This window comes from Pogona vitticeps, chromosome 14 (assembly GCF_051106095.1).
Source record: "Pogona vitticeps strain Pit_001003342236 chromosome 14, PviZW2.1, whole genome shotgun sequence".
Taxonomy (NCBI): Eukaryota; Metazoa; Chordata; class Lepidosauria; order Squamata; family Agamidae; genus Pogona; species Pogona vitticeps.
In genome coordinates this window covers 1,494,381-1,566,469 of record NC_135796.1, presented here as the reverse complement: position 1 = coordinate 1,566,469, position 72,089 = coordinate 1,494,381, and positions in this window count along the sequence as shown.

Below are 72,089 nucleotides of genomic sequence, written 5' to 3'. Positions count from 1 at the left end.
TTCCAGCCGTTAACTGAGCCGGCGGTGAATTATACCCGGGCAAATATCATTCAAAAGCCATAAAATTACAGGAAGTAACCTTTGTGTTGGACGCTAATTGAACTAATATTAATTGAGATCCACTTGCTGATGGGAGAGGCCTCCCACAGTTGCACCTCGGGGACCTCAGCAGCCCCAAAGGAAGCTGGGAAACAGGATGAGGGTGGAAACTGGAAAAGGAGGAAGAGAAGAAGCGGATCATTCAATAAGAGATTTGCCTAGAAATGGATAGAACGTTGGCCCCTCTCAACCCTAGGCAATCCTAGACTCAAATATTGTGACATATTTAGCTAAAAACTTCTAGCTATGCAGCAGATAGTGAAGACTCACGGAGCAGAATTAGCTTCAAGTCTCTCCAAAATAGACCACCCCTTTCTGGTCTGTCTCATAGTGTCATGGAATAGTTGAGTTGGAAGGAGCCTCTAAGGCCATCGAGTCCAACCCTCTGCTCCTCAACAGGCAGTTACAATCTCAATAACTCCCTTTGGGACTTTGGTAAGAGAAAGAATGAAGGTTCCATTGACTCACAGTTCTGGAAAATCTTAAGTGTCATATTGCAGAGAAATGATTGATCAGTTGTATGAACAGGGCTTAACAGACTCAAGTCTGACTACACATACTAAATAGTGACTACATTGCTGCAAAAAAGTCTACTCTTTAAGTAGAGAGGTGTGTCTCTCTTTGAAATCTGAGGCAGAGAGGGAATGAGTCATTCTTGATGAATGACAGTCACCACAACCTAGAAAGATCCGCTGGCATTCAAGCCTCTTAAAAGGAGCATGCAAGATTGCTAAAACTCCAATAATATTAGCAGGGACCCAGCTAACACATGGTTCAGAAACAGGGCTCCCCACCCTGGGCAGAGGTGTCAGGTTTTCCACCCTACTGAGCTGGTCTTCCCTGGCTTGACTCAGAATTGTGCTCCGCTAACCAAACCTTCCCAGGCAGTTCGATAAAGGGGTGGCGATGGTGCCAGCAGAACCTCAAACATGTCTGGGGATGACCCCTTTAGTGAACTCATCTAGAAAGATACACAAGAAGTGTGCAAGCTTTTGAGATCAACAGATCTCTATGCCCAGCAAGAAGTTACCAAAGCGTGGGAAGGAAAGAGGAAGGAAGGAAAGCTTCATCTTAAGTTACTGTACATGGCATCTGGAGCTGCATTTACAAAGACCCTGTGGGTAATGAAATGGCTTGGTTTCAGGCGTTGTGATGATGCTAGGCTTTCTCTTGAAGTAGACAAATGGACTCTGTATGAGTGAGAAAATTAGCAAATGTTGGCCCTCCGTCTTAAAAAATATAATTTCTCACAGTAAACTTGGAGGTGTTTTCATCCTATCCAAGTTTAAAGGCTTTAAGACAGCAGAGCATCCAGATTGTCTCTCTAGGTGAGCAACACTGCAGGCGGTTCTAGATGCTGGATTTGGTAAAACAGAAATAGATTTCCCCCCACCCCTGTATTACTCATTCATTCATTCATTCATTTGAAATTGTTTTACCCAACCTTTCAAAACACACCACTAAGAGCCTGAAACAGTAAATTATGAAATGTTATGCTTAAAATGTTAGGTAAAAACATAGCGAGGGACAGATTTACAAGCAACAGAATGGAAATCTTCCTATTGATTGTCTCATAGATGGCCAGTCCCTTACTTAGTGGCAACAAGCTGGCCACGCACGTATACATATTCATTTCATGGTAACCTAAAGCAGAAGCAAAGCTAAGAGGTCTTTGAGCATTTGCTCAGGGATCTTTAAAGGAGAACTGGCCAGCAGCTGAAAAGAGGGACTTTTCCCTTTTCTTCTCATTTTTCAAATCTGAAAAACCAGCGAGACAATGTGGACTTAGAATCAAAGCCAGCTGACCTTCATTGGATGACCCTGCAGGGAAGAAATGAGCTTCAATCCAAGGCAGAACCGTCGCTGGGCTTATTGTATTCTTTTCATATTTCCCAGGGGCATCAGCTGAGGCTGCTAACAAGTGGCACACAAATGAATCCATTCTCCTTTCATCTATTTTGTGTCTCTGCCTGCCTTCTTTTCGTCTTGCCATTAATATAGATTTCTCTGCCGCTAGATTCCCTGCTAGCTTCTCCCTGAGTCAGCTTTCTGCCAGGTGTGTGTCACTTATTTCCTCGGTTTGGGTTCATCTCATTTTCTTTTTCCTCTTTCTTCTTCATCTGCTGTTTTTCAGCTCCTTATTGCAGGGATCTCGCCATTCTCTTCTCTGTATTTATACCTTGCCTTTCCACCCAGTCAAAAATCTTCCTTGGTTCACCCCGGGACCTTTCCTCAGGAAATGAGAAATGGCCCATTTTGACAAAGGAGAGGTGCAAACATTCCCAGGGACAGTAGCACTGAAGATCTGGCAGTCATGCCTCAGCCATGGACCACAGAAGGTTGTTTTCTCCACTTATGTGGGACTAGAGTAAGTAAGAGATGAGACAGCTTACTATGGAGGAAGGCCAGGATCTGAGCACTAGCAATGGTCCCTTCCCTGCCTCTCTGATAAAAGCCTGTCTTTAATCTGGGGGAAAAAAGGGACGTGGTGGCACTGTGAGTTAAACTGCAGAAGCCTCTGTGCTGCAAGGTCAGAAGACCTGCAGTTGTAAGATCAAATCCACGCAACGGAGTGAGTTCCCATCGCTTGTCCCAGTTCCTGCCAACCTAGCAGTTCGAAAGCATGTAAATGATAGTAGATAAGTAGATACCACCATGGTGGGACGGTCATGGCATTCTGTGTCTAGTTGCTCTGGCCACGTGACCACAGAAACTGTCTATGAACAAACGCTGGCTCTACAGCTTGGGAGATGGGGAGGAGCACCGTGCCCTAGAGTCGGACACTACTGGACAAAATGTCAAGGGGAACCTTAACTTTGCTAGTCTGTTGGCGTCAATCTGTTGAAGCCTCTTGCTTCAAGTGGTCATCCTTATTTTGCTGTCATCTGTTATACGAAGCATGTTTTATTCTTTCTTCTAATGTCTCAGAGTGAGTAATTGAGACTGTAAGTGCCAATTGATGAAAAAATATATATCTAGTTTTTTTCCTTTTAATATTTTTAATATTTGCAGACCACAGATAAGTGAAACCATGGATACTGATCCCACTGATATGGGGGCCCTACTGTTCTCTCAACCTAGAAAACCTTAGAAAGGGTCATCATGAATCAGAACTGATGTTATGACACAATATTCTTACATTATAGCTAATTTTTCCAGTGGTGTGCTTGGAAGAAAATCTTAGCAGCATGTATTTTTAAAAAATAACTTGTGCAAGGGGGCCTTTCAGCCAAAGTGGGCCACATTTACCCCAGAGATATTTCTATCAGGCATTTTGCACACACAAAGTCTGTGTGTTAAACTATGATGACCAGGAGCCCATGAAAGTCACATCATGGAAGAGTCGAGAGTTTCAAATGATAGTTTCCTATCCATAACCTGTGGACAGGGAGTGAGTTTTTAACAATCATGCTGCTTAAATACCACCCCATAGTGCTTTAAAACATTCTCTAGGCCATTTACAATTTAAATTATTCAGGCTACACTTTGCCCCCTCACCTCCCCACCCCCAGTAAAATGGGTACTTAATTTATCAACCTTGGAAGGCTGGTTGAACCTGTAGCTGGCTACCTGGGATTGAACTTGACTTGCGAGCAGAGATTTCACTGCAATATTGCAGTTTAACCTCTGGGCAACGAGGCTCACAACCATCCCTTTGGAAAAAGCCTGTCTGTTTGAGCCAACCTCTGTGTTTCTTATTTCCAAGTGAGAACGCCTTCAGCATTGACACCCTGGGCTGAACTAGACACGGAGAAGGGTTGGAACGGCCCTCTCTGTGAAATTGACGTTCCTGCTAAATCTGAACAAAAGCACTCCCGGACGGAGCTGTAACCTCTTCTTCCAAGGAGGGGGTGTTGTTTCCGAAATCAGCCCCAGACTGGGAACCTGATCATTTTCAGAGGGACTCTTACGTGGGGCAGATCTGAATGGAGCAGCCAACATATATCCTCGAACGCTTGGGAAGGATCTCGGATGCCGGTTCCCAGGCTCTCATCGGAACAGCCTGCTTGTCATTTCAAACTTTCCTGCTTAAGGATGCTTTCTCCAGCATCCCACACCCGGTCGCCAAGAGGAACATAAAGAGGATGGCTCTGCCTAGTGCAGCAGCTGTGTGATGAAGGACAGACTGCAGTGACCTCTTGGATTCTAAATGAGGCCCATTTAACATTCACATCACTCCCCGGAGGGCTATTGGGGGTCCGCTATTACCAAACTAACTAGGACTGATATCAGCTTTTTCATTTCATTTCTTGTTGGGGAATCACTCGGGTGGCTTCAAAGCTCAATTTCCACTTGTTGGTGGAGGGGATGAAATCATTAAGCAAGGTATCGCAACTTAAGGATTGAAGATTCCAGCTGTCCCACCTTGCTCCCCTAAAGCTTGATTTAAAATCTGAGTCCAGGGTGGGAGATGAAATGCATCTTTAGAAGGACCCATGCGCCAGGCAGCACATTGGCACCGGGTGGCTAGCTAATTCATCTCGGCATTAGCCATGGATTCATGGTCCAAGAGATGACGGGTAGGCTCGGCCGCCTGCTCCGTTCAAACGTGTTGAAATCAAGCTTTCTGGGGAAACGGATGCAGAAAAGGCAAAGAATCCTGCAATGATGATAATAAGGTAATGATCTTAGAATTGCAGAGCTGGAAGGGACCCTCTGGACCATTGAGGCCAGTCGGTGGCAAGATGACACAGCGGGGAATTGAACTTCCAGCCTCTGGCTTCTGCTGCCAGAAGCTAACACCGCTGAGCTATAAACCGACCTTTCTGAGCGTGTATTGACACTGTGCAGTTGAATACATTTGCAACTGGCAGATTGATGCCACTTCAAATTCCATGGCACCATCCATGAAAATCTTAAGATTTGTAGTTTGGGTAGATCACTTTGTATCTTGACTGGAGCAGTTCCTCAGCAGATGGAATGGACACTTTTTGCAGCTGGCTGTGAAAGGACGTGCTTGGTGGGATCAGGCGTGTGTGTTTACAGGACGTGGGTGGCACTGCAAGTTAAACCGCAGAAGCCTCTGTGCTGCCAGGTCAGAAGACCAGCTGTCGTAAGATCGAATCCACGGGACGGAGTGAGCTCCCGTCGCTTGTCCCAGCTCCCGCCAACCTAGCCACTGGAAAGCATTCAAAATGCAAAAATGTGAGTAGATAAATAGGTACCACCTCGGTGGGAAGGTAAACGGCGTTCTGTGTCTACTCGTGCTGGCCACGTGACCATGGAAACTGTCTTCGGACAAAACGCTGGCTCTATGGGTTGGAAGTGGAGATGAGCACCGCCGCCTAGAGCCGGACACAACTGGACAAAATTGTCAAGGGGAACCTTTACTTTTTTTACCTGCTCACACCCTCAGATTCCCAAAGATCAAGTTCTGCGGGATGTTAAACAACCTAGAGTGATGAGTTATGTACCAAGCTGCTTTTCTTCCTTTCCTCTGTCTCAGTCCAGCTCCTCTTGTTTCTGAGCATCCCAAAATCCCTCCACGCTTTCCTTGATCACAAAACCAAGGAGATTCTCATCTCTATGAAAGGGTTGGTGAACGGTTTGGGAGGAGGCCGAGCAGGACAGGTAGGTGTTGCTTCCAGCTAAACAAGGACCTGGATGAGCCCCTTGGACAGTGTTGTCTAAGTAGGGCAGCTTTTTTTATTTTCCTCTTTTCCTCCTCCTCCTCCTTCCATCTCAGCACGACCTGCAAAACCCTCTCCATCCTTTTCTCCTCAATAATGAGGCCAGAGCAGAGATGGGGAGGTGTCCCCGTTGAATTTGGGATTTCTTATTTTTTTAAAAAAAAAAGATGTGGTAGAACTGAACTCCCTTTCTACTCTTGCCTCAGCGTCTAAACCTGGAAATGTCTGAGGTTGTGAAGCACGCCCTAAAATAAATCTTGTCAAAATCCTCATTCTGACACCTTTCTTCTCTCCTCCCCACCTTCCGTGCTTCACAGAGACCTTGAGGTGAGATTTCTCTCACTGCCAGGGAGAGAAAAGAGAGATGATTAAAAGAGAGATGTTGGGGTTCAGTTCTTCCCAGAAACTTCATCCCTTGACCCCCCCCAGGCCAGCTAAATTAGTTTGGGGGCCAGCTGTGGAAACCCGCGCCAGAAAACATCATACTCTCTACATTCTGAGAGGAATTTCATTTCCCTCAAGCCTCCACACACTGCAAAATGTTGTTCTAGCTAAAGCAGTTCCTCCTCCAACAATGATGATGATGATGACCAGCTTGGGGAAGTCAGAGAACAGCGTATTTTTCTGCTTTCAGTTCTGTCTCAGGTTAGAAATGGCAGCAATAAAGAACTCTACCACCTTCTGTCTCCTTAAGGCTAAGCAGAAATTTCCACCATTTTTCACCGAGTCCGTGAACAAACTTCCGGGGCCATTCGGTCGGATCCGTGAGATCATTAAGGCCTCAAGGGTCCTCCCATCCGACCTTCCACAAATGCAGGGATCGACGGCTAAAGCAGGAATGACAGATGACAATCCAGAGTCTGGTTAAAAAACCTCCAGCGAAGGCGATTCGACCTCAGTTTAGTCACACTCCGCTTTCTTACAGCTTCACGCTATTGATTCAGGTGCTCGGAGTGGCATTAAAAATGTTTGTTCCAAATTCCATGTCACAGCTCTTCAGATGTCAGAATATTACCTCATGATCTTTCAGCCTCCTGTTCTCCATGCCCAACTTCTTCCATATTTCCTCATGGGCCTTAGTTGCCAGTCTAGAGATGGGCACGAACTGCCAATTTGCCAGTTCGTGCCAGTTCATTTTTTTGGGCAAACAGGCGTTGGCCGCTTCCCAGCCCTGCCTCCTCTGACAGCTGCCCCCTCATAGCCAGCACCCTGGCTTCCCTGCCTCACTTCCTCTGGTGCTGCCTCTGAGGGGGGCACCCATCAGAGGAGGCAGGGCGGGGAAGCGCCAACCACCTGTTTGGCCAAAACATGAACCAATGAATGGTCAGTTTGTGCCCATCTCTACTCCAGTCCTTACTCATCTTGGCCCCCTTCTTCTGAACATGGTTTGTTTTAACTTCTTGATATCTTTCTTAAACTCTCGTTTGCAGAACTGGATGTAGTGGCAGGACAGTAGCCACTCTTCAAAATGTCTGCCACTGTACCAGGTGTGGGGTAAAGACAGATGGGGTCCCCATACTGCAAACTTCTGTGGGGCTGGTACATTCACCATGTGTGACCACCTATATGCTTCTTCTTGGAGCTGGGTTGATCACCTGGGGCTAAAGGATGTGAGATAATTCCTTAGTGATTAGAAGTTACTAAAAATCTTTCCACTCAGAGGCAAGTTCCTGCATAGCTGCTGGGCTCTGTCAATTGGATATGCAGATGAAGCCTGTGTTTACCTCCTGTTGACCAATCAGAAAATGAAAATAAGCCCATGTACAAAATGAGTTGGTGATGGAAACTTGTGCTATAAAAGTATAGCCTAGTTGAGTTTCAACCTGGGGTGTCCAAAATGCAGGTGAGGAAGTATAAGCTTTGCAGGGACCACAACAGATATGAATAGAAACGTGTAGGTCCAAAGGTATATTTCTAATGTCAGAAGCTGGTAAGGATCAGTCAGGCTCCCACTGACAGCTTGCCTTATCCCTTAAGGATGAGACCTCGTGCTATCTACATAGCTTTCATCCTGGCTTATCTGTGCCTTGCTTTTTGCTAGAACGGACTAGGGGATGATGGCATTTAAAAGACAGGAGGGGAGGGGAGAGACATGGTTGGGGGGAAAATCTGCTCAGCCATTTGCGTTTGGCTATTCTATGTGAAATCTCTACTGCAGATGTTTGGTACATCTGGACAGACTTTGCTTTGAAACGTAGTAATGTGAGGTTGATTCCCAACAGATATACTGCATTTTTTTTCTCCACGCTTTCCTTCTATATCAACACAGAGGTGTTTCTGGACTGGGCGGCCTTTTCACCACCTGGGCTTTGATGCGCCTCTAAGTTGACTCTCAGTACAGGAATGGGGCAGGCGTTCATTTCTGAAAAGTAGATGACAGAAGAGACCAGAAGGTTTCACAGACATTGTTATCCTCTGAGAACAATTATCATTTTCCCCCTCAAAAGAGCCTTTCTTCTTGGTTCAGAGAGACCGCTTGTGGGCACCGACATGGCAGCTGTGAAGGGCAGAGAGGGGATAAATGAAGAAGAAATGAGAAAAGGTTAGGGTCTATCTCCAGGCAGGTGGAGATGATCCATTTGGTGGGACTCCGTGCCTCGGTTCAATGACCCGTTCACTCAAAGCCCTTTACCCCTCAAACCAAACCAGTTGGCCTCTAAGGGTCAGTCCCCCAACAGCCCCTCATGACCTTGAAGGGGGGGTCCTTCACCTTGCCTTTTTGAGGGGCATCTCAACCTTAGCTGCTTAATTAATCCTCAGCACAGGCCTTTGGTGGTGAGGAGAAGCGGGCAGGTGCGAGAGTCCTCTGCCAATTAACATGCACTTGGCGCTCTGTGGCGTGGCAAGAGAAGCGAGGCGAGGCCGTGGCAATTAGTGGGTCATTGAAGCAAATGTTACATTTCCATGGAAAAGCCGGAGCCATCTGAAAAGGTAGGGGAAGGGGTAGCCAGGCATACCGGCCTGGCAGGGCCCCCAGGTTGGCAAGGGGCTCATGCCAACGATTGTGGATGAATAGATTGAAAACGCATTCGCCCCCACCTCCATCGTCTCCTCCTCCTGGAGTCGTCTGCCCCTGTTCTGAGCCAGTACCTCTTCAGCACAACCAGGAGCGTTGATGGTTGGAGGTGGCGCAAGAGGGAAAGGGGCTTGGGCGGGAGAGAAATCTCATCCCGTCGCCGCTCTGCTGCAGCCAGAACGAATCCAAAAGGGGCGGAAGAGGGGCATCCGCACGGCATTGTTTGTTCAGAGAAGGGGGTTAGGACACAGTCCAGCCTAATGACCAAGCAGAGCAAGGGCAATCAATTTCTCCTAATTGGCATAACTGTGGCCAGAGATGGGAAGATGATGCTGGCCTCAGGAAGAGTGATGCAGGGGAACATATTGGCTCAAATCTTCGGATCATTTCCTTAATCTGACAATCTCTCCATTCACTGGGAGAAAACAGATGGGATTTTTCCCCATGTACCCAGTTGGCATGCACAGAGAAGAAGAACCACTAGAAGCTTCATTATCCCAACATCATATCCTTGAAATTGCAGAGGACACACACACACACACAGTGAGAGAGAGAGAGAGAGAGAGAGTTTTCCCATCCCTCAGTGGGGATTTGAACCCATGTCTTCGAAGTCCTGCTCCACCACCTGTGACTCTTCAAGCTCAACAACGCGCAAGAATAAAACTTTGACCTTCTCTAACAATGCTCACCCTGAGATTTGTTTTCTCGCCTGGAAAAGTCCAGGAGCAGAGCAGTTTTCTGGAATTTCAGTCAGTGCCTTGCAACCTAGCAACCCTATTTTGGAATAATGTCTACTCCAATAAAACACTTAGGGCCGTATCTTATCTGGAGTGAAGTCCTGTAAGGTTGTAATCCACCTTGTTGCACAAGCAATCACACAAGTGTGCAAGTGATCTCACCACCAGAGCAAGACCGAGCCTACGAAGGGGAGCCTTTCTGGAGTGGAGAGAATGCTTACATGGTTGCACTTCACAGCAAGCATCCCTATTAACGTTTGTGAAAAGTCTGTGTAACTTGCATGCCTCGGTCATGTGCTTCCTCACACATCTGATCATGGAACCAAGAAGCACCAAAACACCTCAATTACAGTGATGCCTCACTTGACGACGTTAATTCGTTCTAGCGAAATCACTGTAGAGTGAAATCGTTGTCAAACGAAATACAAAAAAAACATTGAAACACATTGAAAACCGTTCAGTGCGTTCCAGTGGGCTGAATACCTGTTCGTCCAGCAAAGATCCTCCATACGGCGGCCATTTTTTGGTTCCTGTAATGTGAGGAATCCGTCCCTAACACAGTGGGGAGCCATTTTGAAACCGGCGATTAGCTATCTGCTGATCGTCGTAAAGTGAAAATCAGTTCCCGAAGCAGGGAACCGATCATCGCTAAGCGAAAAAACCCATCTAAATTTCGTGAAGCGATCACAAAAGCAATCGCAAAAACTTCAACGTTAAGCGGATTTGTTGTAGAGCGGGGTAATCATCCAGCGGGGCACGACTGTAGCTGCAATCAGCTGCAGGAAGTAATGCAATCCCCCTGAAAACCTCAGTAAGATCCCAGCCCATAATTGCCTAATTCAAGCGGGTATTGCTCTCGGTGACCCTGAAACGGGAGCTGCAGGGCATGCCGAATCAATCATGCATTCAGGGAACAACAAAGTGAATCATGCTACTGGTAGCAAAGAAGGAAGTGGGCAAAGAGGCTGATCCATTTTCAAATGGTCATTTTCATCGCCATCCCTTTACAGCTGCCAAGTCCCTGCCTCTCTCCAAGTATTTTGGCTCGGGTAAAGGAGACGGGGGGGGGGGGTCCTGTTCCTGCAGCTGGCAGCAGAGTGCCCGTCACAGCTGTGGTGAGGAAGGAAACTGCCACAGACAATGAATAATGGGCTCTGTGTTTCTGGAAACCTGCGAGCAGCCCTGCCAATCGGAGAGAGAGAGAAAGGCTTTCAGGGAAGATGAGCTGTTCTCCCTTTCTCGCCTGCCAAAAGCCCAGAACAGCTGGCCGGAGTTCTGATTCCTTCCGAAGACCACTTCCAAAGCAAACATGGGAATTCACTCGGAATTGGAATTAGAGGGGGGTGAATCTGTCAAAATGGATCTCACCCAGATCCCTGTGTTTCCCCCCCCCGAGTGTCGGTCTTGTGTGTTGACTCCTGAAACAATGCCTTATTTTCCCCGAGAATAAGCTCTTTTTCTCGTTCTGAGAAATGAAAATAAGCACTCCTTGCATTAAAAAGTGGTTTCAGTAAGTTTCACGCTCATCGCTGCATCTCCTCTGGAAGAGTCGTCATCAGATGAGGGTCAAGAGCCCCCAGAAAACAGAGTGTCTTGGGACCTACTGGAGGTCAGAGGTCAGGAGGAACTGGAGGAATATCTGGAGGGTCCCCAAACCAGTGGAAAGAGCCTCTGCAATAAATCCCGATGAACAGCTGGTCCCCAAGCCCCAGAGGAAGGACCCTAACCTAGGAGAACTTCCAGGCTTCATCAAAAAGGTCATCGGGAGTTGACCTCCTCACGGGTAGGACTTCGCCCAGCAGCTCCTGGTCAGATACAGTTGGGCGATAGGTGGGGTCTACCAAAGTATACGTAAGAGAGCAGTCTTCTAGGACTTGATCTGTTGCCTTGTCTCCTGCATCTGGTTTTGCCTGCTCCTTATCTGCTCTGTGTCCTGGCTGCATGTATGAACTGCCCTTAGCTCTGCTTTCTTGATCATCATCATTTTCTCCTTACCTGCCCTTGTCTTGCTTTACTGACGTTGTGTGTGGCGCTTGCTGTCTAGAATCATGATACCCCTATCTCGTTGGAACCCATATCAACCTGAAATTAATCATTCCTAGTCGGGCTTGTGAACATCACAGACTGAACATCACAGACTCTTGGGCCTCCTGCCCTGCAGTGACACGCAACAGTTTTCTTGAATGTCTGACATAAAGAGGGTTGTCTGAATGGGCCCAAATGCCAAGTGGTTCCAGAAGCTAGGAAGGCTTCAGTGTTTGAATGGGAGACCGAAGATCAGGGACCTCCTGGTCCAGATAAGAAAGGAACTGAGTGAATTCTTGTACAGTGGTGCCTTGCATTACGACATTAATTCGTTCCAGCAAAATCACTGTAGAATGAAAATGCCGTAATGCGAAAATAAAAAGCCCATTGAAACACATTAAAACCCATTTAATGTGTTCCAAAGGGTTGGAAACTCACTGCCCAGTGAAGATCCTCCATAGGGCGGCCATTTTTGCTGCCTGTGCAACGAGGAATCCATCTCAGAAAACAGCGGGGAGCCATTTTATTTACCCAGTGGCCATTTTGAAACCGCCGATCAGCTGGAGGAAAATCGTCATTTTGCGAAGAATCTGTTCCCGATCATTGCAAAGCGAAAAAACCCCATTCAGACCATCGCTTTTGCGATCGCAAAAAGATCATCGTAATGCGGCTTTGTCGTAATGTGGGGCAATCATAAAGCGAGGCACCACTGTACAACAACTCTGCCCATCAGACTTGTTATATGGACACACAGATGGACCAATGGCCTCACTCAGTACAAGGTGGCCTCCTACATTCTTAATCTCTTGATTAAGAGCTTATCTTAGGGATTTCTGTCTGGAAACCATGTGCTACATAGCAAAGGGATATGTCACCGACCCTGGTGATAATTCACACATCTATCAGTTGGCCCTTTGATTCAAGTTCAGCTTTCCCTTGCTTTTCCCCCCTCTTTTCTTTCCAAGTTCCTTTCTGAATTGAAGCATGGGATTTCACCCATCTAGCTGTTTGCCAGGTCTGCCTCCGAGGGACCACAGAAGCTGGCTGGTGGGCAATTAGCCTGATAACAGATTGGTTTTAGATCAATAGTTTCTATGAAGTTTCTTCTAATTGGCTTCAAGTGCTCTGTTAATTGGACTGGAGCATTCACTATCCGCACACACAAGACTTGGCTCCATCCCTCTTTGCTTCAGGCAATTTTCTTGTCATGGAAGTAGCCTCCAAAATCTGGCCAGCACTGCAGATTCCTGTCAATCAGCCGTGTCTCCTCGTCATCTTCTTCAAAGACCCAGCTGATCCATGACAAGAACTGTACATGTAGCTACTTGCTGCCTGAGCAAGGAGATGTGGGAACCTATGTGCTTTTTTGTGTTCACCAAAAATCGAGTCTCTGAGATGAAGCCACCAGAGAATTTCCCATGGATCAGGTTACAAATCCAGCCAAGAGCTATACATGAGAATTTTACAACAGCCTTCCAGATTGGCTGGCAGTGTGTTTTATCCTCACAGCAAAACCTAATTTCTCACTGAGATAAGTGGACGCACCTGCTCAGCATCCTTGAATAACACAGAGAGTGCCAGATTCAGCAATATTTTGGGTGCGGTAGGCTATTGCTGTTGTGTACTGTCAAGTCAAAACTGAGTCACAGTGACCCTACTAGGGTTTTGAAGATCAGGGGGATATTTAAGAAGTGGTATTACCAGTTCCACATCCACTGTGAGAGTCCATGGTTGAGTGGGGATTCAAACCTTGGTCTCCAGAGTCCTAGTCTGTCTCTCTTTCCACTACACCACACTGGATACCTGTTGTACCCCATCAGGAGCCTATATGTCTTCTTTTAGAAAGCAGAGTCCTTCGTTTCTTGGTCAACCAGATGAGGATTCTTCTTTTGAATGTCTTTTCCATTTGGAAGTCTATCTAGCCCAAATCAGATTGAAAGAAAAAGGAGCAGATGGACGGAGATCCATGTTCTTGACATGGTCCACTTGTTACAGCTCACCTTGCCGAGTCATCTGCCAAAGGGGATCAGGATATCTTGAAAACAGAGCAGGCCAGTGAACAGGAGTGGTGCCATTTGGACAAAGAAAGCAAAAGCTAGAACCATCTTCCTGTTCACCAGGGTAGAGAAAAAAGGAAGAAGGCACCTTGAGATTCCAGAGTCTCCATTCCTGTTTGAGACCAAGCTGTAAGGGCCTGACTCTACATTGGTTTGAGCAGAAGGGAGATTTTTTTTTTCTGAAGTGCAACTGAATCGTGGATGTGTCAATGTCAACAATACATTTATCTCTAACCAGAAATGTATTCCATTGAATTCAGTGAAGTTTATTCCCCAGTAAGTTAATATATCAGAGCACAGAAGCGTATTCCCTTCCAGGAAGACGGCCCTTCTTACAAGGGTCATGCGCTAGTGTTGGACGTATACACAAAAGTGTTGGAGGCAATCTGTCTGCCTGTTTCTCTTTTTCTTCTCTTCCCCTTCTGCTTCCCTAATTATGAGTCTGCAAAGGGAGGAACAGATTCTGTGTTCCAGAGGTCTCTACGTACCGTATCACCTGCAGAGGAACTGTGAATTAGACTGAAGGCGCCATGTGTTCAGAGGAGGAATCTAAATCTTCAGCGTGCCCTGTCCTCAGGTGTGAGGGTGAGGAGCTGTGAAATCATTCTCCTCATTCTGCAACACAGGGAAGTGCTTGGTGTTGTTCTTGATAAAGAAGGAGAAAAAGGGACGGGTGTCATTGGGGGAAATGAGCAAACTTTGCTCAAATGATGCTTGAATGCCACATGGGCAGAACAATGATGGACATGTTTTTAGGGATTAGAAGCACAGATGGGCTTTATGTATCTTTTTTTGGGGGGAGGGAATCAACCCGGGGTTGTGTGTGTATATACACATGGTATGGTTTGCTTCTCATAAGTAAAGGACACTGGTTTTGCAACAGACAAATTTACCAATTGTAAAGCCAAGCAGAAGCAAAGCCGGCGACTTATGTGCCATCCCATAGTGCTTAAAGCACTCCCTGGATGGTTTACAATTTAATTGCATAGGCTACACTTCAAGGATGTTGGAATGTTTTTGGCTCCATGTCAAGAGTCCAAGTCTGAGTCCTTAGTATCAACTCCCAAGTCCAGGTTCGAGTCTTTGGTACCAAGTCCCAAGTCTGAGTCCCTATTAAAAATGAGCTATTTCTCCCCAGGAAAAAAAAGAAGGGGTGTGTGTGTTCTGAGTCATGGTTGAGTCCAAGTCATTGAAACCTCCCGAAAAATTCAAGAGGAGTCACCAGGTGTGACTTAAGTCCAACTTGACAGTGAGCCCTACCACTTAAGCCTCCATCCCTGCTCTCTGTCTTCTTATGTGCCTCTTACATACCTAGTCCAGACTAACATAGATAGCCCCACTTGGCCAAGAACTGAAGCCCAAGAATGTGTTCACTCTGAGAAGAAAATAATGGTCCTCTGGACATCTTTTGGTGCTTAAAACCATATCTTTCTCTCTCTCGTGTGTGTGTGTGTGTGTGTGTGAGAGAGAGAGAGAGAGAGAGAGAGAGAGAGAGGATTATATTAGCATTCAAGGTAGAGATGGAAACAGAGATTCCATGACACATCGTCTGATGGTGGTAAGATACAGAGCCACCTTTGAAGCAATTTTTAGAACCGATGGGGTCCTGGATCAAAGCATCTAGGATGATTCAGATTATTCTCCAAAATAACGTGTCGCATGTGCTCCCTATGAAAGTTGGTGGGAGTAGATCAAAGAAAAAAAATCCAAGAGGAGGACAAAATTAAGACTCGTTAATGGGAAGATTGAAGAGTGTGAAATGACATAATTCAGATCGCCCATTGAGCACGCAAATATGTCCTTATCTATCCAGATAATGGTTCTGTTTTTGGGAAAGTCAGCTAATTTAAGACCTGTTGTCAAGTAGAGCCCACCCGGAGCATCTCCCACCCAAAGCAGTTTCTCCTTACCTGTCATCAACATGTTTTGATTTCAGCGAGCAGATTTTCCCTTGAATTTCTTCAGATGCTTTGTCTCACCCAGAACCTCCAAATTCGTCAACGTTTGCTACTACTGAAATCCAGTGAGAACCTACAACGTCCATGCCCAACGTGGCATCATGAGGTAGAAAGCCAAGTGCTGCTTTCCATCACCACCGTTGGCTGTAGTTACAGTGGTAGATGTGGATGCTGAGGGATAAAGGAAGAACATTAATGCTAGTAATTCTTATTCACAGAAGCTTAGGAGCATGGAGTTGGAAGGGGCCTCTAAGGCCATCCAGTCCAACCCCCGGCTCAAGGCAGGAATCCAAATCAAAGCAGATCTGACAGAGGGTGGTCCACTTTTCTCTTGAATGCCTCCAGTGTTGGAGCGCTGACTTCCTCCCAAGGAAAGGGGTTCCATTGTCATACTGCTCTAACAGCTAGGAGGTTTTTCTGATTATTCCTGTAACTTGAGCCCATTTGTGTTCAGGCTATTCACAGTGCTCCCACTCCTGCTTTCCTCCTTATAAAACCCAGAAGGATCCGGACTCTGCTTGTATTTCCTGCCTATTGTGTGTGCGTATAAATGCTGGCTGTGCATGGGTGGGTATGTGAGCACCTAATTTTGCCCCTGGCACCCACCCTCTACCATCCCTGTCTCTGTCTACCTTTATTGTGCCTTCTGACTCAACAATTACTATATGTTTCCATTCCCACCTTGACCCTGATTGGAATTCCACCATAGAATTGTTCACTGGAGGTTATTGGCTCCCCTTCCAGAGGTCCTGGGAATCCACTCCCACTTTTAACCTGCACTTCCCAGGCATTACTTAAGGTGCTGCTGAAGCTATTTGAAGGATAGGGTTCAGCACCATGGATAGCTCCTGTAGAGTACAATTTAAAACCCAGAACTGACACTTCTGAATTGGACTCATCAGTGCCCTCTGGTAGACATGGTCTAGAGGGGCAGGGTATGTATGTATGTATGTATGTATGTATGTATGTATGTATGTATGTATGTATGTATGTATGTATGTATGTATGTATGTATGTATGTATGTATGTATGTATAAATAAATAAATAAATAAATAAATAAATAAATAAATAAATAAATAAATAAATAGCATCCATGGGGAGAGGGGGCGGAGGTGGAGAGAAATATGATTCATTGTCAATTGCCACCACTGCTGGTACGTTCTACAGGAGATCTTTAGAAGCCACCTGGATGGATCTTTCTTAGTCAGGAAGTGCAAACTTGGGGGCATCATGTCATGCAACTGTCCTGTTCTCTCCATCATCCTGATCTAGGCTAGGATGCCTGAGCAGCTACAGAGAATCCAGGGGGATGTCAAAGGAAGAGAAATAAAGGGAAGCATCACTTACAACAGAGCCTCCCCTCCCTACGTAACTCTCTAACTCACAAGAGAATGAGCTCCCAATGTGGCGTGTTCCTCTGCTCATGTATTTGTGAACAGATTATCACTGATTGGATTTGTCTGTTTAAATTTTCCAGGTTGATGGTTCTTAGCAAAACAAACCCCAGAAGGGAGCAACTGAATAGAAATCACAAATATCAAGAAGCTAACCAGCTTCGAGTACGGAGTTTTGTATACTCGAACACATGTATGTGTGCATGCACACAAATGCAGAGATTATATGTGTCTGTGTACACACCCACAGCAGACTATGTAAATATCAATAGACATCCCTCCTCAGTTCAGGCAGCCAAGATTTATAGGGCCATTCAAGTCATATCCAATTTAATCTATCATTTTTTTAAAAAGAAAATTTCACTGCCCTTTTTTCTAATACCTTGTAGCAGGCATCTTGAAAGGAAGATCCAGGCTATTTCCACACTTAATTCTTCTCTCTTTGTGTGTGTGTGCATGTCTCTACATCAATGTACTTATAAAGTTCTCATTTGTGAACTTCTTTACTTTCATACTTCACTATCCCGGTATGTGTGTGTTAGAGAGAAACTGAGTGTCTTTAATGGAATAGAGCATACATTTTTATTTCCATCAACCTTTTCTGATGAGAGCATGTTTGCCAAGGTTTTAACTATATGCATTGTTTGAATGAATGTATTTGTCCCTGTTAAATGAAGCAAACTCAGCAGCGTCCAAAATAAAAAAAATTGTCCCTTTTTCTAAGCACTGGTTTCAAATGGTTGAAGGAGAGGTGACATTGTCCATATCTTCAAAAAGGGCAAAAAAGAGGAATCTGGGATCTACAGACCAGTCAGCTGGACATGAATCCCAGGGAAAATCCTAGAGCAGATTATAAAGTGGTCATTCTTCAAGCACCTTGAAAACAATGCAGTGATAATGAGAAGCCAACACAGATTTTCTTATTTCATTTTTTGATCAAATTGCCTTCCTGGTAGATGGTAGGAATGCTGTAGATGTAATATATCTTGACTTTAGCAAAGTTTTTGTCAAGATGCCCCATTATATTCTGATCAGATTAACTAGGTATGGGCTGGATAGAGCAACTGTCAGTTGGATCCACAGTTGGTTACAAAATCATACCCAGAGAGTGCTTGTCAATGGTTCCTTCTCAAACTGGGAGGAGGTAACAAGTGGGGTACCACAAGGCTCAATCCAGCACCTTGGAGAGCTCCAGTAAATTTCAGACTAAAAGTGGGAGCAGATGCCCTGCCCTGCCAAAAGTGGGTCTACCAGCTTCCAGGAAAAGCAAATAATACTGTCCAAAAGATGTCTCTCGTTTTGATAAATGTTCCTTAATGCTTCCCCGCAGTTGTTCCTCCTTCCCCTTTCATGGTCCTTTTTCTGTTACACAAACTGTGCAGTAACCTTTGGCCCTAAGTGTCAGCCTGGGAGACATCCTAATTTCAACACTGACAGCCAGGAAAAGCATCTGGGACTCTGACAGAGGCCAAGACAAACCTCCACCGCCGCCAGATTCATTTTTTCAGGCGTCTGGAGTGTCAATGGACCCTGGCTCGGAGCCATCGGGGAATAATTGGTGACATCTCTCTCCTCAAGCGGATCAATAAGGAAACTTTCTCCTTGAAACAGAGCAAGCTGAACATTGCACAGCCGTAGCAGAGAAAAAGAGAGAAAAGGGGAATTTTTCTCAGCATTGCAGGCTAAAGGAGCAGGATGGGTGTGAAACGCTGCAGCTAACTCAAGGAAACTCCTGTAAGCCAACTCAAGCAGCATACGGTGGAGTGTGAAAGGGGAGAAAAAAAAGGAGCAACAGGGGATTGAAACACCTCCCATGCAATAAAGAGAATGACAGCTCAAGTTTAGTTTAGTATAATAAAACAAAAGACTGGGTTCAAGTCATGCCTAATGAAACTATGTATGGCATTGAGACAGTTCTTTCTCTCTCATGTTCTCTGATTTCAAGATCATTTTGATCTTGAATTTAGTGCTAGGCTATAAAAGGCTCTGTTTTCAAATATTTCAGACTGCAGAACACGTAAGAATGAGCTCAAGTTAGAGAAAGCCAGGTTTACACTCATTATCACAAAAAAATTCCTAACTGTTAGAGCAGTACAACAATGGAATCTGTGATCTCAAGGAGAGGTGGTGAATGCTCCAGTTCTCAAGAGAAAATTAGACACTTATTTATTTATTTGATTTATATCCCGCCCATCTGGTCTGGTCGACCACTCTGGGCGGCTTCCAATAAGGTGTATACGAAAACATAAGAATTTTACAAACAGTCCATAACACATACAATAATAAAACAAATAATAAATGAAAGAAAAAATAAAGAAAGAATTAAATATTGACAGGAGGGAAGGCCTGAACATACAACCAGGTTTTTAGTTGACTCTTAAAAATGCCCTGTATAGGGGCCGCACAAATAACCAGAGGAAGGTTATCCCAGAGGCGAGGAGCCACCGCTGAGGAGGCCCAGTTTCATGTCCTTTCCTTTCCTGACCTATCTGTCAGATCTACTTTGATTTGGTTTCCTGCACTGAGCAGAGGGTTGGACTTGATGGCCTTATAGACCCCTTCCAATTCTTTAATTCTATGAGATAAAGGAAAGTCTTCCTTTCCACAGCATATTGTACAATTCATTGAGGATTTTCTAGGGGAAACCTCGGGGATTTTCTACCAGGTCAGTAAGGGGTCTCAAAATATTCAAACAATGTTTCTCCCAAATTTCATGTAAGCGTAGGCAACCAGGCGCTGCTAAGTCCTTCAAATGAATGGATATCCTTTATTTTAAAATGTATGTCTTTTACTTGTCTCCTTTAGCCACCCTTAATCGGTATGTCAATATCTCTTAAAATGAGATTGACCAGACCCTGACCAGCCAGCTTTCCGATCCTTACTGATCTCCAGAGGTGCCATAACTAACAGCAAAGAGAGGGAGGCCTTCTGCAACGGGATGTCATTATTGCCAATGAAAATGTCGGCATCCGTCACGTTCAGCATTGCTTTATTGGCTTGTCTGCCATGTATGTAGGAATACCAATAAGCTGTTTCCAGAAATGGAAAAAAAAATGCAGTAAAAATCTAACCTTTCTGCAGAGCTAGAGGCTAGGAGTTCAATTCCCACCGGGGCCTCCTTGAGAGCAGCTGGACTGGCTGACCTCTGGGGTCCCCTCCCAGCTCTGCAGTTTGAAGATTATATTGTATTATTTGTTTAATGCCTGCTGCTGGCTGGTAAAATGCGGAATCGTGGCGTAGAACAGAGTTCATGGCTCACTGGAGAGGTGTAAGGAAGGAAGCAAACAAGCAAGCAAACAAACAAACAAGCAAACAAGCAAGCAAACAAACAAGCAAACAAACAAGCAAACAAACAAGCAAAATGATTAACCCACACATTCCCAAGTCATGAGATTTCATTTTTCCTGTCCAAAATTTCTTCTAAACTGGAAACCTAGAAACACTAGAGAACCAGTTCATTCAGGCCACCTTCAAACCAGCTTGGGGGTTGAGTTAATCAGGATCCGTACAGCACGTATTTGGATACAAATGGCCTGGGACCATCCTTGAGGAACAGCTACATGGAAAGTTCCTTGTTTAAAGTTGCACCTATAACAAGAATTTTTTGCAGAAACTTCCAGAGAAGAAGCTGTGTTATGCTGCTACCACCAAAAGAGCAGGGTTTTGTGGTGTCTCAGGGACTAACAAGTTTTATTTAGCATAGGTTTTTCTAGGAAAAAAAAAAAGTTTTATTTAGCATAGGTTTTTCTAGGAAGGGACGTGGTGGCGCTGTGGGCTAAACTGCAGAAGCCTGTGCTGCAGGGTCAGAAGACCAAGCAGTTGTAAGATTGAATCCATGCGACGGAGTGAGCGCCCATTGCTTGTCCCAGCTCCCGCCAACCTAGCGTGCGAAAGCATGCAAATGCGAGTAGATAAATAGGGACCACTTCGGTGGGAAGGTAAACAGCGTTCCGTGTCTAAATCACACTGGCCATGTGACCACGGAAAGATTGTCTTCGGACAAACGCTGGCTCTATGGCTTGAAGAGCGGGATGAGCGCCGCCCCCTAGAGTCGGACACGACTGGACAAAAATTGTCAAGGGGAACCTTTACCTTTACCTTTACCTTTTCTAGGAAGCGATTGATTGATTGATTGATTGATTGATTGATTGATTGATTGATTGATTGATTGATTGATTGATTGATTGATTGATTGATTATCTGCAAAAAGCCTCCATATATATGCCACACCATCTCTGGCCTTGCCACGACTTTGGGCAATTCCCAGCAATAAAATAAATATACGGAAAACAGCTACATCCCACCCAATCCAAAGCTATCAAATGAAGAACTATAATATAAAAGTTGCAAGTGGTCTAAAAATCAAGATGGCGGCAATGGACAAGGTAAAGGTCACAGAATACAATTGTCAAAATAAAACAAAATGGCCGACAACCAGGAGGGGAGGATGCATGCGAGGAAGCTGGCTAAAATCCCCCAAAGGTTTTGCTAAATAAAATTTGACTGTCCGTGGGGTGTCACAAGTGTCTCTGCTGGTGTTGCCACAGCCTTTACTTGAGCACAGGAATAAGGCTTTTCGTGAATCAACTTTTCAATAACCATGTCCCTAGCTCTGAGGAGCAGATCCCAACGCGAGTCAGGCAGGATTTGCTCAAAATCTAGCTCGCAGGAGAAACGAAAGAGCAAACCCACCGGCCTGCAGGAGGGAGAAAAGAACCCCACTTGGTATCCACGCCACACAAAGAATCCATACAAACGGGGTTGGCAGCTTGGAGCAGGCTTGGCGGGCCGCCCATGGGAAAAACAAAGCTTTTCCCTCCCAAGCCCGTTCACAAGCTCTGCTGACTCCAGATGGGTGCTCTGTGAATCAATGGCCACCCATCAAGCCCTCCTCAGAGCACAGCCTTTTGTCAGGGGAGAATGTCATTTCTTTTTCTCAATACAGGGCTTTCAAGTCAGCTATGACTGGGGCCTTGTATTCTGTGGGACTGATGGGCAATGCAGCTTTTTGCTGGATATCCTGGTTCCTCATCTATTCAGACATTTTCAGGGCTCCTGCAACAGGCAGGTGTGGGTTGCGAATCTGGGGGTTGATTGAATTCATCATCCAGCATATGGCTTCTCAGCGCACAGTCAACTCTCTCCCTCATGCCAAAGGGATAAAAGAGATGATGAATTCAAATACCATTGAGGAAATAACACCATTAAAGAGACAGAAGCAGAAGCTCCTTCATTCCCCGATGTCTGGCTCCGGGATCAGGTCTTTGGTGGGATCCCATCCTGAGGTGACCTCTATCTTAGGTGAAGAGAGGCTGACCTTTCCATGACATGGAAGAGGGAGCACCAGATGACTGAGGCATGAACACTGCCATGCACCTGACGCCAGTTCAAGACCTCTTCCCAAATGAATCGGGACCGAAAGAGCCAGAATTTCTTGTCCATCAAGGAACGGACCCGTTCCACTCGGGGAAGCCGAATCTCCACATTCGCTCAACAGCACAAACAAGGACAGCATCTGAGCCAGAACTCTTGGCTTCCTCCGTGAAGAGTCGAAAATGAGGATCGTGGCTGGAAGAGAGAGGATGAGGCAGCCCACTCAACCAGCCAATTTCAAATGCCGTGAAAGTCTAGCTGATGGTTCGCTACTAAATTTGTTATTTCGTTGCCCTTTTTCCTTGTAGGATTTGTTTGCAATTGTGCCTTCACCAATTTCCCCGTTTAGAAACTCCCACCTATCTTGGACGCCATTTTTCCTTAGGGTCTCCTACCAAGGTACCCTACTTATCATTGTTCTGAGTTTCTTAAAACCAGATTTCCTAAATCCAGTGTACACATAGGGCTCCACGTTGGGTTCCTTTGAAGGCAAGAACCCAGGCAAAGCATGGTTCAGTTTTCTTCAGAGTTCCCCTTACTGCCACTTGCTCCAGTAACTCATCCTGGTTTTAGAATTAAGTCCAGGATAGTTACTCCTCTTGTTTCTTCCTTTCCTTTTTTTGTAGGAGGAAATGATCAGCAACCCAACCCAACCTAAGAATGTCTTGGAAAGGGCCATGTCTGGCACAACTGACCCCCTAAGAGGTATCAAGTAACTAAAGTATCCCCTTATTACTTCAACATGCTTTTTTTGAAGTTTTTGCATTTTCTGGGGTGCTTTCCATGCATGCACGGTTCCTCTTTTGTGACATTCTGCTGATGAGAGCATCAGTGGATCAGTTGTCTTTTCCCAGTCTCCTCGATATGACTCCTATTTCATTGGTTGTTTCATAAATGAAGACAGAAGACCACAAATCCATCCATCATCCTTTGCACTAGAGGTGGGCATGTACCAAACCGCTACCCAGAAAATAAACGACCTACTGGGCTGATTCATGGTTCAATTGTGATTCAGTTTGGCAATTCCAGATTTTGCCAAACTGTTTCTCCCTTAGGGCTTCATTTCGCTTCTTGAAGCAGCCCTCCTCTTTCTGCATCTGCACCTCCTGGGCCCGCTGCTTCCATGCATGTGCCCACCAGTCATCTGAGCAGCGGGTCCATGTGTACCGGCAGCAGGCCTGGCTCCTTGCATGAATCTGTAAAACGAACTGCAAACCAGTTCATTTTTTCGGAGGGGTTCGTGATCATTCATGGTTTGTGGGGGGCCCTGAGCCACAAACCATCAATAACCAATGGTTTTCTGATCTGTGCCCATCTCTACTCCCATGTAGGAGAGAAATGCAATCATAAAGTTAAACCTGACATTATACTGCCAATTTCATGGTCCTGGAGGTTGACTGCCCCATTGTTGTTGTTGTTGTTTAGTCATTAAGTCGTGTCCGGCTCTTCGTGACCCCATGGACTGGAGCATGCCAGGCCCTCCTGTCTTCCACTGCCTCCCAGAGTTGGGTCAAATTCATTCTGGTAACATTGATGACACTGTCCAATGAATGATGACACTGTCCAGGGAATGATCCTCCCCTGTCGTCCCCTTCTCCTCTTGCCTTCACACTTTCCCAAAATCAGGGTCTTTTCGGGGGAGTCTTCTCTTCTCATGAGATGGCCAAAGGATTGGAGCTTCAGGATCTGTCCTTCCAGGGATCATTCAGGGTTGATTTCCTTCAGAATGAATGAATAGGTTTGTTCACCTTGCAGCCCAGGGGACTCTCAAGAGCCTCCTCCAGCACCACAATTCAAAAGCATCCGTTCTTCGGTGGTCAGTACCTCTTAGTATCTGATCCCAAAGGGCCTAAAACTCTAACACATGGTTCCCCCTATTCTTTCCAGCACCCCTAGCAAAACTCTCTTACCTGGCACGTAGTTTTCACTCCTTGATGCCTCTGCAAAAGGATCCACACACACAGACACACACCCCTTCTCTACTGCCACTCTATCACTCTGCATCATTAACTCCGATTTGCATCTCTCTTTCAGGCGGATCCTGACCTTTCTTTGTGAGCTGCTCCCTGCCGACATCAAGGGGGGCAGCATCAATTAAGCCCAGGAAAAGTCAGCATGAGGAGGCAATGATGGCCTGGTTGCTTCCTGGCATCGCAGCTGCCTGGCCCTTCCTGGGTCTCACCATGGACCTCTTTTCCACCTAGTTGCTGTAGTGAAGTGCGGGAAGGACCTGAGGCACAGCAGAAATCCACACGCTAAAGGACCAAGGGTTGCATGCTTCCGGCAATTAACTGAGAGGCAGCCCCAAGCTGCTTGTTCACAGAACAAGCTGCTCCATTGTCCTGATTGTATTTTTATTTTTTAAAAAATTTAAGATCAGCCATCTCTTTCTGGGGAAGCTTCCATCACATCACCCTGAACACATCCCAGCTTTTCACATTTTGGAAGCTCGGCTCCTCACCTGGCCAAATTCTGTAGAATCTGTGCCAACGGAGCTTTCTCTGTATTAAGAATGTCCTCTTCAGTTTCAGGGCTCAACCATGCCACCCACAAAACAGTGGCAAAGAGGGGAATCATCCTTTCCAAGGATGCAGAGTTTTTCTGAAGAATCCGTTCATGCTGCAGGAGAGGGATTTACAAGCTTAACACACTGCTCCCGATATTTTTAGAAAGTCTTTGTATGTGGAAAGTTAACACACGGGAGAGAAAACAGTGGTATAACTTGGGATTCCTGACCTGCTAGCTTTCTACAAGCAAGAAGTCTTTGCCAAGGATGGGATTCTTCCCATGCATTCTAGAGTACTGCAGTCTACCATCTTGAAAATGCTTTCAAAAATATGAAACATGGTTGGGGAGGAAGCAATATTTCCCCTTCTATGTAGAGTTGGTAACAGTAAGGCAGAAACTGGGGAGAAATCCATACAAAATATTCGTAAAATGCCTTCAGATCCCCTTAAATATGTGAAAGTAAGCAGAAATCATTACTTGTTACATTAAAGAGTAGCCTTGGGGGCTCCTTATTGTAGTAGATTTGGGGTGTAATTTTGGTTGTTTTGTGCTATCAGAGTGATCTCCAAACTGCCCTGTCCTCAACAGCACTGCTCAAGCTCTTGCAAACCCAAACCTGTGGCTTCATTTAGTGAGTCGGTCCATCTCACATTGGGTCTTCCTCTTTTCCTGCTGCCTTCCACTTTGCCCAGCATTATGGTCTCTTCCAGGGCATTGTGTCTTCTCAGGCTGAGTAGAACAACCTCAGTTTCATCAGTTTTTTACCTCCAGTGATCGTTCATGCTTGATTTGCTCTAGGACCCACCCTTGTTTGTCTTTCTGGCAGGCCAACTTAGTTACATATTTTTTTTACCCCAAAAGTAACCAGTTACAGGCACCTTTGTTACTTGCAACAAATTACTTCTAAGCCACTTAGGAGCCCCTTGACGCCTGCAGCTCACAAAGGCTTCCCATTCAAAAATGAGAGGAAGCTGTTAGGGGCAGTGATAGCCGTGAACGGGGATTCGAGCGGTGGGACTCCCTGTCAAGTTGAGTTGACTCCAACTCAACTTGGCCTTTGTTTTTTAATTCCTCATACTTGACTCGTGACTTGGAACCCAACCATCCCTCCATCTTTCCTTGAGGAGAAAGCTCCTTTTTCATAGGGACTTGGCACCAAAGACTCAGGCCCAAAGGCCCCGGTGGTATCCTTCAGGGAGTAACCCTCCCTACTTTTCTCACAAGGTATCCTGCTGCCTTGAGCTCATATCCACCCCTTTGGTTCCCATCAATCTCCCTCTCCCCTGGCCATGCGTTGACCATCTCAGCGCCAGAGTCTTTTGATTTCAGGATGCCAGTGGTAGGAACCATCACCAAAAAGCAAACCAGGCAGACTGGGGGACCTGCCTTTGAGACACTCCCTCCTCCACAGGTCTCGATTCCCGGCTGCAACTGTAGCACCAGCAGCTGGAATGACCTCGAATTGCTGAACGGACCGTCTCCCACAATTCATGATTTTTCTATGCAGCTGGAATGAAAAGGGTCTTTCTTTGTAAGGTCACAAAATAATACCTGTGCGTTTCAAGGTCTCTTATGAAACTGCGGGCTTCTATTCAGCCCCATCTGCCAGTTCAACTCTCCCCCCCCCCTCCAGCAACATCCATTAATACAATTAATTACTTCTCTACGTTGCTTCCCCTTCAGAACGCTGAGAGGAGAACGGTGCAGCGATTTCCCCATCAAGGCACTTACTTCAATACAATCAATACCATCAGCCATCTTCCGAACTTTCCCCTTGTCTTCCGGGGCTCTTTGTTCCACTTTGTTTATTGTCATGGGCGGGTGAGTGTTAATCCATGGGGACCCTGATTCTCCAGAGGCCACATGTAGAATGGGGTGGTGGTGGTGGAAATCCTACAATCGTAGAATCACTGAGTTGGAAGGGGCCTCTAAGGCCATCCGGTCCAACCCCCTGCTCAAGGCAGGAACCCTGGTCAAAGCAGATCTGACCGATGGTGGTCCAATCTCCTCTTGAAGGCCTCCAGGGTTGGAGCACCCACCACCTCCCAAGGTCATGGGTTCCATTGATGTACTGCTCTAACAATTAAGAAGTATTTTCCTGATATTCAACCAAACTCTGGATTCCTGTCACTTGATCCCATGGTTGTGTGTCCCGCCCTCTGGGATGATGGAGAACAGATCCTGCCCCTCCTCAGTAAGACTACATTTCAAGTCTTTGAAGAGTGCTCTCCTCTCTCCCTCCAGTCTTCTTTTCTCAAGGTTAAATATGCCCAATTCTGTCAGTCTTTCCACCTAGGGCTTGGTTTCCAGTCCCCTGATCATCTTTGTTGCTTTCCTCTGAACTTGATCCAGCTTGTTGGCATCCTTCTTGAAGTGAGGTGTCCAGAACTGGACACAGGACTCTGGAGGAGAGCTAACCAGTGCTGATATCTTTACTTTCAAATAGAAGCATTTCCTTCCACCCACAGACGGTGTGAAAAGCCTTGTTGGTGTTTTATGAATGCACCTTTCAGCCAACACAGAAGCAAAGGAGAGGGCCTCCCCTCCTGTCACTGCCTTCTCTGCATACATCTGGAGAGGAGAGTTTTTTGTGAGCAAGACTGTCCAGAATTTTACTAAACATAAGCAGAAGACTCTTTGTCCTGCAGGCAAGTCATTGTCTATGTGGAGGAACTGGAATAGAGTGGACAGTGGATGGATTCCCCGCATTGCTTATGGAATAAAAGCATGGTGAGTAATACCTAATGGAGCTAACATCTAGTTTGGTGTGTTTGTTACTGCTTTCAAGCTGCCATGAGACATTTGGGTTAAGTGGTCTATTATATTATGTCCTCACACCCACCTTTGTTTTTACAGGAACTCACCAGTGTATTCAGCTGCTATTTGCTCTCTCAGGTTTAATTTTCTGTATTCTGATCCTGAGCATTGAATGTATTTCAAAGTGTTACTCATTCAAGCAGCAGTCAGGTGCCTGAAAGACACCCCACAGAAGAGGTTCCTGCTGGGAAGAAAATAAGGCAATTTGCTCAAAGTTCGTCTTTGCATTCATATCGTGAAGTTGAAGCTCAGATTGACGTGTAAATGGGTCCTTCAGCTCATATCTGCAGGGGCAGGCCACAGAAATATTTCTCTTCTGCTATTCAAAGACAAAGTGGGTTGCCTACACCAGGATCACAGATGTGCTGGAGCTTTTACAATCTTGCATGCTGTCTAAAGTAGGTGTGGCCTGGAGGGACCTTTCTGGGTTGGGGTGACTGTCAATGTATCCAGCACTAACCAATCATTCCTTCCCTGCCTCTGAATTCAAAGAGAGACCCGCCTCTCTGCTCTGTGATCTCTTTCCCTCTCTTTCTTGGGTTGATGTCAGTCAGAGGCCCCTTCCAACTCCATTATCCTATGAGTCTATGATTCTATGGCCATCATCAGGGAGAGGATTCAGGACCCTGGATAGATCCTTTGAAGTGTGGACTGAAAAGCCAGAGCTGATTTTTCACCTCCCATCAACCTGTGTTGCCTCCTGGGTGAAACTGTAAGGCCTCCCCTCTTGCTCGTCATCCCCACAATTAACTTCAGGGTTTCAGAAGGAGAAAGCCATGGCAAGCTCCCCATGACCTGGAACTGTTGGAATCATCAGCCTGGCTTGTGCTGGTTGCTGGCAGGAAGCCCACCATCACCATTGCTGTTTCTTACCACCTCGGTTTCAGCAACCTCACAAACTGCAGATCATCCAGTGAGTCCTGTGCGTTGTAGACCTATTGCGGGAGGGTTAGAAACTGTGCACAATACCAACTCTTTGTGACTTCTTATCAGATGGAGAAGGAGAAGTCGAACTTCTCACCTTGCTGGACACCTTTACTGGCAAGTTTTATTAGGTAGCAAAATGGATGGTGGCCAAAGCCAGAGAGATCCCCATTCAGGCTTCGATATCTCATTTCCAAGGTTTCACAGCTTAGGAAGAGCGAGATTTTTAACACCATTAGCAGAAACATCTTAGCACCACATGTTCAAATAACTGTATACACACAAATTGCCCGGGAGACCTTAGCACCTTGGTTGGTGACACATTTTAAAATTAGAGGTGGTGTGAAACTCTGAGTTTGGTGGAAAATTTTGCATTATGTGAAATGTCCCCACCTTGGCCCCAAATGGTAATAGCATCCTAGAATTGTAGGATGATAGGAGTTGGAAGGGACCTCTACGGCCATCGAGTCCAACCCCCTGCTCAAGGCAGGAATCTAAATCCAAGCAGATTGGACAGATAGTGGTCCAATATTGTCTTGAATGCCTCCAGCGTTGGAGCGCTCACCACCTCCCGAGGTCAAGGGTTTCATTGTCATACTGCTCTAACAATCAAGAAGGTTTTTTCCCATCTTCAGCCTAACTCTGGCTTCCTGTAGCTTGAGCCCATCTGTACATGTCCTGCACTCTCGGATGATTGAATCAGGATGCTTTGAATTCCTGCTCAACCACAGAAACTTGCTGGGGGAGTCAAACTGGTAAAACCTTAAACTCCTTACTTACTTTGAAAGCCCTTTTAGGGTCCATATAAGTCAGTTCCAACTTGACGGCACAGACCAAGTTTGAAATACAGGAGAAGAGGAGCTGATGATTGCTGTGCTTCCGAGCTTGCTGTGATCCAGTGATTTGGGCGAGTAAAAAATGGCCAACGAGCAAATCTAATGCGCAGAAAGACACTTGATCTCCATTCATTTCATTCTGCCCATGCCATGCATTCCACTGGGGACATCTAAATTATTCGATACGTCTCAGAAGCGAAATTGAAATTAACTGGATTGAAACACCTTGACATAAATTGAAACAAATTGAAATGCACCCTGAAATGTGTGTGTGTCTAGCCTTAAGACATTGCTAATGACTGGAAATATATCTCTTTCTCCTTCTCAACAGGAAACCAAAGCAGGCAAACAACACATTGGGATAAATAAGCCTAAATTGGCTACTTTTATTTGGAAGGCAAAGCTCTGCATGTTTCCTGCCAAAAATTCAGCACTAGCTGTTATCCCAAGGTGCTTCAAAGAGTGGTGAGAGAGAACAGCCAAGATTTTGCATCTTCCACCACCACTTCGCAGTGTATCATGAGTGTGTGTCTCTCTGTCTCTCTCTGTGTGTGTGATGTTAGAAGCCAGGTCACCAGAAATTGTGGAGAATATTCATAGAAGTGTCTTCAACTGGCCATCTTTTTCCACAGAGATGGTGAGGGGGGAAAAATATATCCCCCCCCCAATTATAAAAAATATCTTGTCTGGAAAAGATTCTGCTAAGCTTTATGAGAGAGAGAGAAAAAGGGGGTTCCTTCCCCCTCTTCCACAAATGCATGGCATATACACCCTAAATATGCCATCAGTTATCATCTTCTGAACTGGGGGGGGGGAACCCTCAATTTGTGAGTCGCTGTTCCAAAGGAGGAGGGAATAAGATGTGAGGATGACACGGTGGCTCTCGTCTGCCTCTCTATTAGTCACAAAACACAAGCCAGCCCTGATGCTTCAAGGCAGGTAATTGACTTGCGAGGAGAGGTTCAGCTTGAATTAGACCTCTGTGGAGGGACAACTTCATCTGCCCTCAAAGTCAGAGGCAAACGGCTGCCCGCCGCCACTGCCAGCTAATCTGGGAGAAGGCGGAGAGAATCATTAAGTCGAGCCGCGCCATGGCCGCCCGGACGCACACCGACTTAATTCAGAGGAAGCCTCTTTGACTGGAACAAATCCACCGAGGTTTCCGGGTGCGGAGACGGCTCAGCTTGCTGACACAACAAGGAGGCAGTTGCCACCTGACATGGGCCTGGATGCCTGCAGGAAGCGCATGCACACCCACCCGCTCGCTCACACCTGTACGGTGTGGAACTCGGCTTAGACATGTTCTAGCAACCTCTGGTGGCCACCTCTCCGGGCCGCAGCCTCGAAGAAACCTTTCCAAGGCAGCCCGGCTGAAGCATTCATTTTATTTGGGATAGGTTTACCCCACCTTAAAAGGATCCAAGGTGCCTTAATGGGGATGGGTGCTGGAGTCGTGGCGCACCCTGTCCAGTCGGACTCAAGTCGCACTGGGAATTTGACTCAGAACCCACCTACCCCATTCCTTTTTTTGGAGGAAAAAAACTTATTTTCAATGGGGACTCAGCCTTGGACTCAAAGACTTGCCAACTTCTCTGATAATTAAAAGATAATATTAAAATCAACAACTGTAGACAAATACTGAAAAGGGTCAAACAAATGCCACACACAAAAAAAAAACATAAGCAACGTCGAAACACACGCAAAGTGTTTGCATGTGTTTTGTAAGGCACAACCATCCATTTTTAAAAAAGGAAGATACCCCTCTCAGGCAGCCCGTCACGTAGGGAAAGCCTGCCTGAAGAGAAAGGTCTTGGCCTGCTTGCCGAAGGACAGCCAGGATGGGGCCAGGCTGGCCTCCAGTGGGAGGGAGTTCCAGAGTCTAAAGGAGCAGCCACTGAGAAGGCCCTAACGCAGGGCCAGCCCCTCCATGCAGCACATGGAGGTCGCCAGCTCAGACAGAAGACCTTGAGTCATCTGAAATGGCAGCAAACGGCTAGTTTGATTAATTAATTTACTGCCATGAATAAGGACAGGTTTCAGGTTTGAGAACTCCAGTCCCCTTGGATAATATGGGTCTCATGCACCCTGGTTTGGGTGGCGATTTATTGCTTCAACTCAGACCGAAGAAGAAAAAAGTTATATTGCCTAGATGTGGTGGTTTGGGTGTCCTGAATGCTACAAGCGCCTTTAATTTCCTCAGGCAAAATGAAAATAAGGAGACAGCTGCAGTGCGAAAATCTCCCATAGACTCTGGCAAATAAGCATTGCAAGCAGGTAATGCCAGAGAGCCGGGGAGCAGAGATGTCTTTAGAAATACTGGCTCTGTCTCCCGTCTTCTTAGGAGAAACAACTGGAAAACTTCAAGGGAAGCCCAATCCACACCAGCACAAATTCAGCCCTTTCTTTTTAGTGTGCATGTGCAGTTAAACACCCACCCCACACCCAATGCACATCAGGTTACAGGGTGACTCCGCGATCAGTGGGGGGAATAAATCTATGACAGGATTTTGTTTTAAAAGTGATATGAGGAACCAAGGCTATTTGGAGTCAGCACCTTGGAGATCTCCTGTAACCATCATCTTTTTCCATCAAGGCAATTCTGATGTATGGTAACTCTTTTCAGAGTTTTCCAGGTAGAGAATACTCAGAAATGCATTTTCCTTCCTTTCCCCTAGGGGGTGCTGTGGGATTGCACAGCTGGCCCAAGGCCACCCAGGCTGGCTCTTCTCCTAGGAGGCACAATGGGGGAATCGAACTCCCAAACTCTCGCTCTGCAGCCAGATACCTAGACCACTGAGCTATCCAGCCAGCTCAATAATATTTGCATGCCATCAAGTCTATTCTGGCTCATGGTGATGCTTTTAAGATTTTTCCAGGTGGAGAGTACTCACAGGTGGTTGATCTTGCCCTTATTCTGGGGGCACCCTGAGTCTGTGAGGATTAACCCAGGCTGATTTTACTCATAGGAGGCATGGTGAGGAAATCAAACTCCCCACCTCTGGCTCCAGAGCCAAATACCTAAACCACTGAGCTATCCAGCCAGCCAATTCTTCTGGGACTGTACAGCTGGCCCAAGGCTACCCAGGCTGGCTCTACTCCCGGGAGACACAAGTGGGGAATCGAACTCCCAACCTCTGGCTCCACAGGCAGAAACCTAAACCAATGAGCTATCCAGCCAGCCAGTTCTTCTAGGACTGTACAGCTGGCCCAAGGCCACCCAGGCTGGCTCTACTCCCGGGAGACACAAGTGGGGAATCGAACTCCCAACTCTGGCTCCACAGGCAGAAACCTAAACCACTGAGCTATCCAGCCAGCTATCTCCCATAATGTACGCTCTAAAATCTGTACCCATTCCTTTTTTGTTTAAAATGCATCAGTCTCTACTTAGCCATTCTGAGTGAGTTTGGCCTGTGTTGCTGAGAAATGTCCCTCAGAGTCTGCCATTAACTCTCACTCTCTCTCTCTCTCTCTCTCTCTCTCTCACACACACACACACACACACACACACACACACACACACACACACACACACACACACACTCACTGCATGTGAAACAACAGATGCTTTCAAACGAAGTGTGCTTGGATACACAAAAGCTTATGCAAAATAATAGTCTTGTAGGTGTTGCACGATTATTTCTGGGGTAGAAATCCAGAGAGAGAGAAAGAGAAGGGGTCACAGCCACATAGGTAGGAGTTGGGGAGGGGAAAGATAAAAACCACTTTCATATTCTTCTTCAGCATTGGAGTTTATAATTGCAGCCAGGTCTTAATTATCAGAACACAGACACAGATTATTGGGGTGGCAAATTAATCGACAACATGTGAACATTTCAGACTGATTTGGATGGATGCATTTGCAACTGTTCAAATACAGGACTGGCACCCAGTGAAGGCTGGAGCCTTCTCCAGTGTGGGCTGCAATTAAAAATAAACTCGAAGGTTATAACAGTAGCGGTAACATTCCTGCAGGAAGAACCAACTCAGGCTGGTTCTCTTGCCATCTCGCCCTGATTTTCCAAAGGAGCTGACCTACCAGGCCTGGAAAGGTGCCAGAATAAAAATATCCTGCAGGCATTAAGTGAGATAAAAAAGAGGAAAGCTTTTCTCTAATGCTCAACATAGCTGATGCGTTAATCTCGTTACCTAATTCCCCCACAATCTCTCCCTAATCTATTTGCATTAATGGCGAAGGTGGGTACGGGACAAAACAAGGCATGGATGGTCCTTTTTCACGGGAAATCCAGAAAGGGTTAAGGAGATCCGAATGTCTGTGAAAACAGTGTCCTGCTCCAGAGGACCAGAGATTTCGGGGTCAGACACGACTGAGACACCAGCTTTGCAATTTGATGCGGAACTCCCTTACAAATTAAACAACATTCTTTTTTTCCTTTCCTTTTCTTTCTTTTCCTACCACTATGCTCTTCAGTTTCTCAAATTGCAAACTAGCTTGCTTTAGTTTTGTTTTTTCTCCTGGAGGTTGGTCATCTTCATTCGTTTGCCTCTTCATCATGCAACCGTAAATACCAGCTGTAGGACCGTTTCTAATTTCGGGGCCTGATACGTTTTCCTGCACCGCTTGCTAGATTTTTGGAGTGAAAGGAAGCAGATGTGATGCTTTCTGGGAGTTGCTGTTCTCGGGGAGGCTCCCTCTTTAGAATCTAACAGGGAGTAAAGACCGAGGATGAGATGGCTGGACAGTGTCTGCGAAGCAACCAACATGAACCTGACACAACTCCGGGAGGCAGTAGAAGACAGGAGGGCCTGGCATGCTCTGGTCCATGGGGTCACAAAGAGTCGGACACGACTAAACGACTAAACACACAAAGCTCTTGAAATCCTCTCGTATCACTATATGAATGCAAATGGCAATGATGTCTCCTCTTGAGCTGGGGAAGATTTTGGGAGCTTCAGGATTCGGGAGAGAGACTTTAATCTCCAAAAATCATTAATGGATCATCGCCATCAGGATTAAGACCACTGGCAGCAGGAATTTTGGGGTATCAAAGGCTTCGAACACCACATGGCTCTGAAAGCCTTCCCCAGGAAAAATAACAGAAATTGAACATTTAATATAATGGGCTGACGATGTCGTCAGAATTTGGGCCCGCAAACCAGTAGACGCCAGACGATGACCATGGCAGCTTTCCAGGAAGCAAAAGGCCAGAGAAGGCCAATCAGCTTCCAAGGCAGGCCCGGCTTCAGGTGAGTGAAAGCAAGTGCCAGCTTCTGGACTGAAACTCCCAGGATTCCGTCTGCAGGATTCTGGAAGTTGAAGTCCCAAAGAACCGAACATGCACACCCTTGGACAGTTCATTGTGAGTCACGGCGCATGGCAGCAGTCCTGCAGTGGGGCTTGAAAACGAGCATCCAAATTCATCCATAGAATCACAGAATTATAGAATAATGAAATTGGAAGGGGTGCATAAGGCCACCAAGTTCAACCCCTTGCTCGATTCAGGAATCCAAATCAAAACAGATCTGACAAATGGTTATCCACTTTTAGCTCTTGAATGGCTCCAGCGTTGGAGCACTCGTGACTTCCAGGGGTAATTGGTCCCGTTGTTGTACCACTCTAACAGTTAGGTTTTTCCTAATATTCAGCCTAAATCTGGCTTCTTGTCACTTAAGCCGATTGTGGCCAGTCCTGCACTCTGGGATGATCGAGAGACCAAATCCTGCCCCTCCTTCCTATGACAACCTTTCAAGTATTTGAAAAGTATTATCATATTCCCCTCGTTCTTCTTTTCTCAAGATCAAACATCCCCAGTTCTTTCAGCCTGTCCTCTGAGGGTTTGGCTTCCAATCCCCTGATCACCCTCGTGGTCCTCCTACGAACTTCCTCCAGTTTGTTAGCATCCTTCTTAAAGGATGTCCAGAGATGATTTCATCCTGTTCATGAGCTGAGCAAAAAGGTGCTTCACACCCGATTCCTTTTCTACTCCAGCTTACTAATCCGTAACACCAAAAGGGGTGGAGGGCAAGACCTCCTTTAGGATGCTGTTGTTTCTTGAGCAACCGTCTTCCCATCTTTAGTAAGGGCATTGTTTTAAGGCATAAAAGGGACACTGTTCAGATCCATCGTGTTGTGACCACATTCAGGTAGGTTTAGTGAGAAGAGAAGAATTCACAAAAGGGATTCAGTGGCTCTCATATATTTCAGAGTGGGAATGAAATCATTTGTTCCAGGTCATCCCATTCCAACATAAACGGAGGAAGGCTCACCCTTCGTTAAGAGGACGGTCTTGTTCACCCAAAGATGGATTGTGTTCACAGGCAGGAGATGTCAAAAGCTTGGGCTCTGAGTGGCAGCTTCATCTCCTTCGCTAATGAACACCATCTCATTCACTGAGCTTTAGCACGCTATGAGCTGATATTTTTAATCCTTGACAGGTTCTCCGCATGCTCGCTTTGTCTTCTTCCGCCTCTATAACGTCTTGGTGTCGGGAATCTATTTTTGTCAGTGCCAAAAAAGAGAGAGAGAGAGAGGCCTGAAGATTTCTCTGAGGGATGACCTCCCAGGGGATGCAAGTCCCCCTGGTTTTGGGGACCCGCAGAACGCTGAGTCACTGCCAACTCTCGAGGAGACCTCCAAGGAGATCCATCCCTTCACAACCAAGAGGAACGGTTGTCAAGAAAGAAAAGGAATGGAGGTTCCCCATCCTGCCCTTCAAGAATCACAAACAAGCTTGCCCAGCACCAGATCTATAGAAGTACATCCTAGTTTTTAATCATCGATGTTCATATTTGGACCACAACATAACCATATGGCTTGAAAGAAGGATTCAGTACATCTTTATTTCATTTTCATCTGTCGTGGCTGTTGTTATGTGCTGTCTTATGGCAATCTTACGAATGAGCCGTCTCCAAAATGTCCCATCCCCAACAGTACTGCTCAGTTCTTGCAAACTCAAGCCTGTGGGTTCCTTTAGGAGTCAATCCATCGTGTATTGGGTCTTCCTCTTTTCCTGCTGCTTCCCATCTTTCCCATCACGATTGTCTCTTCCAGAGAATCCTGCCTTCTCACGATGTGCCCCAAATAAGGCAGCCTCAGTCTCAGCATTTTTGCCTCCAGAGTGAGTTCAGGCTTGATTCTCACATGTTCCTCTTACTAGCAATCCACGGTATCCATAAAGTTCTCTTCCAGCACCATCTTTCAAATGAATCAACTCCCCCCCCCCCGAATCTACATCTTCTTCTTATTTCTTGACGGCACTCCCTATTTGGACTGCTGGCTGAACCAAGGTACTGTATACGAAGTCTTTAACTATATAAACTTTGTCATTGTCAGTGCTAAAGTTGTGCAGTTCTTCTGTAATCATTATTTTTGTCTTCCTAATGTTCAACTCCCTCAACTTGAAATGCCTCTCTCCGCCACGTGACCGAAGGGAGTTCATTCAAACTGAGCAGATATGGCTCTAAAGATCAGTTTTATTGGCCACTGCTGTTATCAGAACGGACTAGAAGCCATCTAGAAAGGCAGCGGGATAAGAACCCAATCCAATGTGTTCAGTAGGACTTATTTCTGAGTAGACGTTGTCTGATTTAGCTCACATTCAATACTGCTAAACCGCATGTTTTAAAAAAGATTCCTAAATGGTTTGGGACCTCAATACCTGGCAGACTGTCTTCTTCCAGTAAGATCTGCCTGACCCTACTTGATCTTCTCAGGTTGGGCGGTTGAGAACATTGATCCCGAGAGAGGTCTGGAAAGAGAAGACCAGAAACCAGGCCTTCTCGGTGGTCGCCCCACCAACACCAACACCTCAGGAATAATCTCCCACCTGAAATCCACCTGGCCCCTTCACTGGGAATTGTCAAACGGTCCTAGAAAACATGGTGATTTGGAGAGGCTTTCACCATCATAGTGCAGAGGCATAGCACTTATATCACCTGCCCCGCGATCTTGCCTTTTCAATTTAATTTTCATTATTTTGATGTTGTCTTTTGCGTATGTAGATGGGGATGTTTAATTTTGAGTTCTGGGTGATTATGTTTATGGTTTCTTAAAGTGTTGTTTGCTTTATCATGTTGTGAACCGCCCAGAGTGTCCTTGGTAGCCAGATGGGCAGTATAGAACTTGAATGAACGAACGAACGAACGAACGAACGGAAGGATGGATGAATGAATAAACAAACAAATAAATAAATTGCAGACCTCGGCAGGTAAGTCACTGAGACCACTCTTATTATAAAAGCTGCCAACTTCACATGGGGGGGGGCGGAATGCTTTTGTGCAGACACTAAGAGGTGACTGTGTTTCCTGTCTCATGAAAATCACTTCTGATTTCTCCACACTGAGCATCTTTTCTGTGATGTGTTAAGCAGCCACCCCATTTACGACCAGGCTCACCGAGGTACTCCTTGGTCACAGACTAAAATTCCGTCCTTCACCAACGAAGGGTGTTTTATTTCCTGCTTTCTTCTGCTCCCCTCTGGTTTGGCCATCTTTTCCGTACCAGGAAATCACCAGTGCCGAGGGACAATTCTCCAGATAATCCCACTATTGGTGCTAAACAAACCCCTTCAGCAAACGACAGAGGGAGAGGGAGAGAGAGAAAGACTTGTCTTAGAAAAACCACTCAGCCTTCAGAGGACGAAACCTCTTTGGTTTTCATTCCGGAGAACAGAATAAGGATCACAATTTCTGCCGCAGCCCTCAGTTCAGACTTTTAATTAGCAGCTCAAACATGTGTTCTCAGCTCTTTTAAAGCTAGGCTTGGGAGGCTCAGATGAAGCTTTGCGTGCACCAGGCGGTGGAGCAGGCATCTTAATGTGACACGAAGGGAGAGATGAGTTGACAGCTCAGCTGCCGCTTTTTAAAGGATTTGTTGGGCCTGCTTTCCTTTCATTAATGCAAAAGTCAAACACATCCAGTTGCTAATCCCAAGGTCAGGGTCTGGCTGGCAATGAGGTCCATTGTAGCCAGAAAAGCCAGTCATTCCCAGTTTGTGTGGTGAATCCAGAATGGACCGAGAACATTCTCTGGTGATGTGCGGCGCAAGGGTGGCCGCATGTTGGTGTCTTTCATAGAGGCCGGTTCTCCTTTGGAAGGGCTGAGAGGGAACATTTTGAAGAGCTCCCCAACCCAAGTCTCCTTTCAAGGCAAGAAATCATTTTAAAAAGGAAGGAGATCAAGAACCCAGGATTTGCTCATCCTGAGTTAGTAATGCATGGATAAGACCAATTTAGTAGGCACCATATTCACCTGTCCACACTTCTCTCCACTTGGGTGACATGTACTGTACTCCAATTCCTTATAAATCCTTGCATTAAACCTCTCGCTTCAACAATTCTGGGGTTAGGGGCACTGGATTCTCATGTAGTTCAAAGTCCATGTATGGCTCTTAGGTCTTCAAAAGTTTAACCACAAAGCCTAAATAGTTGATTAACACACACACACATAAACACAGAGCAGTTCTCTTTATTCTTTTCCATAGTGTTGACAATCATGTCTGTAATGAGCCTTAAAGGTCCTTATGATCCCCCTGATCTAGAGCCTGAATTAGAGATATTGTGTTTGGGGGCACGTAGACCAGTTCAATTCCTTCGATGTTGAACTCATAGGGGTTTGGTGTCCTGGGGCACTCTATTCTTTGAATATTTATTTATGGAATATTGACTGACTGACTGACTGACTGACTGACTGACTGACTGACTGACTGACTGACTGACTGACTGACTGGTTGGTTGGTTGGTTGGTTGGTTGGTTGGTTGGTTGGTTGGTTGGTTGGTTGGTTGGTTGGTTGGTTGGTTGGTTGGTTGGTTGGTTGGTTGGTTGGTTGGTTGGTTGGTTGGTTGGTTGGTTGGTTGGTTGGTTGGTTGGTTGGTTGGTTGGTTGGTTGGTTGGTTGGTTGGTTGGTTGGTTGGTTGGTTGGTTGGTTGGTTGGTTGGTACATTCGTTGGTTGGTTGGTTGGTTGGTTCATTGGTTGGTTCGTTGGTTGGTTCGTTGGGTTGGGTTGGTTGGTTGGTTGGTTGGTTAAAAATGCGTGTATAACGAAAACTGTGCTGCTGGGACCCATGCAATTCAAAGGGGAAATGTATTTCTGATGTTGCATCTGTACATTTAAATTAGCATATATCATTTTATCCAAATCATTGTCTTCTTTTGTCATTTTTCTGAGGGAGATGTGGGTCGGAAAAATTGAGGGGCTATAAAGAAAATGTGTTGATCTTTAAATACATAGGAAATTTACCATTGTTTTAACCATAATTATTCACATATTAATTGTCACATCATTCTTACCAATCTGTGATGCCACAGTGAAAATCTTGTTGATTTGTTTAAACCAGACTCCTTATGTATTTAATCTGTGACTAAGAATAAAGAATCCAGGCTGCTAACAGTCAAAAATACACCCACATCACTTGAAGCTAAGCTTTACAAGCTGGAACACAGACTTTATTTGGATTGAAAAAACACTTTCAATGTGCACCTGAGTTATCTAAGAGACCAGCTCGGAGTCAAGGAGGCTCTGACGGGACAGCATAGAAATAACAGTCTCAGCATATTTGGATCTGGTTTCTGGGACAGGTTGTTTTGTTTTGTTTTTAGGTTAGTGCCTTCCCCAGAGGCACTAAGGAGTCATGGCTAGGGTTTTAGAGGTTAAAATGTGCCTGAGTGGTGTCTGTGACTGCCTGAGGAGTATATGATCCAGCAGAGAAGACAGCAGTGGCTAGAGGGAGGGAGGGAGAGAGAGAGAGAGAGAGAGAGGGGAGAACACATCCGAGAACAGGGAAGCAGAGAAGGAGCAAGTAGACCAGAGGAAAGGAGAGGAAAGCAGAGCAGAGCAGAAGAGAAAGGAAGAGAGCAGAGAAAAGGAGGGCAGAGGAGAGCGGAGGAGAGCAGAAGAGAAAGGAAGAGAGGAGAGCAAAGCAGCGGAGAAGAGAACAGAGGAGATGAGATGAGACGAATGGATGGTGGAACTGTGAAATTTGAGAACAAGAGGGGTGCAATGAGCAAGTGATGTTTGTTTCACTTCATTTTCTATCTTTTCTTCATCCATTTCAAATCTAAATTTTTAAAAATTGCCCAGGGACCAAAACTTCCTTTTAAAGTTGCGATGTAGGGTTCAAAATTGCAATGTCTCCACAAGGAACCAGGGAGGTCTCAACCTGTGGCCGCCTAGTGTGCTACTCTCAGTGGCTGAGTGTTGTTTCACGATCAGTGTGAGGTCTTTGCAGTTCTTGGCCATGCTTCCTGTTACATACAGCACTGATGTTACCTGTCTGTCATGGGTTTGGAGGGAAAGTTCCATCCTATGGGGAGTGGAAGGCGGGACATCAGGAGGAGGGGCTGTACTGTATATATAGGTGAAGCCTGTGTGGAGAAGTTCAGCAAACGCTGGGATGTGAAGAAGCAGCAGCTGGGAAGAAGAAGCTGGTGTGGGAGTCTGTGTGTCAGACAGGGTACTACTGTGTGTCAGAGTACCAACCTGATAGGTTCAGGTGTCTGTTGGTTAGCCAGAACTGATAGGTTCAGGGTCTGTGCTTCAAGTTAAGGGTTCTGTGTGAACCAAACTGTATGCATGTATGAATGAGACTAAGCCACGTTACTATATCTTATTCACCTGATCATTTTATTTTCCCTGTGTGTTGTTTTAAATAAACCTTATTCTTTTATTGGTTAAAAATCCATCCCTGGTCTGTGTGACTTCTTACAGGGAATGGTTGGTGGCAGCTTAGTTAACGTGTGGCAGATCCCAGTAGGTCTGGGTTTGTCACATTGATTGGTGTCCAGCGTGTGGGATACGACTGGTCCAGTTGTCCAGCGGTCCAGCAAAGCCTTGGCAAGTGTGCCCAGAGCAAGGGGGGTCTAGTCAGGGACAATCTGAGGCGCGTAGGTAATCTTCTAGGTGTACCTCACGGGGAGGTGCGCTAGTAGAAGAACGTGCCAACTGGGGAGACTAGATTAGGGTGCTCTGAGGCAGCCTGTTTTTGGCGGGAAAAAAGCTGAGGCAAAACTGTGAAATAGAAGTGAGCTAGCTTGTCTGCTGAGAGGCCTAGCAGAGGGGGGTAGACTCTGGCTCGCAACTGTTGCAAGTTAGTGCTGAAGGACAGCAGCAATCTATAGAGAAAGCTGGTTCTGAGGCAAAAAAAAAAGTGGTCGTTTTATTTTGGGGCTTGACTTTTTAAAGCAGCCTGTTCTGGGGGGGGGGGATTATGCCCTTGACTCGAAGCCAAATGGCAGAAATGGGTGAAGTGAAAGACCCCCAGGTTGACCAAGGTTCTGAGGATGAATTTGGCTCAGTGCAGGGTGACAGCACAGGAGAGCAGAACCCAGAACTCAGAAAAATACTCCTGGCCCAACAGCATGAACTGAGGGTGAGGGAAATGGAGGAGAGGGAAAGAGAGAAACAACGGCAATTTGAATTAGAGAGAGAGAGAGAGAGAATGGAAAAAGAAGAAAGATTAGAGAGACAGAGAATTGAATTGGAATTGCAGAGAGAGAAAATGGCGTTTGAATTAAGAAAATTGGAACTGATGAATCAGAACAATAATAACAATAGGGATTCTGAGGGAGGCCAATTGTCTAAGGCTGACCTGAAGAAATTCCCTGTGTACCACAAGGGAGATTGTCCTGAGGTGTTCTTTTCCTTAGTGGAAAGAGCGTTTGTGGACTTCTCAGTGAGGGAAACTGAGAAGATGACCATCATGCGATCTTTAATCAGTGGTAGCCTGGCTGAGGTTTATTCAGAGATGCCACAGGAACTGATGAGAGATTTTGCAGAGTTTAAAAAACTGGTGTTTGCAAGACATGGGATAAATGCGGAACAGCTGAGGCAAAGATTCAGGTCCCTCACAAAGAAACCAGAGCAGACTTTTACCCAAGTGGGGGCTCAATTGGTGAGGCTGCTAGAGAAATGGCTATCTCAGGAGGGGACAGAGACCTTTCAGCAGCTTAAAGATTTGATAGCGCTGGAACAGTTCTATTCAGTCCTGCATGGGGAACTGAAATTCCAGGTGAGGGAAAGGAAACCAAAATCTGTGGCAGAAGCAGCCGAGATCGCAGATTTTATTTACCAGATAAGAAAGCCCTTAGGTGAGGAGAAATCTGTAGGAAAACCCAAAGAAACCTACAGCAAGTACTCTCAGGGACCAGGGAAAAGCCAGCAAGGGGGAGGGGCCCATGGTGAAGGGAAGCCCTCAGACATGAAACCAAGACCTCAGATTTTGGAGGGAAAACCAAAACAAGATGAGAGAGAATCAAAATACACCAGAAAATGTTATTTCTGTCAGGGAAAGGGTCATCTAATCTCAGAGTGTGAGAAATTAAAGCAGCTAAAAGGAATTGTGCCTCAGGATTCGAGTGGGACCAAGCCAAAAGCTGTGTTCTGTGTCCAGAAAGAGCAAGGCTCATTGTCACTGAGGGAGCCTGTTGCCATGGCTACTCAATCTGAAACAGCTACATCTGCTGATCAGGCTGAGGAAAATGGTCCTCTTGTAGAGGTCAGGCGCTGCCTGCTGGTGAGAACAGATTCTCAGTTGTTTGAGACAGCAGGGGTGGACGTAGGAATACTTGGCCATCAGTATCGGGGGCTGCGGGACACTTGTTCTCAGGTGACCCTGTGCCATCCAGATATTATTCCTAGGGAATATCTAATCCCAAATGAGAGCATGAAGGTGGCAGGGATTGAGGGGCAGGTGATCTCACTGCCAGTCACGGAGGTACCTGTCAACTTTCAAGGCTGGAGGGGAGTTTGGCGGCTAGCGATTTCATCGACTCTGCCAGCAGCCGTGCTCGTGGGAAATGACCTGGCTGAACATGTGAAACGGGTGCTAGTGATTACACGTTCACAAGCCACCACGGGGACAGTTCAGGGGGGTAATGATGAGCCAGAGACGGAAGCAGAGGGGAGTTCAGAAGCTGTGATGGAAACCTTAACCACAGACAGCAGATTTGGACAGGAGCAAAAGGCAGACGCCACTCTCCAAAAGTGTTTTGAACAGGTGACTGACGCCCAGCTAACACCTGAAACCCCAGTGAGATTTCTGGAGAAAAAGGGGATTTTGTGTAGAGAGACCCTGAGGAATATCTCAAAAGGGAGAGATGGGATCAGAAGTCAGCTGGTGGTACCTGAAAAGTATCGCCCCATGATCTTACAAAGGGGGCACTCTGACATGTTTGCTGCACACTTAGGGGTGAACAAAACACAGCAGAGAATCACACAGAATTTCTACTGGCCTGACATAGGGAAGCAGATCAGGGAGTTCTGTAAACAATGTGATGTGTGTCAAAGGCAGGGGAATAGCCGCGATAGGACCAAAGCAAAGTTGTGCCCTTTGCCTGTGATTGACACTCCGTTCAAATGCATAGGGGTGGATATTGTGGGACCTTTGCCCAAGGCCACAAAGAGGGGGAACAGGTTCATTCTCACCATTGTGGACCATGCCACGAGGTACCCTGAAGCCATACCCTTGACTAATATTGAAACTAACACAGTGGCAGATGCCTTGGTGGGGTATATGTCCAGGATGGGATTTGCCTCAGAAATAATCACAGATTTGGGAGCATCATTTACATCAAAGCTCATGAAACGCTTATGGCAAATCTGTGGAATTAAGCACAAGGAAACCACTGCCTATCATCCGGAAAGTAATGGGTTAACTGAGAAGTTCAATGGGACTCTAATGCGCATGATTAGGGCTTACTTGGCAGAGAATCCAAACAATTGGGACCAGAAGCTGCAATCCCTTTTGTTTGCTTATCGATCAGTGCCACAAGCCAGTACCGGGTTCAGTCCATTTGAACTTTTATTTGGGAGAAGGGTGAAAGGGCCCCTTGATTTGATCAAACAAAATTGGGAGCAGATCACCCAGGATGACCCACAAGACGTTGTGACATATAGAGACTCTTTAAGGAAGGACCTAAAGAGAAACCTAGAGCTAGCAACAGAGACCCTGCAAGCTCAAAAGGTCAGAAAGAAAGCTGGGTATGACCACAAAGCTAGAGAGAGGCACTTTGACCCAGGGGAGGGAGTGCTTTGGCCTAGGTCCTGTAAAGAGAGCAAGTGTCAGCTGGGTAGCCCAGAAAGAAAATACTTGGGTCACATGGTAGGGGGAGGAGTGATAAAACCCCTGGAGGCCAAAATAGAAGCTGTTCGTGATTGGCCCCGACCCAACACCAAGAAAAAAGTCAAATCATTTCTTGGGTTGGTGGGCTACTACAGAAAGTTCATCCCGAGGTTTAGCGAGATTGCGGCTCCGCTGACCGATCTGACGAGGAAGAAGGCTGATGACCGCATCCCGTGGACCAGCGACTGTGAGGAGGCGTTCCAGAGGTTGAAGCAGGCGCTCATCAACTATCCAGTGCTGCGGGCTCCAGACTTCGACCGGGAGTTCATCGTCTACACCGATGCGTCTAACAGCGGGGTAGGAGCAGTTCTGTGCCAGGAGGATGAGAATGGTGACCAGCATCCAGTGTCCTACCTGAGTAGGAAACTTCAAAAAGGTGAGAGACATTTGGCAACCGTGGAGAAGGAGTGTTTGGCCATAGTCTACGCGATCCAGAAGGCCAAGCCTTACATCTGGGGAAGACATTTTGTTCTGTACACTGACCATTCACCACTGCAATGGTTAAAGACAATGAAAACCCACAATAGCAAACTTATGAGGTGGGCTTTAAACCTACAGGACTATGACTTTGAAGTGAAGGTGGTCAGAGGGTCAGTGAACTGTGTTGCTGACGCCTTGTCAAGAAGACCTGAAGATTGAAGACGGCGAAAGAACATGGACTATGTATATATATTGATGACAAAAAGTTAAATGTACCTGTTTTTTGAACTTGGTTTGTATGAATAAAGGTAAATTGATGTAATGTATATGGTAAATGTTTAAATGCCTAATTGATATGGTTAACTTAGAATGTAAGTATAAGTAAGTATGATATGGTATGTATAACTGTTGTTGTGTGTTTTATCCAGGTTGTTTTTTGGGAAAAAGCACCTTAGCTTTCCCCCTACAAAACAACTTATAAAGAGGGGAGGTGTTACATACAGCACTGATGTTACCTGTCTGTCATGGGTTTGGAGGGAAAGTTCCATCCTATGGGGAGTGGAAGGCGGGACATCAGGAGGAGGGGCTGTACTGTATATATAGGTGAAGCCTGTGTGGAGAAGTTCAGCAAACGCTGGGATGTGAAGAAGCAGCAGCTGGGAAGAAGAAGCTGGTGTGGGAGTCTGTGTGTCAGACAGGGTACTACTGTGTGTCAGAGTACCAACCTGATAGGTTCAGGTGTCTGTTGGTTAGCCAGAACTGATAGGTTCAGGGTCTGTGCTTCAAGTTAAGGGTTCTGTGTGAACCAAACTGTATGCATTTATGAATGAGACTAAGCCACGTTACTATATCTTATTCACCTGATCATTTTATTTTCCCTGTGTGTTGTTTTAAATAAACCTTATTCTTTTATTGGTTAAAAATCCATCCCTGGTCTGTGTGACTTCTTACAGGGAATGGTTGGTGGCAGCTTAGTTAACGTGTGGCAGATCCCAGTAGGTCTGGGTTTGTCACACTTCCCTTTCCATCTTGCAAAAGCCATTACAAAGATTTGGACAACTGGCAGAGTGGTGGCTTTTTCTTTCCTCACCTGTCCACAGCAGCTGACACCACCCAGGGTCTGTGCGGTAAAGTGGTAGGTTTTCAAGTTTTATCTATTTTTTATGCAACAATAAATTATATTTCTAACGCAAAATCAATGGGAAGTCTTCTTCTCCCCACCAACTCCTTGGAAGAAGCACTGATGGATCATTCGGCACACCTCTTTTGAGGCATAAAGCAGGTAGAACGTTTTCATGATTCATCAGTTCTGAACGAGTCCACTCAAATCTCCCAGAGCTCACCCTGTCTTTCACACTATACCCACAAATCTTGGACGTCCATAGTTACAAGTAATGAGCTGTTTGTAATAAACTGTTTTTCATTCAATTTTGTTTTAATTTGTTGTTGAGTCCTTAAGTCGTGTCTGACTCTTCGTGACCCTATGGACCAGAGCACGCCAGGCCCTCCTGTCTTCCACTGCCTCCCGGAGTTTGGTCAAATTCATGTTGGTCGCTTCGGTGACCCTGTCCAACCATCTCGTCCTCTGTCGTCCCCCTTCTTCTCCTCTTGCCTTCACACTTTCCCAACATCAGGGTCTTTTCCAGGGAGTCTTCTCTTCTCATGAGATGGCCAAAGTATTGGAGCCTCAGCTTCAGGATCTGTCCTTCCAGTGAGCACTCGGGGTTGATTTCCTTTAGAATGGATAGGTTTGATCTTCTTGCAGTTCAGGGGACTCTCAAGAGTGTTTTAATACCATACATAATTTCATTGCATTTTAAAGTGACAACATGTCCTTCTGTTTTTGTCTGGATTTGTTTTCTCCAGTGTCTATTTTAATCTTTTATCCAAAAAGAGGTTTGTGTGTGTGTGTGTGTGTTTCATGTCTGTAGAAATGTTTGTTAACAATATTGGATGTTTTTGCAACAGCACCACTTGGTTGCCAGAATGTCCTCCTAGTCTTGCAAACACAGTAGTTCTCAACCTGGGATCCCCAGATCTTCTTCGACTACAACTCCCAGAAGCCCTCACCCCTCACTGTGCTAGCCCAGGGTTTCTGAGAGTTGCAGTCCAAGAACATCTGGGGATCTAACGCCAGGAAGTGTGATGCTGGAAAGGGCAGCCAAAGTGTTTAAGAAAGCAGGTGAATTTCCTGGAGAAATCTTAAAATAGAATCAAAATTGGGATCCGATCAGCAAGTGGTCATATCTCAAGGGGTGGGGGAACAACCCTTTATAATAAAGTTGGGAAGAAATGTGCATAATATTTATCAGGAACTGTGCATTCTATCAACTATGATATGTAGACCAATTTTTTGACATGTTATAGAGATGGGCATGAACTTTGGTTTGACAGCTCAGCATACGTTGGTGGACTGGGCCCACAGGTGTTTTGCGGGCACCCCATATTCTCTGTCCGGTCTCCAATTGGGGGGGGGCATTCAGAGAAGAAGACAGGGCCGGAAAGCCCAGAGCATCACCTCTGAGCGGATGCCCATTGGGTGGGGAAGTCCGGGCACCTGCACAAGACTAGTGGGCCCCATCCACCACATCGCAACAAATCTCAGTTTGTACCCATCTCAACGTGTGTGAAACTTCATCCGTATCCCATTTATTTGGGGAGTGAGGCATATTTGGGGAGTGAGAAACCCCTGCTCATTTTAACTAAACATGTTTACTAAGAGAAATGTTAAAACGGTTTGTCATCCTCAGCTGACACATCAGAATGATGTCCTGATTTTTGTTTTTAAAAGCAAATCTATTTTTGTTGCAGAAACGTTAAAAAAAAAGAGAGGGGGGGAACTACAAGTCAAAGGCCCATCTGAAATCAAAATACCATTATGTCAGAATATTATATTTTTTTTGGAACTGGCAATCATCGCGAAGCGGTGGCTTTAATAACAAAATGGGATTCGGGGCCTCTCAAATCCCATCCAGAAAACGTGGAACTCCAAGTGGCCTGCCAGGAAATAATGAGTTTGGCAAACGGTCCCTGTAATTGAGAGAAAAGGTGGCGTAGAAGCAGGGTGATTAAAATACAATGAAGTTGTGGGATATTTCTTTTTAATCAAATTGATTTAAATCATCATTGAAATCAAAACAATTTTTAAAAAAATGTAAATTGTAAATAAATCTGATTTTCACAATTGAAATGAAATCCACCTTGCATAGAAATTTAATTAAATTTAAATAGAATTATAGAATAATGAAGCTATTATGATGCCAGCAACATCCATTAATACAATTAATTATTTCTCTACGTTGCTTCCCCTTCAGAAAGCTGAGAGGAGAACGGTGCAGCGATTTCCCCATCAAGGCACTTGCTTCAATACAATCAATACCATCAGCCGTCTTCCGAACTTTCCCCTTGTCTTCCGGGGCTCTTTGTTCCACTTTGTTTATTGTCATGGGTGGGTGAGTGTTAATTCATGGGGACCCTGATTCTCCAGAGGCCACATGTAGAATGGGTTGGTGGCGGTGATGGTGGAAATCCTAGAATCGTAGAATCACTGAGTTGGAAGGGGCCTCTAAGGCCATCCAGTCCAACCCCCTGCTCAAGGCAGGAACCCTGGTCAAAGCAGATCCGACTGAGGGTGGTCCAATGTTCTCTTGAAGGCCTCCAGGGTTGGAGCTCTTGCCACCTCCCCTTGAGGTCAAGGGTTCCATTGACGTACTGCTCTAACAGTTAAGAAGTTTTTTCCTGATCTTCAACCCAAATCTGGCTTCCTGTCACTTGAGCCCATGATTGCGTGTCCCGCCCTCTGGAATGATGGAGAACAGATCCTGCCCCTCCTCGGTAAGACTGCCTTTCAAGTCTTTGAAGAGTGCTCTCCTCTCTCCCTCCAGTCTTCTTTTCTCAAGGCTCAACATGCTACGTATAGTTACCTGACCACCTTCATTGGGTCTGAGGGCGGAAAACTTGTGCCACACCTTCCAAAGAGGTCCAGCCCTGCAGTAAAAAAAATTTCTCGTGCAATCCATTTGCTGATTTTCTTCACCAGAACTAGGGATCCTTGAAGGAGTTCTGGTATGAAGTGATCTACTCCACAACGGCCAGATTCACACTTCCTGGGATCTTGGTTAGTCCTTATTCAGATAGATATTGAAAGTTCTTTCCCCCCCCCCCCACTTGCAGCTACTTTATAAAATTGCAAATCCATACCAAAGTGGGACAGGAGAGAATGACAGGTGAAGGCCTACAAACACATCATATGAGATCAAAGAGAGCTGTGTGGTTGTCACCCAAGACAAAAGCAGGTATAGGTGGTACTTGATCGACCACGAAAGAAATCATGTGACCTGCAAGCTTTCGTAGATCAGGACGCCCACTTTCTCAGGCAAGCACCAATGTCTTAAAGTCCAAATGGAAGTTGGATTTTGCTGGGAGTATGGATTTGATACAGAGTCATTAACCCATCCTTGACCAGCATCACAAAATACGTTTTCTCTAGAACTTCCAGATCACATGTGGGCTTTCATTCCTTGTTATGCTGCTTAAGGATGTGAAGAATGAGCACCACAGTTCTTGCTCTGGTTGATTTCGGTTGTCTAAACACTACCAGACAACTTGTGGACATTCCTTACCTCCATGACAAGAGGAGGAGGGCTTTGCATCACCTATCATTGGCACCCAATGTTGGTCTAGCAGTCGACATAAATCAAGACTCTGGTCTTTGAAGCAGCAAAGTTCTTGAACACAGCAAACATAGAAGACTTAGCAGGTCATTCAAAATGTCGCAAACAACCCATCAGAGTCTTCTGATTCCCGAACATCCACATGACAAGGCATCAGTGTTTGTAGTTTTGAACACCTTGCAAGTAATATGATTTGTGTGAGACACACAGTTTGGGTATCCTGACCCAAAACTGTGCATGGAAGTTGCCATAGTCTATGTCAATTTAACTGCACACTGTGTTTCTCACAGTGCTAAAAGTGGTTCACAGAAGTAAATGTGTCCTCTGGCCAGTATGCTCTTGCTACTTGCAACTGGAGTAGACCCATTAACTAGATTTAACAAAGTGTTGAGGTGGAACTAGATACATTGACCCATGTGAATCACTACCATCATAATATGAATATATCCAGCACAACACACATTTATAACACAATTCACAACATTGCATTCTCAAAGTAGATTAAAATGGCATACACCAATAGGTCAATTAATGGTAATGAATTAATTGTAAACAAAATTATTAGTTACTCAATTTGTTTAAGAGTTTGGAAACTTAACAGAAGATCAACTGCTCACCGCCAACTCGAAGAAAATGAGAGATTTTTTTTTAATGGGCCCTCATTCTGGGAGTTTTATTTGCAATCTCGCATGCTGCCTGGGAGTGATTGGTTGGGGTGATTGTCAATCTATTCATCACTGGCCAAATGTTTCTTTCCCTGCCTCTCAATTCAAACAGAGCCCCGCCTCTCTTCTCAGTGTTCTTTTCCCCCTCAGATTCATCTGTTGGAGTCTGTAGCTTGATATTGATCTGTTCACAGCTGTAAGCAAAGTTGTAAAATTTCCAAAAATTTCCAGTTTTTGCAGAAAAAAAAACCAAGGGGTGGGGAAACATTTTCTGGAAGAAAAAAATTGAGATTTTCGGAAATTTTACATCTTTAGATGTAAGTAATGAGACATTTTAATTCTTTCTCTTACAAATGCCCCAGAGTGAGTGACTGGGAACTTAAGTGGCGAGTTACTGAAAAAAGGAGTGGACTATCTAGGGAATTTGAAGCTATTCTCCTCTGCAAGTTACTGTACTTCTACTGCATAGCAAAGAAGGAATTTTACTAGAAATTTGAAACTCTGCAACAATTTGAAACTCTGCAGCAATGATCTTCAAACAGCCCTGAGGTCCATATTCTGCCTACCTTGAGTTGTAGAAATAGCAAGGGGGGAGGAGAGATCCTGCCCTTGACTGTGTGGCCTTCAGAAGTGGGGGGAACCAGCAGATCCCCTCAAAAGTCACAACAACTCCGAATGACAGTTTCAAAAGCCAAGGACTGAGCAAAGCAGCTGGAAAGCGCCATAGGCAGCCGACCCCTTCATTTCTTTCGATATTCTTCATGGGAAAAAAAGCACTACCAATGTGAATAATAGTCGTGCAGTACACGCCTAATTGTGCATCATGTCCTTTCATCAGAAGTAATGACACCCACATAAATTGTGACAAATACCGCAGGAGCAGCTGTGATTTTTCTGTTGCGGGGTGCGGAGGGGGGGGAGGAAGAAAGAAAGAACCGAGCGTCTTGCAAAACCCTTAAAGACCAGCAGATTTATTGCAGGAGAAGCTTCCACCGGAATAAATCTGTTCCTCTTTAGTGTCACCAAAAATTACATTCCTCAAGACGGTCGGAGCTTGTTTTTTCCCAACCAATTTAAATTAGATAATGGACGGAAAATGGAGAGAGAGTAACGGCTGAAATTAGCCATTATTCCAAATGAGAACACGGGCTTTGTAAAAAGAAAGGGTGACAAGCTTATATTTTTATCAGTTATGGAATAGTTCCCTTCTCTCTCTCTCTCTCTCTCTCTCTCACTCTCTCTCTCTCTCTCTCACACACACACACACACACACACACAAAAGAGCTCATAAAAATACAGTGACCAGCTGTATGGTATTTGCTAGTTCAAATCCAAGTCTTTGGTACCAAGTCCCTATTAAAAATGAGATTTTTCCACCCAGGAAAAAAAACTGGGGTGGGTGAGTGGGTTCTGAGTCGCTGGTTAAGTCTGAATCATTGAAAAAGTCCAAGTTGACTTGTCGGAGCGATTTAAGTCTGACTCGGCAGGAAGTCCTGTAACACGCGCTCCCATCCATGGTACGTACCTGTAAGAATGATTCAGAAACACAAGAAAATTTGATGGCTTCGGGGTTTTAAATCCTTGTAACTTAGACGGAACAAATGGCAACTGAAAATGGTTGCGTTTGCGTCTGATCATCACAAACGTTCCAGCCGAGAGCCATCAGCTTGATTTAAAAATATATAGCCCTCTCGCAGGCTGGAAAGGCTAATTATGATTATGGGCTGTTATTAGCTTTCATGGATGGTTCCGTGCCGATGCTACATCAACCGAGCATGGAGGAATCTATCGGATTGTCTTTTGGAAGATGTGTACGAAACACCGGGGGTAAGCAGAATTCAAGCATTGCCCGACTCTGTACCCTTTGGAAACCAGGTTTCCTTTTTAAATTTAAGGTTTTTTAATAGAATGGTACAGTATCCTCCCAAGAAGGGACACAGCTCAATTTTAGGGAGAACTTGTACAAATTGCTCTTATGAAGGCAACACAGAAAATCCTAGCCTGCCTGCCACTGGCCCTCTCGACTGAGGGATTCTGGGAGCTACCAGCAAGAAATGGAACCTCTTCCACTCTGTGCTTGATTCATCATCCACCCTACCCACCATCCTACCCAGTTCTGAGTGCACATCAAAATTCACGGTTCAGAATCTTGGTGAGAGTCTCCCGTGGGCTGGTTTCTCGTTCAATGGCAGCATCTCCTGGATGCCTGAAGAGCATCTGCCAATCCGTGAAAGCAACACGGAGGTAGAAATGCAAAACGATGATTAGGAATGGGTCCGCGGCTGGCTGTTAAAAGGGTCGTCTCATTGCTGTTCAAGGGCAACGAAATCTGCTCCATCCGGTGTGGCTTCTCTACAATATAGTTGAATTTCTGATCCATAAATCGTGGGAGGGCTGAGCCAGAAACACGACCATAATGTTTCGCAGTTGCCTCAGAGACCAAAAAGAGCAAAGAGGGTCAACCCTCAATGCATGTGCACACACACACACACACACACACAGAGAGAGAGAGAGAGAGAGAGAGGCATTCACTTACTCAGAACCCTTGGTATTTACTCATTCCACAATTCACTTGAGGAGCAATAAAATCCAAATTGCTTTCAAATTAGAAACATCCGTATCCAGGCCCTCTCTACCTGCCTTCAAAGCTGGGGATCTGCTTTGTGTTGTTCTGTTTACAATTCTTTATTTTTTCATTTTTCATTTCTGCCTGACTTTTCTCCCCATAGAGGGGTTCAAGGCAGCTTAAGAATCATTTAGAAACACAATTATTATATATATATTTAAAAAAACACGAAGTTAAACATATAAGTTTTCCTTTCTCCTCTCTTTATGTACATACGCACTGAGGGCAATGAGGTGTGATGGAATCCAGGAGCGGCCCTTTATCCATACAATAGCTCGGTGGTTTCGGTTTCTGGCTGTGGAGCCAGAGGTTGGGAGTTTGAATCCCCCACTGGGTCTCCTTGACAGGGACTGAACTCCTTCCAGCTTTGTAGATCTATGATGATGATCGTGATAAGGAGGAAGGCAGGAAGGGATGGGCTGGGATTAGCCCAAGGCTGAAAAAGGAGGGTAATCACCCATTTGCTGTGATGGACCAGTTGCCACAGGTTCTGGCTGGTGGCCCATCATTGCCTTCTGCACTCAGACACAGACCTCTTGGGCCTTCTGCGCTCTCTCTTCTCCCCTTGCGCAGTCCTTGACTTCTCCTTGAAAGAAGACAGGTTTTCTCCCCAGCTCTCCTGAGCAGCTGCGGGGAGCAGATGATCAATGAGCTGAACCATCCAGCCATGGTCGTCAAAGTGGGAGGGTGGCCTTTGAACGGAGAAGAAGGTCCACAAAGCTCACACCAAGATTTTGGAGGCATCTCACTGCATCCCTGACTTCTTCCTCCTCTTCCTTTTCTGCCCTCTTGCCTGGGTCCTCTGCAGACAGCAACCCTCCTTCGAGGGGCTCTCCCTCTCTTGAACCCAGGGCCCTGCCCTGGTCAGTGCCTCTCATTGCTGGCAGGCCACCCCACCCGATGGGGTTCCCTACAGGCTTGGCCTCCCTTCAGGTGACCCTGGGCAGACCCTCTCCTGGAACACCTGCCGTCAAGAAGGTTGCTGGTGATGAGAAAGAGCTTCCTTCCAATGGGGTCACAGGGGGATCCGGCCCCTTCTCCCTGGGTGCCAATAGCTTAGTGGGAAAGGACATGAGTGAGGTGGTGCAGGAGACAGATGAATCAGAAGCCCACCATGCGGGCTTCTGATTTTTCTGTCCAAATGTAGAACCTGGCACTTTGCCTTGAACTCCTTTGGTGGTTCTGCCTCAGTTCTCCTCTCCGTTGTTCTATCAGCGACTCCTTAGCCACCCGTCCTACTCTGAGATTATCCACAAAGCTGATTACGCCCAAGGGGTTGTGGATAAAAAAAAAATTAAAAATAATAATCGAAGGACAGAGCCCTGCAGAACCCCCCTTGCCACCTCTCTCCAGTATGATGAGGATCCCTTTGTGAAAACTTTTGGGGGTACAATTTGTCAGCCAGCTACAAATCCACCGAATTGTCACACGTGCACCGAAAGGCTTGGCAGTCCCTCATCACAACGTCTAGGTCTGGAGAAATCAGGTGCTCTGACCTTGTTGTTATAACTTGACATCACCAAGCCTCCCACTATGGTTCTCATGTGCCAACAAGGGTGGACACACAGATACTCTTGAACGTTGTAGCTCTCCAGCACATGTAGATTTGTACTATTAAGGTTACTTACATCCTCCTCCTCCTCCTGTTCCTTCTTGTTCTAGCTGGAGAGAGACATTCTGGATATGGGCTCTGCAGAATCCCTGCCTGACCATTTTTCAATCCAAGTCAACCAAAGTATAAATAGGGATGCATGGAACAGTCTGTCACTTGTCCATGACAGTTTTACAAGCGGGATTTCTCTGCAATTTTTAAAAGATCTGCACCATTTCTTTAAACTTACAGATTCTTTGTCAAACTTATTTTCTCTTGACGTATGCATTTCTAAGCATTACTTATTCATGCTAATATATAATATATTGTGCTTTCCCTGTATGTTTCCGAACAGGGACCCCGCATCACAAAAGTATGAGGAGTGCGAAATCTGAACGATTTTGATCTGCACATTGGTCCAGATGGATTTGGGTCAGGTTGATTCGCTTTGAAACAAAGAGGAAGCAAAAATCCTAAAGCATCTTTAAATGTAACTGAACATTTTCTTTGCTAAATTCTCCAAAGATCACAATGAGATGAAAAATTGACAGCCGGCTTCCCAACACCAACCTCCACCCTTTGCAAAAGCAAACTCTGTGCTAACGAATGGTGGGGATTTTGCATTTATTAGCATTTTATTAGCATACAAATCCATAGGCTCTAGAAATGTGGGTGTGGGGGTGTGTTGCACAGCCAAAAAGAAGGCTTGTCGCCTAGGAAATAACCTTGGGATCCCATCATCACCATTTTTTTTTTTTTTTTTTTTTTTTTTTTTTTTTTTTTTTTTGCGGACGACCTTGGCATGGAAATCTGGATGGCAGGGACCAATTCCTATCTTAGCTGTTGGCTGAAATGCTCGAATCCTAAGACTTCCAGAGTCGTCAATGGAAGGCGGTGACTCCTGTGCCAATGGGGGCAGCAAATCCAGCCCAGGTTTTATCCTGAACTTTACAGGACCTATCCGAAGTGTTGAACACCAAAAGCCTCCAGTTAAACCTCTTTAACATTCAACTAAAACCTGAAACAGTGCCCTTAAAAAGCTGGACTCACCAAACACCATTTTGGTTGTTACTTATTTATTTAAAATATTTGCACATTACCTTTCTCCTCCAGAGAACCCAACGTAGAGGACCTTAGTCTCAACTACAGCATCACACTCCAAGTTCATTTTGGTTGAACATCAGGAAAAACTCCCTAACTGTTAGAGCAGTATGACAACGGAACCCATTACTCTGAGAGGTGGTGAGCGCTCCGACACTGGGTCTTCAAGAGAAAATGGGACCACCCTCTGTCAGCTCTGCTTTGACTTGGATTCCTGCCTTGTGTCAATGGCGTTAGAGGCCCCTTCCAGCTCCATTGTTCTATGATTCTATGATCCTCCCTCTCGTGTTTTGTAAGACTCTTCGTTATAATTTGAATCACTTGGTTTGGTTCCTACTCTAGCGCAGTAGAAAGCAAGGTTCTTCCATCTTCCATGTGACAACCCTTCGGACTGGTGAAAATGGCTTACTGTACCACCCCTCAGGTTTGTTATCTTGACCATGAGTTGGGCATCCGCTCCCTCACAGACTCTTCAGAGGCTTTAGGTTAACCAAGCTGGTGGCCTTTCTTTGGGCTCGTTCCAATTTGCCCATACAGTGATGCCTCGCTTAACGATTGGCCTGCATTATGATGAAATCGCTGTATGACAATCTTTTTGCGATCGCAATTGCGATCTCAAAAACGATGGTCTAAATGGGGGAATTTCGCTTAGCGATGATCGGTTCCCTGCTTTGGGAACCGATTTTCGCTTTATGACGATCCAAAACAGCTGATTGTTGGGTTTTCAAAATGGCTGCCGGTCGCTTAAAATGGCTCCCCGCTGTATTTAGGGACGGATTCCTTGCTATACATGCAGCAAAAATGGCCACCATGTGGAGGATCTTCGCTGGACAGTGAGTTTTTACCTCATTGGAATGCACTGAAGGGGTTTCAATGCATTTCAACTGGGTTTTTAATTTCATTTTACAATGTTTTCGCTTAACGGCAATTTTCCTGGAATGGATTATAGTTGTTAAGCGAGGCACCACTGTATTCTTCTTAAAAGTACGGTTACAGGCGGCAGAATTACTTGAGCTGCCCCTGGGCACAAGATCACTCTGGCTAGAGTTTGGGTGTGGCGGAATATCCTTTAGGCCTGCGATCCAATGAAACAGACCAACCAGCAGATGCTCCGCTGTAATAAATGGGATTAATGCATGCCTTCGCCTCCAGCCTCCTTGTCAGCGGCGAGGAAGATTAATTTCCCTCCATTTGGATCCTGTTTCATGCCGGGATTCTACCTTGGAAGATGTGAAAAGCAGCCATTAAACTGCCAATAAAATATACTGTCATTCCAGCCCAGGCGCCATTTATTTCAATGGAATTCTCCATACTAATGAGGCCGGGCTGAACACTGTTATGTAAAAAGTTATGTTCAGCTGTTTGGCAACTCAACACCTTTTTAAAACAAAATTCCCTTAACTTGATTTCACCTTCTGATTATACGTGCTTAAACCTCTAAAGGCTATGACTTCGGTGACCTTGTTGTGGAAAAAGCCAACACAACTTCTTGACCTTCATAGGTTTTCCCCCTTAGGCATGCTTCCATTCTCCAAAGTCATGGGGGAAAAGTCAGCCTGTGAAGCCTTGGGCAAGCTGTACAGTCCCAAGTCGTCCTCAAAAGAAGGGAATGGTCAACCACTTCTGGGTGTCTTCTCTACCTAGAAACCCATGTCACCATAAGTCAGAATTGACTTGATGACACACTATCATTATCTATTGCCTAGCTATCCATCCGTCCATCTCCACTTCCATTGTAGGCGTTGCTTGCTAGGAATTCCTCCTCTTCCCCCATCTACACTTTGCTTCAGCAAGTTGGACTTTGCAATGATCTTCTACTCTCTGAAACCATCTTGATAGGCAACCACATAGAAGACCTGCCGACGGAAGGAATAATGGTCATAAATAGCCACTACTGGCGTAAATGCAAACCCGATCAATTTTATTTAAGCAGGACATTTAAAGTCGCAATCGAGAGATGAATGCTCACCCTCTCCCTTCTGACACCAATTCATTTGCTGGTCCCTGCAGTGGCTGTTCCCTTTGGCAGTTTGTCTGGGTTTTAATGGATGTACTGCATTCATTTCAGAAACCCCCGAACGCTACTTACAACCAAGAAATTAACTGCTTGCCCCTTGGCTGCCTATATGTTGTTATATGAATGTTTTTTTATTCTCCGAGTCCCCTTGAAGGCCTCCATAAGTATTCTGCTCGTAAATACAATTACAGTATGGCTCTTCTTGGGTAGAGGGGAAGTATTATGGGATGGGGGTAGCCTCATCACCATGCTACCATGGTGATGGCATGCTTCCATAAATCCACAAGGTCATCTCTCTGAGGCACCTCATTGGTGAGAAGCAGAAAGGAAGAGGATGCAAGGAAAGGTTCTTGTTGTCTGTGGCTCACAGGATCCTGGAGTCAAAGAGTTAGAAAAGGTCTCAAGCGTCCTCTCTTGTCCATCCATTGAAACTGCAGGAACCCTGAATGAAAGGCTCCATGATAGAAAGTTGGGCCACCTCTGTTTTCAAAGGTCTAATGAAACCCTAACCCTAACCTATCCGTTCTCTAATGAAAGAGTCCGCCCCTTCCCAAGGCAATCCATCCTGCTGTTGAGCAGCTCTTTCTTACTGTCTTGCCAAGCTTAGCCTGAATCTCCTTTCCCATAATTGCTGCAGGAACATCATGTGCGTTTTCTGACCTTGCCTTCAGGAGCATCAGAACCGAAGCTGCTCCATCTTTCCCATGTGGGGCAACCCTTGAGTTAACTCAGGATCCCTGTCCTGCCACTCCTCAACCTTCTTTCAAGCAAAATGTCCCCAACTCCTTCATCACCTATCACCAAGCTCGTGGCCCAGACTCTGGACCATCATCCCAATCAGGCAGACTTGACTATGAATACGAACTTTGCCTGGAGTTGTCACTCAGCCCTTCTGGTAACTGCGGAGAAGCAGATTTAAGCTCCTCAATCACCCTCCTCGTTGTCCTTCATCTTTTACTCAGACCTGGACTGGATATCTTTTCAGAAAGAGGGGGACACCTTCGGGAGGAGGACTGTCCTCCAGAATACCTTCAGTGGAGGACTGTCCACCCTAAAAGAGGACACGTGGCCACCCTAACTCAATTCTAGCCATGCATTTCTCCACTTCCATGGATCCCTTCCAGCTCTGTAGTTCTAAGGATCGTGAAGAAATAAAGATTCCCCACTGATGGGATCCATGCCAGCTTTAAGGAGGAATGGAAAGAAAAGTAGAAGAGTAATCCAAGCGGCCCCTTTTAAGAAACATCTCCATTTGGGTAAATCAATGGTTGACAGCAACCGGCACAACCTGACCACTGCCAAGCCAATTGCGCAGGCACCATGCGCTCCCTCCCAATCATCTTCTCATCCAAGTCCTTGGGCTTTGCAATTTCTTCCAGGTAGCTCAATTGATTTATAACCCAATAATCCACCCCTTTCATTAGACCTGCCGCACAATCATCCATCACTCCCCTGCATGCAACAGCGGTAAGTTATTCTTGCCCCATGCCTTCGAGCCCTTTGATACATGACCTGAAAGGATTATGTGTCTGGGTGTAAACTTCACAATTCCACCCCAATCCAGTGATGGAGTAGAGCGGGTTCAAGCAGTGGCAACTCAGGAGCATTGAGACAAAGTTCCATTGGCTATTGGGCAGGGGAATGCACTCCGTTTATTATTAGTAATATTGTTGTTGTCTTCATCATCCTAGAAGTAGTCATATCAGCAGTAGTAGAATGCTTCTTATTCTTCAGCATTCCTGGTGCATAGAGGTGGACCAGAGGGTCAAGCCTAAACATTTAGAAGGTCAAGCCTAAACATTAAAATGTTGCAGGTGAGAGATGACATGTTTGCAAAAGTGTTTATTTTTTAACTCCAGCGAGTAAATTAACAGTCAATGGCAATTGTGTGAAATTGGTAATGAAAGATTTTGGAACTGCTCCAGTTGCTGAAATTAGCACAGGGAGGAGGCGACACGACCTTCCTTGCTTGCCTTCGAGTCTGGTGCTTCATAATTTGTGTATTTTCTGTACTTTCAAGGTGGGTTGTTGATGACACGGGGTAGCTGTGGGGCAGGTGTGTGCTTCTAAGAGAGAGGAACAATGAAAAAAGAAAGACAAAAATTTTAAAAAATGAAGAGTTAAAAGGGGAGAGACAGGCAGCCCATATAGATGGAGGAGGAAGAGAGAACATATGGATGGAAGGGTACTTTGGTGAAAGTGGCTGATAAGAAGGAGGTCCCAAACAAGGACAATGGAACGTGTTGAGAAACCTGTCCTTGCGGTAGGCAGGAAAAAGGTAGAAGAGAGAAGCAAAATGGAACTTTTGAGTCTTGCAGGTGAAGATGGAAAACAGAATCATAAAATTATGGAATCATGGCATTGGAAGGGGCCTCTAAGGCCATCTAGTCCAACCCCCTGCTCATGGCAGGAACCCAAGTCAAAGCAGATCTGACAGAGGGTGGTCCAATGTTCTCTTGAAGGCCTCCAGCGCTGGAGCCCTCGCCACCAACACTGCCATACTGCTGTAACAGTTAAGAAGTTCCTTAATGATATTCCCTGACATTCAGCCAAAATCTGGCTCCCTGTAGCCCGAGCCCATTCTGATGTGTCCTGCACTCTGGGGTGATCAAGAACAGATCCTGCCCCTCCTCTCAATGACTACCTTCCAAGTAATCTCAGATTGCTTTCAGAAAACAGCATTTTCTCTTCTGTTGTGTCAAAACGACCATTTTCAGTGATGAAAATGTAATAGCCGGATGGTGGCTCCGCTCCTCTTGTGCCACACACTGTTGCACAAGCAGTTCTGTGTTGGGAGGAGCCTGTTTTAAAAGGTATCCAGTACATCACTGTTCCAGAGTAACCTCCATTGATTTGATCTCCAGTCATCATAATAGCTAGCTGGAAATTATGGAACAGGGCAGGTGAAGTGTTACCTTGGACTCTGTCTGCCGGAGGATTCAGGCTGTTATGAGGGTCTTCCACAGGTTGAATCAACCTGGGCTGAGGACGATGCCTAGCCCAATGAAGAACTGAAGCATTAACCAAAAGCTCATAACACATGGATCTACATTTGGGTTCAATAGGTTTCAGGGTCCTTACTGAGATGGGTCTCCAGGCATGAAGACAAGGAGCAGGGTGAGTCAAACTGGAGGAGTTCAATTTTGGTATGTCCGGTGGTTTCAGAGCAATGGCTCCCAAGCGTGGGTCCTCAGATGTTCTTGGACTAACACTCCCAGAAGCCTTGACCACTAGCTCTGCTGGACAGGATTTCTGGGAAGTGTAGTCCAAGAACATCTTGGGGACCCAAGGGTGAGAAGCCCTGCTTTAGAGCATGGGTAGCCATCTCCATCTGGAGAGGACTCAGGTTGAGTGGCTCAGCAGGAAGATGTGTGTACCATCTTGAGCTTTATCTGGGGGCCCAACTGCTCAAATCTTCCCTTTGTGACACTATGAGGACCTCCTTCTGTCATCCCACAAAGACCCTCCAGGATTGGTCCTGAGGTCTTGAAGAATGGGGTGCTTCTGCTTGATAATCAGACCTTTCTCAACTCTGAAAGCCAATTGTTCTTCTGAATTAGGGTTTTCCCTCCCTATGTGGAAGAATATTGATAGAAAACAGACCTAAAAGAATAGCAAGAACCAAAATGAATATTTATGCCCGCATAAATGCATTGGCGTAACTCAGAGCAGCAAGAACTGCTAATTGAGTTCCTGATTGAATTCTTAGCCGTGTGTCAGTTGCATGACGCAGCACGTGACCAGGTATTCAATCAGGGCCTTGCTAACTAGTGGCTACCTACTTCTTCATAGTACGCCAAAGCACTGACACAGGAGTAAATATTCATTGATGCACTTTCTTTGGTAAATTATGTTACTTTCATCCTGAGTTTTCAACAGAAATAAGAAAACAGCATCTGGATATTTAACACTATGACCCTCTCTTTAAAAAAAAAATGATGTCCTTCCAGAATAATAATTTTACAGGAGGTAGTCCAGGGAGCGAAATGTCTTTGCATGTGGATATAATGAAGGAACACCCGGACAATTGGAAGTGTTTATTTCATATTCTCTCTCTCTTTCTCTCTCTTAGGAAAGTCTTGAAACTCACCTTTACAGTGAAAAAAATGACTGGCAGCCTTCTATCCATGCAGGCTTTCTATGCAAATGGATTGGAGCGTTCAAAATCATTATCATCATCACCTTAGAACTGGAAAGTTGGAAGGGACTATATGGATCATAAAGTCCAGCCCTTGTCATAGAATCATAGAATAATGGAGTCAGAAGGGGCCTCAAAGGCCATCCAGTCCAACCCTCCTGCTCAAGGCAAGAATCCAAGTCAAAGCACATCTGGCAGAGGGTTGTCCAATCTTCTCTTGAAGGCCTCCAGCGTTGGAGCGCTCACCACCACCTCCCAAGGTCGTAGGTTCCATTGTTGTACTGCTCTAACAATTAAGAAGGTTTTCTTCCTGATATCCAGCCTAAATCTGGCTTGCTGTAGCTTGGGCCCCTTATTACGAGTCCTGCACATGTAGCAATGGAGGCCCCGTGGGGGGAATCGAACTCCCAGCCTCCAGAAACCTAAACCATTCAGCTACCCAGAGACTCCCTCTGTTTGGGACTTATCACATTTCATGTAGTCAAAATGATGATGGAGGATGAAAGACTAGCTCCCGCTCCTGCTTCGGGTTGAGTTAATCTCTTTATAAAGGGCCCCCGTAGGGCTTACAAGCGTGTTGAATATAACATGCAAACACCTCTCCATTTAATGTGATTTTGGGGGTGGAAAATTGAAGGGAGGAGCAAAATGGTTTCTGGAGACCATTTTCCTCTCCCCACCCCACCCCATACCCCCGGACTGCTTTGGACGCTCAGTCACTAGGACAATCCCACCTACGGAACTCTGAATTGGGCAAACAGCACGGATCCTGCCAAACGCTTCCACGGGCATCAGCTATTTTAATTAGCAGCCGCTCCTCACTGATAATTACTTCTGGGAATGGCTCCAGGCGGCCACAGCCCCATGCTCCTGGGAGAGTGAATCGCACGCCCACTTCTCTGTTGTTGTAATTATGCTGGGAAAGAGACTCTGCTCGCAAACAGGCCACGGCTGAACTCACTGGCCCCGAGATCCTGTCGCCTTTTCTTCCGACCTGTGTTCCGATTCCGCCACCCTCATGTCCTCATTCAGGGACAGGGTCGGACTCCTCCTGAAGTTCTCAAGCGGCATGATTTCGCGAATCAGTGGCTACTGATCCCATAGAGAAGGGGGGGGGGTTTCCTACTCTACACTGTACAGTGGTGCCTTGCTTAACAGCAATAATCCATTCCAGGAAAATTGCCATTAAGCGAAAACATTGTAAAGCAAAAATAAAAAGTCCATTGAAACGCATTGAAAACCTTTCAATGCATTCCAATGGGCTTAAAACTCACTGTCTAGTGAAGATCCTCCATACGGCAGCCACTTTCGCTGCCTGTATAGCAAGGAAACACAGCGGGGAGCCTTTTTAGTTACCCAGTGGCCATTTTGAAACTGCGATCAACTGTTTAAAAATCATTGTTTTGTGAAGAATTGGTTCCTGAAGCAGGGAACCGATCATCGCAAAGCGAAATTCCCCCATTCAGACCATCGTTTTGCGATTGCAATTGCGACTGCAAAAAGATCGCCGTAAAGCAGATTCGTCGTAATGTGATTCGGAATGACAGCATTCCTATTAAATCACATTTGTTACTAGGAGTGAGAGACAAAACTTTTTGGGGATGGGATGCATCTTGAATCCCTGTGCCTCCTTCTTTCTGACCTGCAAGGCGAAGTTCCAGCGGAGGTGGGCCAAATTCTGCACACCTGCATGTTCAACAAGAAGGCAACTGGTCAATTGCTCTACTAACGATATGAGGATCAAGCCATGACCACATTGTGTTGTAGCAGTCAGGTTTTAAGTTGGTCCCTGGATGCAATATTTTCCCCCCTTGAGATTATCAAGATTACTGTGGCTTGTTTTGTTTCTGTTGTATTGCTTTTAAACGGCTGGCTTGCCGTCGAAATAAATGAATCAATTTTAAGCTCAACCCTGTGCCGCTGTGCAACGCGGGGCATTCTCGGGCACTCCTGTATTAAGTTGGCTCCCCCACCTGGTTTCGTGACCTCCGATTCCTGTCTGCTTCTTAAGAAACTTGATTATCCACAACAGCTATTACCTCCCTGCCGGGAATGGCTTTGTCGGGGAAGTCTGCAATTTTGGCCGAGACCCTCTTCGCATATTGAACACATATTAGCTGAACGTGCAAAGAGAGGGCCTAATAAACAGAGGGGAGTCGGCTGGCGAAGGTGACGAGGAGCGGCATGCAGAACACGAATCATCCCCCTCGGAACAGACTGTCTAATCAGAGCAGTGGGTAAAGAGACCGGGCAGTGAGGCGAGGTGGGTCCTAGCAGAGATGCATCATCCAAGCCTTGCAGCTTTCTTGACATGGAAGGGGACCGTCACTTATGTTCAGAACCAGCTGGTGGAAAAAGCAACAAGATGCCGATCTCTCCCACTGAACAGTCTTCCGTTAGGTAAGCATCGCCGCATGGACTGGCATCATGGAGCAACCTGGATACCATATAGCCGGATAATCAGGACCAAGGCGTGGTTTGATGGCAGGATGTGATTCCCCTCCTTGCTGATAATGGTCACTAGGAGTTTTCCTGACAGCATTGATGGGGCTCTTGTGTTAGGGAGGACCGTTGATTGCTTGGAACGGCCAGATTTTGTGCAACATTTCCCTGTTTGGCACAAAAGAAGAAGCACTGCTCCATCATACAGCCAAGCTCTTGACCAGGGGTATGAGTCAGATGCACCTTACTACCACATCAGTTAGTTCCAGCAAGCTAACCAAGTTATGGGATGCTCTCCCACAGTAGATGAGGCCAGACCCCTTCCATTCATCCTTCCACCGACAGCTGATGACCACCTTTTCAGGCTGGCTTTTAACAATCATGGCTGAGTTCCTGGATGCCTTTTCAAAGCTCAGATCGTTTTTAAAGTTTCCTTGCTTTTGGTTGTTGTGGGTTTTTCGGGCTTCTTGGCCGTGTTCTGAAGGTGATTTTTCCTAACGTTTTGCTAGTCTCTGTGGCCGGCATCTTCAGAGGACCTCTGTCCTCTGAAGATGCCAGCCACAGAGACTGGTGAAACGTTAGGAAAAACCACCTTCAGAACACGGCCAAGAAGCCCGAAAAATCCAAAACAACCATTAGATCCCAGCCGTGAAAGCCTTCGCGAATACATTTCCTTGCTTTTCATTACTCTTTTGCATTTTAATGAGTGCATATGGTTTAAAAACTTTTTATGTTTTTAATTCTTTTCTTTTCTTTTTTAAATACTGCAAGCTGCTTTGGGGCCCCCTGATAAGGAGAAAGGTAGCCCATAAATAAGACAAAGAAATGAAACAAGCCTCGCTAAGAAACCAATAGGATTCTGGCCACTGTTTTTTTTTCCTAAAAGTACTGGGTTCTGATCATTTGTGAACCACTTGGGGTTGAGAAATGCAGCAGGGAAAATCCATCCATCAGTCTCTTGACACCATAAATCTGGGCTGGCCAACATAGAGCCCAGGGGATCCCCGCATCCCGCTGTTGAAAAAGTTGGAAGACTCATTTCTAGAAGGACTTCCCTGTTGCAAAAGAAAGTTCCTGGCCCTGCTTTGCCCAGTTCTTGAAGGAAAACACAGCAGCAACCACACCTCTTGTGTAGAAGCCGTTTAAAAGAGTGGAACATGGCGAGGTTGCTCCCCTTTCTAGATGCAAGCTCAGTGGCTCGTGTCACTCAAACTTTGGCCATTCGTTGAGAAATTAGAGGTTTGTGGTCAATTAATAGATTTTCATTGTCAAGTTTCTGTCCCCCTGAAGAATAACTTCCTTTTCTAGAACACGTTTTGTCCTCTCGGACTGATGTTAAGCATATCAGGACATGGTTTATGCTTACAAAAATGCAAGAGAGAGCACTTAGCATCCTCCATCCTGACACATCCCGGCTGGTCCATCTAACAGGGCCGCCTCTCCCCTGGGAGAGAGCGGAGGCTGTCTGTTGGAAGGAGCAAGAAGGAAATCTGTGTGCAGGATGGAAGCCTAAGCTGTGATAAAGGCCCTTTGCCACATTTCCTGGAAATCTACGACTAGGAACCAGGGCCTTCTCGGTGGTGGCCCCCACATCAGGGAATGCATTGCCAAGAGAGATACACCAGGCTCCTTCCCTCCTAGCATTTAGGAACTCAGTCAAAACCCATCTCTTCAAAGACACTTTTCTATAGATTCCCTCCCCAGGATTGTCTATCACGTTATTTATTTTTAGCTTTATTGCTTTTGTGTGGGAGGGGCCAGGTCCAGGGTTATATCTTTTCAATGGTCTTTGTCTGTTTGGGGGGGCTGAGTGTTTTTACCTGTATCCGCTGCTCAGAATAGTAGCATGGCACTCGATGGGTGGGGTAAAAAAAAATAGAATAAAATAAAAGGAATGGGGATCATCTGTAATTAAGCACCAGTACTGCCCTATAAACCTGATCGGCTCAGGAGTCAAAAAAAGAGCAGATGATCTGGAGACTCTCGGTTCGCTCTGAATGGGAAACGGCCTCGCTCCTGCAGATCGGAAAGTTGTGAAGAGCGAAATCATTTGTGTGACTCATCCCAGCCTTACCCAGCGGGAGGTAGAATTTCTTAAGGCTCTTTCTGTCTGAAAGGTTATTCAACCAGTCAGACATCTCCAGCATGGGGTGCAAATAGTGCCTGATGTGCCTGCGTCTGCTCAGCGCTGGTCTCCAGTTGCCTCCTGGATTTCATCATATTGCTGTTAATTTTTTTCTTGGAGGAAGCAGGGACCCTGCCTTTCTCTACCCAGAAGCCTTTCTCTCTCTCTCTCTCTCTCTCTCGCTCACTCGCTCGCTCGCTCGCTGTGGCCCATCTTCCCTCGCAATGGTAAGAAATTTGCCTAGGTAAGCTATTAGGTAAGAGAAGGCTCTTGGAGAAGACCCTGATGTTGGGATGGTGTGAAGGCAAGAGGAGAGAAGGGGACGACCGAGGAGGAGATGGCTGGACAGGATCATCGAAGGGACCAACATGAATTTGACCCAACTCCGGGAGGCAGTGGAAGACAGGAGGGCCTGGCGTGCTCTGGTTCGTGGGGTCATGAAGAGTTGGACACGACTTAATGACTAAACAGCAAGCTACTACCATTTCCATCACTTGGAGGTCTGAGAAAGCTCACCAGTTAGCCCTTCTCTAAAAGCAATAGCGTTCACTCTAACTAAGCCTCATGCTTGTCAATGGTGCCTGATGACTCTGGCTTCAAAGATGGCTACTGATAGCATTATTTCAAGCCACAGAGACTGAATCTGTCAAAATCCTAACAAGAATATGCCAACAAATGTGGTAAACAAGAAAATGGCCCACAGACTGGAAACAGGCAATATACATTCGAATCCCCAAGAAAGTAAATGCTATAGGACCATTGTTTTAATTTCCCATGCAAGCAAAGTGATGCTTAAGGTGTTGCAACAAAGGCTTTTATGTAGCAAGAAATGCCTGATGTTCAAGTTGGATTCAGTAAAGGAGGAGGCACTAGAGATCACATTGCAACTATCTTCTGGCTACTGAAGCACACCAAAGAATTTCAGAAGAAGATCAGCCCGTGCTTTATAGGCTACAGCAAAGCCTTTGACTGTGTGGATCAGGAGAAATGATGGGTTGTTCTGAAATAAATTCTAAATATTGAAAGATAATTAGTTATCGTACTGAAACAGAATGAAGTTTAAATTAAACAAAATCTCGTTTAAAAGGGAATAATTGCAATTAACGAAAGTACAACATATGCCAGCCCTAGCCGTCAGCGTGTTGCTAAAGGCTTGCCTGAACAGGAAGGTGTTTGTGCGCTGGTAGAAAGACATCAGGGAAGTGGCAGGAAATGCTATAGGAGTGGTAACCTAAAAATGTCCTCTTTTCTGTCGTCACAAAGCATGCTTGTAAAGGTTATGGGATCCAGAGAAGGGCCTCTCCTGGGGATCTCAAAGCTCAGTCAGGCTGAGAGGTAATAATAACAGGTTTCACATCATTGGGTCCCAAGTCATGTAGGACTTTACAAATCATAATCAGCACCTCGAACTGTGCCAAGAATTAATTTGGTCATCATTGAATCTGCTGTAATAGAGTACAGTAAGGATCCTGAATCCATGGGGGATTGGTCACAAACCCCCCACGGATGGTGAAAACCACGAATAAAAGTGAACACTGTACGCAGAATGGTAAAAGAAAAAAAAATCAGAAAAAAGTATTTTCACCATGTAGTACCAGAACTGGACACTAGAGCGAGCCAGAGGCAATGCTATGTATTCATCTTGTTGGATAATATATAGCATGATCTGTGGCTCCCTCTAGTGACCAGTTCTGATAAATACATCATGAAAATACGTATTTCTAGTTTTTTTTTTCTTTTAATATTTTTAATATTTTCAAACCATGGATAAGTGAAAACCACAGACACCAATCCTGTGGATATGGATGATCCAACTGTAGTTACGAGCTTTCTATAAGTGGTGCCTGTCCTCAGTCCCCTCCACTTATATTTCTTGATCCACTGAGGTTTCCAGACGAAAATTGAAAAAAGCTGAATCACGTGATCGTGCAACAAATCGCCTGTACCACCCTCCCAATTCATCTGGTTGTGTAAAACCAGTAAAATGGCTTTCTTCTGAAAAATGGCCTTGGCCATTTCTTAAAGAGAATCTTATTTACTTAGTCCTCTTTTCTCCCAGTTGTGGTTGGGTTTCCCTGCAGTGAACCTGCAGCGCGGATGGGGTTTGTTCCGCCCCCTCTCTTTGGAATTTATCTAAATGCAAAAAATTAAATAAATATTTTTTTAAAAAAAAATTAAAATTCATGGTAGCAATAAGCATTCAGGAAACAAAAATGTCAAATAAAAATTCCAAATGGATTTTCTGTCCTTGACCTTGGTTCCCACTTCTTAAGCACACCCAGGAGATACAGAATCCAAGACTTTGAGGAAGAGTCTTGACTCTTGACCGAACCCGGTGCTTCACCATGAGGAACATTTTTGGGCTTCCCATCTCTAACTCTGTGCATGGCTAAGATGTGACAGGAAGCATTTTCCGAGGCATGGGGGAAGTCTCCATCTCATTCTTTAAAATTCAGTCCATTCCAAGGATCCATAACGATGTTCCCGACAATATATCTTAATTTGATGTCGGCTATAAAAGTTCAGCTTTAAAGCTGACAGCAGTGGGCCACCCTTCTTCGTGATATGCAAATGAAGGCATTCCCCCCCCCCCATCCATGCCTTTTCATATCCTTTGGCTGTTAAGGTGTCATTTCCACCATGCAGTTAATAAATTGGGCCCCCTTTTTTTTACGACTCGAAGGTTGATAAGCATACACCTAATTTCCATGTATGTTGCAATGTATATGTTGCTAGGGTTTTTAACAAGCTGTTGTCCATGGCAACAGTGACAAAGAAATCATAAATTCAGGAAGCATTTGAGGAGAGCTGCAATGTTGTGTCTTTTTTTAAAAAAAATCACTGGATAACAATACGGGAGATATTAATCACAAGCACAGTCTGCAGCACCCTCAGTGAGGTTGGTTCGGATGCCCCCCCCAGAGATACAGAAAGAAAATGACAGCACCAGTGATAACTCAGCACAGAATCCATACATCCTTTTGCACACCTTATAAGATCTGACTGCTCTAGGTGGGTTATCCCAGGAGAGAAACTGCCCTGAAGACATTTTTGTATCCCAGGGTTGACCCTAAGCAACGACAGTAGGGCTGGAGGCTGAAAATCATAGACTCATAGAATCAAGAAGTTGGAAGGGGCCTATAAGATCATTGTGTTCACTTTCCTGCTCAATACAGGAATATGAATCACAGGATATCTGTCTCAATTCCATTCGAAGGCCTCCAGCGCTGGAGCGCTCACTACCTTCCGAGGTCACGAGTCCCATTGTTGTACTGCTCTGACAGTTAGGAAGTTTTTTTTCCTGATACCCAGCCAACATCTGGCTTCCTGTCACATGAGCCCATTGTTGCGTGCCCTGCCTTGGGGGATTATCAAGAACAGATCCGGCCCCTCCTCGGTAGGACAGCCTTTTTGTTCGAAAGAAAAACTCTTTGTGGCTTCCCAAAAACCAGCCCTTGCCTGAACTTCTGCCCGTCGTCTGTACCACATTTAGGAGGGTGTAGGATTTCTGCTTTAATTGGTTTCTCTCCACGGCTAGGGCAGGGTGAAAGACGGGGAGGCTGGCCCTGTGAAGAGAAGGGAAGCCCAGAGGTCAAAATCAAAAGGGTAACAAGATACCTGTTGTATCACAAACTGTAAGCGATCTGCTCCTCCTGCAAGTTGGGTTGTGGGTGTTGCGTTGTCCCCCTTCCGGTTCGTTAATGCAAAGGATCCTCTACCTCCACTTCTCCGTAGGACAGAGCACGCAGCCTGGAGAAGACACGTCTTTCTAGTCCCAGCTGTCAGCGCACGATGCCACTCAGGTTGGGACAGCCTTTGTGAAGCTCATTATTTCGGCTCATTATAGCCCCTTGCGCTGTGGCAGAGCCGCCTGGCAGCTGGGACACAGGGAAGAGCTTGTCACGCTGATCAAGAAGTGGAGAGGCGTGCCGGACAAGAGCTCTCAGCATCAGGCCAGCCTGGGGCCATGAATGGAAGACCCCAAGGGTCACCAAGCCACCAGGTGGGCTCCGGCCAAGGGTCCTTCAAGGCCAAGACATGGAAGGTGCCATTCCCCACAATCCTTAGCACTCCTGTCAAAGCAGACTAATAATATTCCCCTGAATGCACTCGGAGCAGGGGCCTGTCAGCTCAAATAAAAAGCCACTTCGCCTTCCACTCGTCTGAACGTAAGACAAGATGACTACATCCAGTCCCGCTTCCATTTGTAATTCAGACCTTATGGTGGCACTCTTGAAATATCTTAGGAGGTCTTCTAGCTGTCCCAGAATCAGGATGTTCCCATAGTTTAAGTGAAGCGTAGTTACCACGACCTCCTTGGCTCATTCTGTAACTACAGAATTAGAAGGGATGCTAAAAATCATCTAGTCCAGCCTCCACCCATGCAGGGAATGGTTTTGCTTTTTCAGAGATAGGACCACTGCTGGACCACAGTATTTACGGGGCATCGGTTCCAAGCCCCACCCCTCCCCGTGGATGCTGGAAAGCACAGATATTCAGAAAGCCTACCTATAGCAGAGTCTCTGGTTCCCTTTAGTAGCCAGTTCTGGAAATATCCCTTGTCAATGTGAATTTCTGGGGTGAGGTGGTGGTGTAGTTACTCAATATTTTCAGGCAGTAGACAAGTGAAAGGGTGGATATTGATTCCGCGGATACAGCGGTCATCCTGTATTTGCTTTTAGGAACAAGGAGGATTTGCTGGATCACGTCCTGTTTGCCCACAGTGGCTGGAGCTGGCGTAGCTTGTGGATCCCTCTACTAAGATCTTTTTAGATCAGAGTTATCTGAGTTAACTGTCTGAATAAAGAGGAAAGAACCCTGTGAAATCTTCATGAAGAATTGTGCATTTTGCTTTCCCCAACCAATATTTTGGCCAGTTCCTCTATGGACGTAGCCTATTTGCATTCATCTACATCCAGAATACTGGATTTTCCCATGTATAAGACGCCCCCATGTCTCAGACACCTCCCCACTTTTCTAATCCAAAATTAAGAAATCTAAGTGGAGCTTAGCAAGTGTAGGGGGAAAGGGATCAAAGCGCTGCAGGATCGCTTTGATCCCTGCTTTCCCTTCCACTTGTTTTTGTTCTCTCCTCATCTTACTTCCGTGTATAAGATGACCCCCAATTTTTAGTCTAAAGATTTTAGACAAAAGTATAGTCTTATACATAGAAAAATACAGTATATTCTTTGCAGCCAGCCAGTAATCACTGCCTTCCAGGAAAAGATGAGAGACATTTTGTAGAAATTCTGGCGAAGTATGGGGAAAATGGTCTTCTGTTCATTCCTCTCTCTCTTTCTCTCTCTCTCTCTCTCTCTCTCTCTCTCTCTGTGTTCATGTGTGTGTGCACGCATACCCACGAGGAATGCTCTAACTTACTTTGAAATACTACAGCTGCATTAAATGTGGGTAATTGTGAAGGGGACAGTAAAGATAAACTCCTTTCACTAAACAGTGCAGTAATTCACAGCTAATACCTGTAATTGAACAAGTCAGGGTTGTTCCAGGGTTTCGGGTAATTGATTTACTTAGTAATTACTATTTTAAAGGCAACTCAATCGCTCTTTGTAGAAATAATGCCAAGTAACTAATTTACTCGGTGTACAATTATTCCACATTAGACTGGGGTGGGTCAGAGAGTAATTTACAGTGTGTGTGCGTGTGGTGGGGAAGCTTAAAAAATGGGATTTCTTTTTCCCCCCCACCAAGAAGTGAGCTGATCCACAGCTCATGGGAAACAGCTTGTTTAAAATGGATTTCTCCTTCCGACTTCACAGTTTCAGTCTTTGGTTCAAAACAGATAAACAAACAGACATACACCCCATGTATCCCTATGCATTT